Source organism: Saccoglossus kowalevskii, chromosome 7 (genome assembly GCF_978046115.1).
Source record: "Saccoglossus kowalevskii chromosome 7, keSacKowa6.1, whole genome shotgun sequence".
Taxonomy (NCBI): domain Eukaryota; kingdom Metazoa; phylum Hemichordata; class Enteropneusta; family Harrimaniidae; genus Saccoglossus; species Saccoglossus kowalevskii.
In genome coordinates this window covers 15,968,810-16,023,233 of record NC_140647.1, presented here as the reverse complement: position 1 = coordinate 16,023,233, position 54,424 = coordinate 15,968,810, and the positions used below count along the sequence as shown (strand labels likewise).

At 34.6% G+C, this 54,424-nt stretch overlaps 2 protein-coding genes across 4 annotated transcripts; one reads left to right on the top strand and one right to left on the bottom strand.

Moving 5' to 3' along the window:
* Positions 1–6,587: 6,587 nt before the first annotated feature.
* On the bottom strand, positions 6,588–26,539 carry LOC100376668 (sorting nexin-33-like). 2 transcript variants are annotated; one of them, XM_002734386.4, is made up of 14 exons: positions 26,484–26,539; positions 19,855–20,016; positions 18,566–18,745; positions 17,243–17,337; positions 16,896–16,986; positions 12,615–12,740; positions 11,576–11,690; positions 11,117–11,247; positions 10,711–10,814; positions 10,449–10,552; positions 9,670–9,747; positions 8,396–8,562; positions 7,257–7,371; positions 6,588–7,003 (listed from the first exon to the last, which is right to left on the bottom strand). In XM_002734386.4, the coding sequence occupies exons 1-14, from the start codon at positions 26,493–26,495 to the stop codon at positions 6,864–6,866; spliced, it is 1,620 nt and encodes a 539-aa protein (XP_002734432.1). In that variant the 5' UTR covers positions 26,496–26,539; the 3' UTR covers positions 6,588–6,863. The 2 variants fall into 2 exon arrangements, with proteins under 2 accessions (XP_002734432.1, XP_085357292.1); XM_085501166.1 differs by lacking the exon at positions 26,484–26,539 and adding an exon at positions 21,934–22,046.
* Positions 26,540–29,662: 3,123 nt separating this feature from the next.
* LOC100376817 (CMP-N-acetylneuraminate-beta-1,4-galactoside alpha-2,3-sialyltransferase) lies at positions 29,663–47,993 on the top strand. 2 transcript variants are annotated; one of them, XM_078008913.2, is made up of 12 exons: positions 29,663–29,889; positions 31,121–31,173; positions 42,359–42,540; positions 44,473–44,544; positions 45,042–45,122; positions 45,312–45,415; positions 45,565–45,622; positions 45,779–45,880; positions 45,983–46,157; positions 46,242–46,376; positions 46,515–46,610; positions 46,780–47,993. In XM_078008913.2, the coding sequence occupies exons 3-12, from the start codon at positions 42,395–42,397 to the stop codon at positions 47,050–47,052; spliced, it is 1,242 nt and encodes a 413-aa protein (XP_077865039.2). In that variant the 5' UTR covers positions 29,663–29,889; positions 31,121–31,173; positions 42,359–42,394; the 3' UTR covers positions 47,053–47,993. The 2 variants fall into 2 exon arrangements, with proteins under 2 accessions (XP_077865039.2, XP_085357799.1); XM_085501673.1 differs by lacking the exon at positions 46,515–46,610.
* The last annotated feature ends 6,431 nt before the right edge of the window (positions 47,994–54,424 follow it).

The window sequence follows — 54,424 nt, the reverse complement described above, 5'->3', positions numbered from 1 at the left end:
ACACAATGTGCGAACGACTGCGAATTGTTGCACCTTTATTTTATAGGGCGGTTTCCTTATCTTGATTTGTTTTTCAAATTTGTCATTGTGTATGCCTCTCAATAAATATTGAGGTGTCCTTGACGAGGCTTAATTTATATAAATACTCGTAGTCAAACTGATAAGAGTTGATTATTTTTAATAATGTTACCACCCGTGTCCCGCCATGATGGATGGATAAAGTAGGCGTTACCATAAATCACGGCTACGTGCACGCCATAAACCACTCCAGCGCTCAGAGTAACTTTTTGACACATTGAATCAGAGGGGATTACAATTATGTGAGATGAGATGGGTCCCATTAATAATAATTATAAAATTATTAAGCATTTTTTTGTTGTTGTATTTATATTGCCATTGTTATGGCGGCATCCTTCGACCATTACCTTACCCTACCCAGACACGGGGAAATCTGATATGGCAAGACGTACGACGATGTTACAGTTAGCAGGCGTACAAATAGTAATATAATGCATACAACAAATTTTCAGATATTTACTATATCTTCATTAATTTTAACAAATAATATTTACACCATCAGTTGCTGTTTAATCAATTTTTCAGAGATTTTCTAATTTTTTCTTTCTTTCTTTTGTTGAATTTTAGTGTTTTAGTGTGTCTTATTTTATTTGTCTTTTGTAATAATTTTTTACCTTATTAAACCCAAAGATGGTTAAGTTGCGTAATAAAGTTATTATTATTATTATTATTATTATTATTATTATTATTATTATTATTATTATTATTATTATTATTATTATTATTATTATTATTATTATTATTGGCTAAAGATAAGGGCGATAGGATACGTCGGCTTCGAGAGTTTTGAGTCACCAACACATTCCGACAATTTCTGCCCATTCCGGTAGAGACAGGGGACATGTACGAACTGTGGATTACAAAGCCAAGTACACTATTCTCAAGTTGCTGCCTGGGTAATTAATGGCTTATTCGATGCAATATCCCCTTATTATTACTTTTCTGCAATATCGCTACTGAAATTTGCAGAAATTGTCGTAAAAAACTTACCGATGAGTCGATTTTACAGCGGTTGTGTTTCACAACTTGTGTTTTTTAGAAAATGACCGATTTATTTGTATTTTCAGCCCTTGAGTAACTACATTTGTTTTATTATGGTTATGTAACAATGTAATGTAACAATGTAATAGACTCTTCAACTAAACAAAAGATACAAACTGATACACGCCACTACCCCCTCCCACCACCACCACACACACTTCATCAAAACAAAGATTGCCGCTACGAGCAGATTTGCATTCAAGTATTGTTCAATAAGTCCGTGTTTACCTGTTGGGGAGTTGGTAGTATGGTCTCTCAGCGGCCCTTTCTCTCTTTCATCATAGCTACCGTCAAACCGGACCCAGTCAAAATCATCGATGCCTCTTGGTTCGTTGCTCCATGTACACAGATCAAACTCAAAGTTACACTCTATCGTGCCATAAGTGTAGTATATCAATGTCGTCACCAGAATTATAATATTAAAATATACGTAGCACACGCATCTCGCCATGCTCTGAACAATTTGTTACTACAGGTCAACCAGATTAAATATCTTATCCACAGAACAAGGTTTAGGTTAGAGCGGGGCGAATGGAAACGTTGCCTCTGCGGCTGTCTGAGTGTAGATTTTAAGAGCTGTGAAGCGATCTCCAGTTCAGCCGTTTGAACTGGGCGTGTTTCGACAAATATGAATGTCGAATTTTGCGACATAATCAGACTGATTTATTGTGAAGGCAGTCGAGACTAATGTATACATTACTATAGTGATGATTAAACAATATAGTTCGGACTCAAATACTAGTAGGTCATCGAACATGCTCGAAGTGTGGTAAAAGTATACTACTAGTATTTTGGTCATTGGCCGTGACTTAGTAACTGTCAGATATTGCAAGGGCCAAAGTGGTAAGGATTGCTAGTAATTCGTTGTTCCCAATCGCCTTAATTGTAGTAATCTTGCGTCATAACTAATTATTGTGCGAATTCATTATTTTAAAGAATTATCATATAGAGTTAATAAAATTGCACTGGCCACCAGCGTCGAACAATTTCGTAAATCACTATTTCGTATTTCGTTGCCATCGGAACAAGCGAACATTGGTTTCGTACTAAAATATTCAAGTTGGAAACTTGAAGTTTTTTTTTTAATTATTGTGTGATGAGTATTAGTTTAATTATGGTGGGTAGTGTGAACAAGGGTGAAATTGTCCCATGCTTACGTCCCGAATTTCGACAAATCAGATTAATTGCTCATGTAGTTTAGATATACAATGTATAACCACGGATATTCTAGAACGCCCATTGGCCAATTCTAGACAGTCGTGGTACATAAAATGACACGTTATTTATACTTTGAAGAAGATAACTTTACTTGAGCCAGTAGCTGATCAGTCAGATTTCTTAGATTCGAGTGGCGGGGGCATATTCGTGAAGAATTTCGTTTTATTTTCTATTCAAGTAACAACATGACTACAAACACGAATCTAATGTGATACAAACTCATTTCATTGCAGCAAGGTGCTACAAACGAGAATCGCGGCAAATTTCGTTCACGCACGGCATGTCAGTTCGTAATCAAAATATCAGCCGCACATAAACACACTTTACCGTGTTTTACTAATGCATAAATGACAACCATGAATATCGGTCATTACGAGTTCCATAACATTAACTGGCCTGTAGTTAGTTGTGTATAATTCCAAGTTGTAATCAGTGTCGCTGTTCATATAAGATTACATTTCCAAACACGTCCACCAAAACAAAAATGCAATCCAACGCTATCGGCGACAGAAAAATACGTGCTGCTTAAACCCAAAATTCAGACTCCGAATACTAACTTCAAACTAGGTACAAATGAAACAATCTGAAGTCCATACCTATAGTTTTGGTATTGAAATGTTTTAACCCATGTTTATACTGTGACTGTGTGTTGGTTTACCAGGTGATTCTAAACTACCTTTTCATAATCAGTATACTGTCATGCATCATGGAAGGTAGACGGATGTCCTATAACCATATTGCAAAGTAATCTAACGCCGATATCACCCAGCCGCAAGACAAATTACCGTAGAGAGATTGTAGTCAAAGTTGAATGCTTGAAAGTAAATTTGTTGCGCCCTCTATTGCTGGTGAATTGACGCCATTGTCGCCATGGTTGGCGCTTGTGAATAATGAATATTACAAGTCGTCGGACGTTGTTCAACTTGATTAGGCATTGTACAAGAATTGTTTGGGCTTGAGTACAATTTCCCACTTCTTTGTCTGTCTTTTTTTTAATATAAAAGCCATATATATATGAGCGGATAATCCTCAAAGAATGGAATCATAAAATTGGACGTTGTCAGAATTGAAAACTTATGTTTTGGGTTCCGTTCGTCCGTGTTACAGCGCTCATAATGGGATTACTGATGCGCGTAACCCTGTTTTGCGATGTCATTCAAAATGGCTGACTGGCAGCCACTTTCATATCAAGTTTCCTACCCGTTTCTCAGGCACACATACATCCATCTGTTTAATTTGAAAGAAAAGGAAAAAAAATGGCTTGTCCGTTACCGGTTTATCATGCAGATGCACTTTCCCTGGTTTTGTTCAACCATAATTGTACCAGAGTTTACAATTAGTTACATTTGGTACAAAGCCAAGGCAGGAAGGTGAGAATAGTTCTTGTGATAGATTCAATGTCTATGTAGGTTTCCCTAATTTTTGAATGCATTGCATTCGCATCAAGTCCTACATGTGGGCTGGGTAATTCTCTTATTTAGTAATAACAAATTAGGAATGATGTAATCAGCGAATAGAACATTTTCCGTTCACTGCGAGAATCACGCGTTATGCATGAATGCGAAAGTAAAAACAGGACAAACAAAGGTCATAGCGTCGTAGTGGCGTCAAACATCGCGTGAGATTCGACAAACGCGAAAGTATTTTGGGGACATTTCCATGTCAATAATATGCTGTACACATTTGATGAAGGGCAATTTCGATTAAGTGAGGATATTCGAATGCAATATTCCTCTGTCGAAGATCGGCCGGTCGATGTGCGCTACGAAATAAAGAAATTCGAGTTCAAAATCAAATCGTTCGATTTTTGCGGCAGACGTTCGACGGGCGTCTTTCATGCATCTGGCGAGATCTCGCAGTTGTACGGAAAATCACCTATTCATTAAACCACAGACTGAGATTTCACTCAAATTTACACTTCAGAGTCACATGACAGTAAGATGTTATCATTTATTTAAATACAAAAAAATTAAGTCACATATATTACTGTTCAATTCTTTTTCTCATGCTGCATCACATAGTAGTGCAGATAAGGCTAATTTTCTAAAGGATCTGCAAGACTATAGAATAAAAAAAAATATTTAAAGTTGTATCTCGATAACACAGGGATAATTTTCCATGGGAAGCCTGAACCCTGCTGATAGTGATGTTTATAAACACCTAATAACAGTGTCTGTTTACTGTAATAATACCGATAGTCAGAAGTATAAATCCTTATCTTTGTTGCTTATTTGAAAATTGCAAAATCTAAACCTGTTGATAGGAGCAGTTTATGGTTAAAAATACAATGTGGATAACTGAGTTAGACTTATCGAAATTATAGAATCACAATTAGCGTAATTCGTCTCATTCGCAGTGTATTCAAATGAAGACAATTATTTAAACGTCATTCACATTGCTTCTTCAAAAATAGATTAATGTTTCAAATTCTATACTAAGACAAATACTAAGGGTTGAGACTTTAGCGGTACAGTCGCCACGCTGCACATACAAACTTTGTATTCTGCATGCATTGTTTACATCACTACGCATCCCATGTCGAACATGTGGCAGCGCAACAACTGTAGAGCTATAATTTGTAAATAACAGTAAAATTATTATATTATACTATTTGACACATTTTGGCTAATAATCAAAAATAAAAAAAAAAAAAACGAATATACTCGTAGCATAAAACAATAATTGTGATGTATATTTTGTATCATATATTAAGTTGCTGTAAAGAATATTTTTTCTGAGCATATATGTCTAATATTGGGGTAAGCTTTAAAATAATAATACAATGATAATAATAATGATCAGTGTTTGATTCTAATTAACAATTTGTTCTGTAGACTTCTTAAACATAGGTAGTTGGTCATTTTTGTTCATGATATTAATTTAAACAACCAGAGCATTCCTTCTCATAAAATTCAGATGCTAAAAATATTTTTGTTGGCAGTAATTAAAAAAAAAAAAGTAAAAAATAAAGCAATTAATACATCATAAGTCAATAACTGTGCTAATTACACACTAATATAATTATGCGGCTAAACTTCATGAGGTTTAACAACTCCACTAAATGCAAGATTTAAAACAAAGAATAAGTACTGTTTTTGCTGCAAAAAAAAAAAACATTTGCGGTTTAATAACTTGCAGATCCACAGAACCAGAATAGATGTATAAAGAAGAGGGGGTAATTTCCAGAGAAAGGATGCTGAATACATAACTATACAAAATGTCATCATCACTGTTCACAGACGCATGCTGGGAATTAAGACAAAGTACAGAATCGTTATAAAATTTCACAGTACAATTTTTAGACATTGACAGTCACATAGTCTTAACTGATGATAACTTGTGAAGATGAATTAGTGTGACTGAAAGTGAGGGAACAAAATAATCAAACCTAAATATCCCAAAATATTTTCTGTTAATAAAATAATAACATTTACAGTTACCATTTTGTAATTGTTTATTTAGTAATTATGCATTTAAAAGGACAAGTATGGTAAAAAAAAAATAACATATTTGGGGCAGATAATCATCTTGCTACTGCTCGGTGATTACCTCTCGGCAAATCTGCTAATTTTTTCCACAAAAATAAAATATATATTTATACTGGGAAATTTTTTTTTAAATTTATGACTTATTTATCGGTAGTATTTTTCTTTTAATAAGTCTGAAATTTTTTACCAAAAATGACAAAAATACTGTGTAACAAATCAATATTATAATGGCATATTATCCTCCTCATTCTTGGAGAGTGATAACTGAGTAAAAGCAGCAAATAAATATTACCAGTTTTTAGTTCTGCGTTCCATTTTTTCAAAGCTTTACACACATGTACAAGAGATAGAGTGTATAATGTTATGAAATTAAAGCCTGCATCCATTCAATGACACCATAGTGTTTTGCATAAGAAATTAGAAAACTCTTCACACCTGATATTGTGAAAAAGTTGTTATCTGGAATGCTAATGTAAAAGTCAAACTAAGACAACAACAAAATCAGTTTCAGGGTCATAACCTAATGCTTGACATCGTAAGAATATTGGCAGAAATATAATTATAGTATTTTACTTGCTTTGTACAAATTCAAATTTCATTCAGCTTATTTCTGCTTGACAGCATTTTATAAGCTGAATATTATGTGTAAACTTTTCCCTTTTTCTGACAATTTTATATTTATCCATGATTTGCATTTGACAGATTTCCATCATTCATGTTTCCACAAATACACTTTCTCACTCCACTTCACTGGTCACCATGTTTTTGTTTTGTTTTTGAGATTTTAAAATATTTTTTGAAGCCTGGCTTATTCGATACCACTGGCTTGTAATACCACATACAGTATCATGTTGTGAATTGCCCAAATAATTATGCACGACGTATTCTGCATGTTGCTTGAGATGACCCGCTATGACGCTATTCGGTAACTTGACACACATTGAACTTTGATGGAAACATGATTGGCTGATCTAGTTGCCTAGCAATGGTACGTGTTCATTCATCATTGGTTGTTTGAATTTAAAAGAAACAAATTTTTCAGAACTCGTCATACATTGCTAAAGTACGTTCTAGATTTTCGGTGATTTTCTTGTAGAATGTGATCTGCTCTCGTAAATATTTCTGCATTGTTGCCTTAAAGTCTCGCACTCTTTCTCCTTGGAAGTGATTTATCTCGGCTGAAAGAGAAATACAAATTAATTACTACATCTTACACAGAGATTTTGTTAGCCCCTGAAAGAACATTTCCCAGACACATATTCCAAATATTTCCATGACAAGGGAAGACTCCTTTCATAGTATGAATACAATACTGAAACATGGTAGTAGATAAGTATAGTGTTACCTATCACATTCTGTGTTATACAGAAATGCATTTTCAGCCAAAAGTATTATTTACAATTTTATGGAAGAACCAAATTTTCATCTTACCCATCAAAGCGTACGATACAATGTCTGCCCTCTGACTCACACTAGCAACATCACTACCATCCATTTTGTTTTCTTCTTGTAATTTTTGGCATTCCTTTACCTTTGATAGAGAACCCTGAAAAGCAACAACAAACTTTCACTCAATTATGTAAATTATGTAATCAGCATGCAATTCATAAAGTTTTTACGACTAGAAGTTATGTTCTCACACGTCTAACAAACGCCAGCGTTAACACTGTTTTTTTGTTGTGCAAATATTAGATAATCTGCTGAATTGTCTGCTCACATTCTCAACGAATCATATCACAGAAAGGTCAATAAACTAATGGAAAGGTCAGTCAACAAAATGCCCCCCCCCCCGGAAATGCATTTGCTTTGTTCCTGTTTTTCCAGGTATTTTTACACTCGAGAAGAAGACAACGACAAACGATTTATCGAGATTTCGAAGAGCAAGAAATCGCTACTTTGATAGGTCGAACAAGACCGAGAAATGATCGGTTCATATTCTCGCTATTAGCGTGTATGAAAAAGGCAGCAATAGACCCAGCAACTCGGGCGATTTGGACTCGACAACACAGAAATAACTGGTGGGAAGAAATAATGTTACGAACATGGGATAACAGAGATTGGTCATTGTATTGTGTTCACACGCCACATTGCATTGTGCAAGAGCTGGTGTGACAACGACGTTTAGGATATGGTCCACCACTTTTACGACGGTGTCAAAAACGCCGACGCCACAACAGCGTATTCTGTTCACACACACATTTTAACAACGTTCTCAAATAAAAGGCATTGTGACAACGGCTTATTTCGTCCAGTGAGAACACCAATTATGTTGACATGTTCAAAAGCAAACTGATGAATTATTTATAATCTATTTCCAGACAAAACAACTAACATTAAAGGCATTTGTGAGAGCAAAAATTAAATGTCACTCCGACTCTGTTCTTAAAGTAAATTGTTGTGTATATGTATGACATATCAGGTAATGTGTTCGTATTGAGTTTGACAGAAATCAGTCAATGCATGGACAAGGTAATGCATGATAAATGACACTAATATCAGACTGACTGACAAAACCAAATTATTAAACTGAACTACAAAACAAGACTAGCATATTAAAATGAAACTCCTACCTTGTGAACATGTAACATATCAGGAAAGGTTGACAACAATCCATCATATTCATGCAACGTTGTCATCATTGGAATTAGATCATATTGGGGTTGTGCTGCATACAGCGTACCTATATCTTCATGAGTCTTACCAGTGTGGTGAATCGCTGCTGTTAGGGCATTTGATTCTAGAAAAATATAAACATTAATGACATTGACATCGCTAGTTATTATTACAAAAGGGTTTCACAAGTAATGGATAAATATTAGATTTTACCCAATTTTACCAATTAAATACAGGTGTTTGTGACAAATTGATGGTGATCATTTGCTTAAATTTCAGGGAGATATATAGACCTCCTTGCAGAATAGCACACAGGCCTTTACATGTATGTACTACATTGCTCTCAGACAATACTTGTGAAATATAATCTCCAACTATAATCCCATACAACAACAGTTAAGACAATCAAGCAGCATGTTTGTGATGGTGGCCATCTTGAACAACATTTCACTGTGTGGAAATGGCCCATTCAATTTGTCTCTGAACTCTACATGTTTAGTGTTTGTATTGTTGGCATGTAGTGAGTGACAAATCAGTCGCCAGCAGTGAAGATAACAGAGTAGTGGGACTTTTATCAAGGTGTTTTTACACCTGGTTATTGTAGATGCAACACACCTATGCTGTACTTATTATTTGTTATTATCAGTAAAACCACATTAATAACATTTAATGTACATTGTTGTACATGATATCTTTAGAATAGAATCATATTTAGAATTTTTAGTGAGAACTAAAGTGCACTACCAGTCCAGAAAATGCACAGCACTACCAGAGCTTGTTGTGCAATTTTCCCAGGATGCCTTTAAGCATCACAGATTCACTCTCACATTCACAGACAGTAAAAGTCTTCTATATTATTACTGGGAAAAGCTTAGGTGTTATTTAAAGCGGGGGAGTCGTCACCTGCGCATGCGTCAGATAGCCATAGCGTGTCATTGTTTACAAACAAGCATCTACCAATGAGCCTTTGCATTTTTAGTGTGTGTTGTTATCGGCGCTTGGGACTCAATTCCCTCACGTGCACAGGTGACGACCCTCCCGCTTTAATTCATTGCAGCAAAATTAATATCCGAAGGATGATATCATATGAGTAAAAAAAATATTGAAAAAATGATTTCTACAATGTTTGATTTTTTTGTTCATTCATTCATTCATTCATCCATCCAACCAGTCTTTCATTCTTTCATTCATTCATTCACAGATACTAACAGAGAATAATACCAAGACTAACCTGGGAAGTTATCAAGTTCGAAGGAATTTGCTAATGCATTAAATGCATTACCAAGCTTATTAAACTCTTTTCTGAAAGCTAGGATAAAAAAAACAACAAATATCAGAATGAGCATTTAGGATTTGCAATCAAAATACTGTCTTGGCTTCAACATTTGTGCATACATTTACATAAATGAAAGTTTATATGTGCTTCTATTGCACATAAAAATGTTAAAAGAAATAGAAATAAATTAAATGTAGGTATCATGAAATCATGTTGATTTCAAAAATCAAGAAACAAAAAAACAAAAATACATTTAAACTTGAAAAATGTTTCCCTAAAAAAGTTTTGGAAAAATTTGTAATGTTGAAAGTGTTAATACAATTTTTAAAAAAATGATGTATAAAATCTGTTCACAACAGACTAGTTCTAGTTCTACTATTCACACAGATTTGTTCTGTATCATAGACTTTTGTTGTACTATATACTTATAATTGTAATTGGGAAAAGTCACAAAGAAAACATCCTGTCAACTCTCTGACATTTCAAATTGTGACTTTTTCTAATGCTTATACCTGTAGCATAGTGTTTTTGTTTTTAAATTATTCTATTGAATAACAGAATTAATATTCTTAGATTTGTATTTGTATGATGTAATCTGTCTCAAATTGGTACATGTACACTCAAAATATAACAAAGCAAATACTAAATTTGCCTGGCCATGTGTTTTTTTTTACTGCTTTAAAATTAATATCTACATTCCTTCTTAATAACTGATAAAATTAAAATTAACTTACGCCCCTGGTGTTTCTTCTCTCGATCGTGTGAAACTTGTAGTAGTTTACTCACACTATCATCCATACTTTTAGTAAATTTACTGAAGTGCTCATGTTGAGATTCACTGCATAAAAAAAGATTCACAAACACTGATTATTCAAGCTACATTGACAGCCATACGGGACCAACAACTAAGTCTTTAAACATGACAAGTTCATTCATAGACTCTATATTAAGTCATCCAATCAAGTAAATCTTGTTATGATAATAGAAAGCACTTACACAGTGGCTGCATCTAAAGGATGTGGTGGTGGCTGAATGGCCAAGAAGATGGTGGATCCAACAAGGTCATCTTTCTCAGCTCTCCGCTTTCCGGCTTTCCACATCTGTCAAATAAAGTTTAAGGATTATGCACGTCATTATTCCCGCAAATCCACGATTATATTTTTTGCAGATTGAACACACTTATATGAATTCATTAACTCCTTTACAGTAATACAAAGTAGAAATGTAATTTTAAGAGCATTCAAGAAAAACAAAATTCACAAAAGTCCCTGTGAACAATTATATTTTTCAATACTACATAATATTCAGATATTCACTTGTGAAAAGTTCTTGTATCATCAATGACCAATTCACAAATTTTGTAATCTTGGAATCATCTTCAGAAATATAGCAAAATTATTACCTTGTCATCTGTGCAAGTTAAGAAATGGGTAAATACAGCTGCTCTGGGTATAATAGGGTGCTTAGTCATCCGGTCTAACCAAGCCTGTAACTGATTCATTCTCCCTTGAATGAAATCATCTTCATAACGACCTAGAAGAGCCAAATTGACAGGAATGCATGCATGTATATTAAAATTATTATGCATTGGACCAACATGCCTGGCGTCAGAAATTATAAACAGTCGAATTAATAAATCTTTCTGTTCTAGCTGTCAGTACTAATAATTCATCTATGCGTTCAGCGACAAGGTACCCAGACAATCAATTATCCGAACAGTGAATCATTTTCTAACGAGTGAGTATATATTAGTACAGAGTATAAATAAAATTATAAATGCAAATTATTTAATTCTTAGACTTTTTTTTTTTTAAGTGTGTCTGACTAAATTCTTAAAATCACTGTTTACTCAGTTACTCACCTGTGATTTGCTTGTCTGGCAATGGAGGCACGGCAACAAAAGCAAATTTTTCTACTAATCTATTGTACAACCAATCAAAGTGTTTATACCTTCTACTAACTTGTATATTCGTATTCTACGTAAACAAAAAAAAAGTGTGTATATTTTTTTTATTATTTTCAGTTTTCTTGATAGAATTTTTCTAATTAAAAGTGAAATTAACATGTTAATCAAATTATTTATTACTAGCATTTTGAATACATTTGAAGGAAATTTTCTTGTGAGGAAATGAACATTGCCTATAATCTACACAGTGTTTTCTCACTATGCATACTCCACTATAAATGCCTAGGTATGATGCTAATAATATCTCATTATCTCATATTTAAATTTTGCAAACATCGAATACTATGGAAAATCTTGAGAAATAAAATACTTCATGTTCATTTTTAATCAACCAATCAAATTTCAGGTCATTAGCTGAGTGCAAGTAATGATTACTAGCATCGTGCATAGTAGTTACGGTAGTGGAGTGGTATATGTATATACATAGATTCTAGGCAAGAAATATTAAGGCACGTAATATCATTATACTGCCATATTCAACTTTTTGAAAGTTTCTTGCAAATGAATTTTAAATGTTTGTTTGCTAATTACTATTTTAAATTTAAATAAACTAAACGCAACATAAATTTAACATTGTTTATACATTTTTTGAGTTTCAAATTGTTATGAACATTTTGAACCAAATTTGAACAGCAATATTTTATAATGACAATGCACTAATGAGACACTGTACCTAAGCTCTGCACAGCACACAATTATATTCAAAACATTCAACACAAAATGTTGTTACTGAAAGAATAGATTTAATTATTACTACATATTACTGTACTGCATATTTATTTTTAATACTTATGATGCAGTGTATCCATGCTGTATTTTATGGCAACAGGATAAATCCTCATCGTGACTAAAAATATCTTCCATACCCTCACAAGCTTCAGGGCATTTTGTAATGGGAGATATCAAGAGATATTAACATGAGACGACTACTTACTGATGGCGTAACTTGATAACAAATATAACTTTTAACTCCTTTGTATTTACTTTCTTTTTTCGGATTAGCTATCGTACATGTGAATGGCTCTGGGTTGACTTCCCACATCGGACCTGATTCAGTTTCCTAGAAACGAAGAGAACAATGATGAAGATATTTCAAAAAAAGCATTATGGATTCAAAGATGTATATTGCATTGTCAATTAAGACATAGTTTCTTACAAAGTGAAGACTGATAAATGCAGTTATTGACTGAATCAAATCGGTTAATGCATGTGACATCTTAGTAACACAGGAAAAAATATTTTCAAAAACAATATGGCAGCCAAATATCTAACCATCACTGTTATAAAATCAACCCATTATGCTTACTTGTGTTAAGATTATAAAATCAATCACTCTATTGTATGTCTGGGAAATCTTAGAGACAGACAGATGGGCTGATTAATAAAAAAACTTAATCCCAGTTATAAATAAAAGAAATCTACATATACATGCATAGATTGAAAATGCTCAGACTGTTATTGATTCTGTTTCTGGAATAATACAAACAGGGCGCTAAACATAATTTTAATTCAGGTAAAACTAATGAGCATGTACCTAATGATTTCAGAAAAGTTCATGTATTAGTCACGAGTGGAAGGCAATATTGTCTAGCAAATATAATACATGTGAATGAATAAATAATGTAATTGGTGCACCAATTGTCAGAATGATAAAAAACATGTGGTGTGGATAGCGGTGGGTGGTTTCATTCATATGTATATACAGGTGACTCAAGTCCTGAATTTGGAAGTTTGTAAATATATCCTTAGAGGGACATTCTGTTTAGTACAATTATAGTTATCAACAGTTTGAATGCAAATTTATATTAATAATACCAAACATACAAATTCATTTACATCTAGAACATAGTTTGAATATACTTTAGATAGTGAAACAATCACTAGATTTATTTTACCAGTTTTGATGGTACAGAAATATTCACTGGGTTTAAAATTTACTGGTTTGTGAAGAAAAGAATATATACTATGGTTATATTTTGCATATTCACTAGGTTTTAATTTAGAAAGTTTAGCTATCAACGAAGTAAGCAGCTAATAATTAAGCCCTGTACAGTACTATTAGATTACGCAGACACATTCTTCATATACTGTGAAGCCTGCAGTAAAGGTAACCAACAGAAGCAACAATAAAGGTGAGTACAATAGTCAATTATTTAAAAAGTTTATAAAGACTTAATGTGTTCATTTAAAGCATTAAGCACACAAATAAACCCAACAGAATATTTTATTTTTGCTTGCGATTGATTTACGCTGTTTTCGTTGAAGGGTTTATTCAGTGAAAATAAAATCCAGCAAATATACTTTTTTTCCCTATATTTTACATTCCACACATCAACAATCAGTGAAAATAAACTCCATACAAAACACCCAACAAATCTTTTCAGTGAAAATTAATTCCAGCTAAATTTTTTTTTTTTTAACCAGTACTGGTATAGGTTTAATGAGAGACACCTGAGTTAATACAATGATGAATGCCATTAAGAAATACTAAATCTCTAATTAATGAGAAACTGTATGCAAAAAACATTAATTTATTTTAAATCTATTGATATACCTCCTCCATTTAGACATGGAAAACTGCCATTTATTAATTTTTTTCTGCCAAACTTTTTTTTTAAATTCCTCAATTTTTTTGTACTTTGCTTTTCCCCAGAAATGGACTTCTCAATGCAAGTGCAACCACTAATTTTCAAACTGAGTAAGACACAGCGAATACAAAAAAAATTAATAAATTTAAAGTTAATATTTTCTGTGAAATCTTTAGTAAAATTTGGAAATTACACACGACCACTTACAACATTGAATGACACTAAATATCAAAGTAGCTTTGTTGTTCCTCAATAAACTAAATGCTTTATTGACCCCGGCCAAGTAAATAAAATAATGTCATCTAATACACACTACTAGAAGTCACTGATATTTTACTATGTTTTTGCTAAGAGCAATATGCAGGCAATACTGGCTCATGTTACCATGGTTCCTAACACAAATTTGTTTTAGTTACATTATACAGTGCTAGCTGAATATAAGCATACTTTTTGATGGTGATACCCAAGTTCCCCAGTCATAGAAAAAAAACACTGTTTTATAATGGTAGTACATGTATTAAATGACAAGCAGCCTGTCAGCTGAGATAGCTCCGCTGTTAGCAATGCACATGGCAATTAAAGAACAGAAGATATCATTAGAAAATGAACAAATCTGAGAGAGGTCCACATGTAGTACCTATATGTATAATATATCAAAGTAATTGGACTTGCGGTTTTCAACAAGAAGTCGAAAATATCACTTTTTACCAAAAATTACAAAAATATTCATCAAAATTAGAGAATTGAAGATATCATTACAAAATGAACAAATCTGAGAGAGGTCCACATGTAGTACCTATATATGTAATATCAAAGCAATTGGACTTGCGGTTTTCAACAAGAAGTCGAAAATATCACTTTTTACCAAAAATTACAAAAATATTCATCAAAATTAGAGAATTGAAGATATCATTACAAAATGAACAAATCTGAGAGAGGTCCACATGTAGTACCTATATATGTAATATCAAAGCAATTGGACTTGCGGTTTTTAACAAGAAGTTGAAAATAACACTTTTTACCAAAAATGACAAAAATATTCACCAAAATTAGAGAATGAAATCAACAAATCTAAGAGAGGTCTACCCAAGGTACATATACACCAAGTATCAAAGCATTCAGGCTTGTAGTTTTCAAGAAGAAGTCGAAAAAGTAAAACATTGACACGGACGACCACGGACAATCACTCATATAATAGGCTCAGCTCGACAAAGTCGACAGTGGGGCTAAAAAAGGAAAAAGCTACACGACAAACAGTTAACTTTTAGAATTATACTTAGTCAGGCAAAAATTACATTTTCCATGACACTTTACTATGACATTATAAGTATAGCATATCAATATGGCATCTGAATGTAGCATATATTCCAGCACAAGGCAGTGAATAAGTACAAAATTATGTAAATCTAGAGAAAATGACTATTTTTATCTGTGCAATTCAGACTTATTTTAATCACTTCAAATCTCTTCCACAGGTGTGGTCTGGTTAATTTTCAAAGCAGAGTAATATTAGTAAGCCGAACTGAATGTGGTGAGCCAGACAGACCAGAATGTGGTGAGCCAGATAGACCAGAATGAGGTGAGCCAGACATCTATTTTTCGCATCATGGAAGACACATTTCCACAATAAAACACCCTATGAATATACTCAGGGATTACAAAAATGCAGGGTATTATTTCCTGTCTATGTTAAAGATTAACTAGAATGTAAATTTACTCTGACTCAAAATTAAATTAAAACTTGCTATGCATAAGAGGAATGTCTGTAAGTATAATGTACATAATAAACTCAAGAAACATTCTTTTCTGAGAGGTATCAATTTATTACTGATTCAATATAGTCTTAATTGGTTATTAATTAAACCAAACACATTATGTTAATTATAAATAGTACTATGAATAGTTTTTAATTGGAAAGCTGAAAAGGTAAATGTATACAAATTAAAAAGCCAAAGCAAAATCACTTTTTAAACCAATTAAATTGTTTCAGGTCTATAATTTTAGTGTTCATTATTAATTTTAAATAATAAATAACCCCTCTGGGAACATAGTCGCAATATTTTACAGCAGATTTTATTTAACTATGTCATCTCAATCACCTGACCAGCTTGCACCATACTAGGGTTTGTTCAAGTCATAAATACCAATTGCAAAAAGTGTTAAATTTTATTAATACATGTATATGCAATGTTTTCATAATTTTTCACTTTATACTAAACACACCAGTTGTCGCTATATAACTGCAGATCCTTGGCATTTTTTTTTCGTATCAGTCAAAAAAAATATGTTGGTTTTCAAAACTACTGATCCTACACGACAGGGGTTGATTTCCAACACTTCTTGCAATCTTTATACTATTATGAGATGAGATATGCAAATAAATAAATTTTAAGAGTGATATGCCAAGTATGAGATGTTAGTAGTGAAGTACTTACATGAATCCTGATATGCCAAGTATGAGATGTTAGTAGTGAAGTACTTACATGAATCCTGATATGCCAAGTATGAGATGTTCGTAGTGAAGTACTTACATGAATCCTGATATGCCAAGTATGAGATGTTCGTAGTGAAGTACTTACATGAATCCTGATATGCCAAGTATGAGATGTTCGTAGTGAAGTACTTACATGAATCCTGATTTGTTGTTCAACTGGTACATTGGCCTTAGCATTACCTAGAATGTAAGCTTCACCTCCTGTCTTCACAAAAGTTGAAAAACTGAAGAAAAAAAACAAGAGAAAAAAGCTGATAATGACATGATGTCACACAATGTACCATCCTCATACTTGTGATAAATTGGGAGGAAATATCACAATGGGCACGTAAAGATAAATGTTACAATGTTCAACATTGAATGTCATTATTTTATGCAATTTGAAACAGTGTGCAAAGTACAACCATGTGACGATGTCGTATTTACCACAGCAAAAAACAATTACTCACATGATTCAGCCAAAAGAATGAAATGACTCACCGACTAAATCCTTTTGGTTTGATAGTGGCTGTTTTGCTGTCTGTCCTTCTTGCAACACTATTGGTGCCAGTATCTGTTGGAGATCCAACTGCATGCTATAAATAAACATAAGTAAGGTGATTGCTTGCATGTACGAGCATGAGGTTGGGTTTATGTTGATCATCAATGAAAAACCATTGGCAGACTTCGATGATTTTGATCAAATTATGCAATAACACAGCCAATGGTAATACAATATGAGTATAGTATCTGTGTGCAAACTTTCAACTGAATCAGGCATTATATTGAGAAATCAACATGAATATAAACAAAATGACCACCAGTCGGCCATTTTCAGTTGAATCTTGAAACAAATATGATGTGCACTTGTAACCCAATATGCATTATCCTGATACAAAATTCGAATAAAGTCGTTTAGCAAACTTCTATACCAAAATGGCTACCAGTCAGCCATATTTTATCAAATAGTAATGAAAATTGGTGTACATATGTAAGTCATAATACATGGTCTTTGTGTTGATAATCTTGAATAAAAACAGATGAATGAATGGACAGACAGAACCCAAATAAACCTCCACCTGAATTACAATCAAGAATATTAGAATCTCTGATAGGTGATAAAAAAACGGTATCATTGGTCTGCGTCAATTTGAACAATTTGGTGTAACTTGATTTTGTAATTGACACACAGCTGAAGCTGATTACCAATTCGGTAACATCGGTTGTACTGGTAATATTCTTTCAAATTTTATGTTTAACAATCTGTGTAACAGCGGATGATAGTGTGATTTTGATGCATACAAACACATCATTCTCCAGTCATCAGGTGACTTTGACAATGGCAGCATTCCTTAAGATTTGTGGAGATCAAACCAACCAAAAATTGTCACAAACATCTACTATAGATTGTAGTTACATAACATTAAACATGTATTGCTAAAGTTTTTCAGTTTTAATACTGGCAAGCTCAAGTGTTTTGCACAAAGAATTATTATTCAGTTCAGTTCAGTCTTAGAAAAAAAGAAATCTTTGCATTTAACCTAAAGTAACATACTAGGCACAAGCAATGATATACTGGTTCCACATTTAAGACTCTGCTTTTTCACTCTTTCAGAATGTATAGAAATATGAATTTGATAAATAAATCCTCTAATGATAACTGGGGGATGACATCAGCAGTAACTTTTGAGTATCAAAAGATTAGATCCTCATGACTAGGATTGATACATTACTCTGCCTGAATTCACTCAAGGTTGCTGACCCAAGAGAAAATATTTCTAGGTTATATATAATTATGATTTTTAAAATGTCTGCAATACTTACTTGTCCCCTGCCATCAGAGTATGTACTACTATCGTCATCATCCCAGTCATCTTCATCCCAATCATTATCGGGTGTACCACCATCGTACGTCTGTGAGTTCTGCCCATCATACTGATCTGCTAGTGGTACTGGAAATGCTGGTGGAGGCGCTGATGGCGGTGGGTGTCCACTCGTTATTAACTATAACACAATAAGAAGTCGGTTACAGTCAAATTAACATTTGATCCATTCATTAATAGTCACCTTGACTGTTGAATTTATAGGCCCCATACTTTACATAGCAATATAATATGCATGTGATTACAACATCTACCTCTCTTACAACTTTTCTGAGAATTATTCGGACTGTCAGTTAGCTTGTAACTTTGCAAAACTCTTGGCTTTTGATTTGCTCACCATTTGTCTGATAGCAAGCTGTGTGGGATTCACTATTTTTATAAAGAATGTTAACATAGAACTAAATTGGCTAATCTATAGTTCCTATTCAATAACTTTCCGTCATTTCTTGAGTATCGATATCTACGATGTATGTGATTCAAGAAATATTAAAACACTTCAAAAAAACCTGTTCATGTATTCAAATGAACGTAGTATAACAAAATGTGTCAATGAAACGGCTCCGTCAATTCTAAATTGAACAAAAAACAAAGTGTTTTGCAAAAGTTGCATGCCATCTTGCTAACAGACATTTCAAAATGATTCTGAGAATGGATGTGAAACCACGATAATCAGATTATACAAATATGCGAGTCATTGAAATGTGCAACATTCCACGGCATCCCATCACTATCAGTGACAGTAGCCAAGGAACAAATAAAGATCAACATTTACATATAATTAATTATCAACGTGCACAAATCATTGAAATTGAGAATGTAATGAGTTATACTATTAGAAACAGATAACATACCCTGTTCCACTTAGACTACATAAACATAAAAATGAAACTAATAGGTAACCTCATTGTTATATATTCATTCTTTCCGTTCCCTATTTCATTCATCTACAAATTAAATCCTACAAACATGTTCTCCAACTACTAGTAAGTTGAAAAAATTCTATTCATAAGCTACCGTAATCTTGTTATTGTCCAAACAACTATACATTAGCATATTTTCTTAATTTCCAACTAACCATCACAAATCACAAAGGTGACAATATAACTTATAAATATTGACAGAAAAAGCATCTATATTTTTTTGCAGGCATTCAGTGAGCAAGGGAATTGAAAGTGTGGAATGTCAATAAAAAAGAATACTTTGTTAAAAACATGTCATATTGAAATATACCTCAACATATGCAGCAGGAAAGAGACCGCTTTCACCTCGGTCTGTGTATCCTTCCCACCATCCTTCCCCTACATCTTGATTTGTCACCGTGAGAATGTCATTTTCTTTCACCGATAGCTCACCATGAATGGTGTCACCTTCAAAGTCATACAAGGCTTTTGCCTAAAATGATACCAAAAGAAAACTTATTTCAATTCAATAAGTACAGTAAAAACATAGTACAGTGAAAAATTTGTAGGATTTCTTAGGGAATATATATACATTTGTGTATTATTCGTTCTAGTGGTAGTGCATACTTTTGCATGTAAGTAAATGACAGAGGCATGTTGAAAGTGAATACAAGTCATATTTTAAAGATCCAGTATATAATAAATGCATTAATTTTGGTTTACTTGGTCTTATAATCTAGCAAAAATGATAAATTTCATATTTGTTATCAGCATGTACATGCCTTGTACGATATATAACCTCTGGTTATGCAACAGAACACTGCTGCTGATTTCCAGCAATTACATAATTGGAGGACGTACATGTGTAGCTGCGTAAATGCATTGTGGGTAACATTTTGGCTATCATAGTAGATTAAGACATTTGTTCTGGTAATGCAGACCATAGCTAGTGGACCAGATGATCAAGATGTTAACAGTTCCCACCATAAAACTACATCTAATTTGCTACTACAACCAAAATCATTATTTTCATGAGTGTCCCATATCTCTTTTTCATTCAAAATTTTGACAAACTTTAAAAATTTCCATGGAAACAATGATCTTTCCATATCGCATGAAATCCTAATTTGGCATCCAATTTAGAAATGTCCTTTTCAGAAGAGAGTGTTAGCTATGACATTTCTTTACACTATAATTCAAATCACTTTTGAAACAGTCAAAAAACCTGTAAAATAATAAAGACCCCTCCATGACAAGAGTTAGTTACCAGAGGCATAGGTACATATAAAACACTGTATTCATTACTACTATGGTACAAGATAAAATGGAAGATAGATTTTTTTCTAAAATGTCATACTATTTCAGAAAAATAATTTATTCAAGATTTTGATACCAAAATATTAATAAAACAAACAATCAAAGTCTTAGAATAGAATTGATCAAATTTCAAAAGTAACACTACCAGAATATATAAACACAAATTTATGATACAACAGCTGAATTGAATAGGAGGTTATAATTTGATTCAAGCTCAGACTAGTAATACAACAGACTCGCAACGCGGCGTTTTCTTTTGAAGTAATGCGTGCCACGTTTGTTTAAGTTATCAGTTCTTATCGTACCGAGTAAACGTTGCTGAGCAACAACATTTTCATTATATTTCACAAAATAACGCGAAATCTATTCATATTACAATCAACTATCGCGATGCATCGCGAGACATAAAGACAGGAAGTGGCATTGACGACAGTAGTTGATAGTGAACTTCGAAAATGGCATTTACGGAAAAATTTGGCGAATCTGAGGACGATAATTACGAGTGGGAAGCTATTTTAGGAGAACATTTAGACGAAGATAATGACAATTTTTCTGTAGAACTTTGCAACCCCTGGTCGATCTCGTGTTTTTCATTTCCTGAAATTAAGAATAAGAAGAAATATACTGGGCTATTTTTATACAAAACTATGACGGAAGTCAAACAAAATCAGTGAAACTCGAAATAGCAACAATACTGACACACAATAGAAAATTGAAACAGTCACTGAACAATGCGTAAATCGCGTACTATGAAGTCGAACGCGACAAAAATAACACACCTCCAGTTTTTACCGTTACCGGATCACGCTGATTCACTGAGAGAATTAGTATGTACATGACACTAGCTATCTGATGTTTCGGCATCCCGGAACACGAAAACAAAACGGGTAACACACAAAGAAGTATGATCGTTCAAAACGCAGCGATATGCTCTCTCCGAAAAAATATTGGAAACCTTCCGCAAAATCCGCAACGGCGAGAAATATCGTTTCAATGTTGCTCATTATATATTCAAAAACTATTTGAGGTAAACACTAACACATTCAGTTACTTGTAACTCCCCTGATTCTTGGTCGATTCTTAAAATTCTTACCCAGCTGCAAAGGTCAAAATGTCCAGAACGCATCTCCCGTTTTTTTAAAAAATATCCGGATCCGTTTCACGAAGAAATACGCAATTTCCGAAGAAGCGCGAAGTGTGCAGAATATCCAGTGTTCGGTAAACTTCGACGGTGTCTATGCCAATGCTACAGAGCGTGGCACACATAGCATATACAATTAAGCCGATTAACACCTTTAACAATAGGCGTTGCGAGTCTGTTGTATTACTAGTCTGAGATTCAAGTATGTACTTTGCTTTACACTTCAGGGTGTGTCCAACAAAGGTGTGGAATGGGGTGATTCACGAATATACAATAAACAGTGCTTCGGTATATATCGCTGTTTACTCAATAAATTGATAATCCGTCTGACCATGTTTACTACACGGAACAGTTAGTTCCGAATTCGGTAACACACACCCGGAAGTGCAATAAAATACGTTTGACGTCACATCAATGGGGGTTCACCTGAATTGCGTCACCAATGAATAGCACTACGCGTCAACACGAACAACACTCTCACGTTTCCACGCAAGGCTGTAGACAGATCGAAACGTGAAACTGTCGGTGATGTCAAAAGTGCGTAATATTGTCAGTATCGCTGAATAATAACAGTAGTAAAATTGTGTATTACTTAATTCAGGAAGTTGGAGCAAAGTAAACCTTTGAACTCCAAGAATAACTAATTAAATGACTAATTGTATGAAATGTCATCTAAAGATGTTAAGTTGTTAAAACTGATCGAGGTCAAACGTAAGTCAATAATACCGTATTTTGTTGACAGTGTTACTTAAAGTGATAAGATTCGTCGGTGAGTCAGGCCTAGTCGACAGCGTCACGGGTCATTCCAGTTTTTATCCACACCCCCCCTACGGATGGATATTAAGGTTAAGACACCCTATGGATTCAAATCCACCATTCAGGTGTCGGATTTTTGTTAACTAACACACCCCCTGGAAACTACTGATTTGACGTGTACGGATGGGTATGTGAAAAAATTATACCCCTCGGATACACACAAAAACAGAACCCCTCGGAAAAAAAGCAGTGTGACTTGCAAGTGGCCTACTTGGGTCTTCTAATTATAAAAAAGAAATTGGTGAATTGGGATGGTATGTTGCGAAGAGCAGTGCAGTTAGAAGGAGTCAATGATTTTTTTGGAGAGGGGGGGTCTGCACAACTAGAGTGATGTCATAATATGATGACGTCACCTAGAGGGATGTGTGTGTCCCACATTGTTTTGTGCACCTGATTTGCAAATCGGTCCGAAAATTAGTTGAATGACTTTTGTCATTGGTGTTGATTTTTTTTTTATTGTGATATGTCTCTAGTAATTGCAATCATGTAGAAGTACGTTCAACTGAATGGTCAGGTAATTTGCAGACTGATTCACAAATCATATGTATGAGGCAATATGGCGCTCAGTGTAAATGCAAAAATATACATCTAGAGTGCATATATACATGTAGAGTGTTATATAATAACATTTTTTTATTGCTCACAATTTGCTTTATACATAAAAGCAAGCAAGGTCTAATGACTATTGGTAAAACTTTAATACACAGGTTTACTGCTTTGGATTTAATGTCACAAAAACATTAATTTAAAGTTGTATATATTATGTTTTATATTTAGTTGAAAGCCCTTTGTAAATAGGTTAGTTTGACCCCTTAACTAAATCCAAAAACAAAATCCAGGACAACATCTATGGGTTTTGCCTGAAAAATGGCCAAGTTATTTAAGTTAGGAAAACAACTTAAATCCCATGATGCAACAGTGAGTAACTTACCAACATTGGCCTGTGGAGTCTGGCTGCACATTAAAAGCGTAAACTAATGAAAAGAAATGTTATAACACAGCGAAACTTAGCGAAAAAGTATTGTGATAACAGTAGAACCTGCCAGCAGTACAAAAGTTCATAGTTTATTTACAATGTTGAATTGAGACTCCCTAAGTTGTTGAAAACTCAAACCAACTGGTTTCAGGCCTTATAATGTATGCTGTAAACATATTTCTGAAAAGAGGAAATGATCAATTTTCAACAAAAATTAAAACATAATACAACTTTAAAACCTAAATGTTCATATGATATGTCAAAAGTTTGATAATTATAATTGTGAACAGTCCTCAATACTTTTGCCCTGAAATATTGAACCATTTTGGTGTGACAAAAGACACAAGTTAACCAATTAATACATAATGTATGTATTTATGTATTGTCAACTTCAGCTAAGGGTAGGCATGGGTAGACACACTATGGACGCATGCGTAGATGACAACTCTCCCGCTTTAAATGTCAGTGCATGAACTCTGGAGGTCATTGCCCATCGTCGCATGTAATTCAAACATGTGGATATCAGTTGAAATGTACATGAATAATGTAATCGAAGTGCGCTGCCCAGAGTTTATTATATTATAGTAAAATTTAAACATTGCGCATGATATGGTATGTTATTGTATGGTTTAAATTGCATATTCATTTCATTTCGAATAAAATAATTCACAATAGGAACATCGATGAAGTATTTAAAATATTTTCCCGACATTCAGTAGACACCTGACTACTATCTTTTTCAATGATTTAAATGCGCACATGTGTAAGTTTGCGTAATTATTACGAATGCAACATTATCAAGTCGGTAATATTGAGATACTCACAGACCCAATACCCCGGGTCAGTACCCTAACAATAGTAAAAATAACTTGAGTTTGCGTAATTATTATGAAAGCAATTACAATGTTGAACTATTAATCAGAGCCGGTACAATATTGTAAACAAAATTGCGTAGTTAGAAAAGCCAGTACAGAGTTGTGTACAAGTTGCGTAATTACAGTACCGTCGGATATCATAACAATTTTACTAGAACGACACACGAGGCAAGAACGAAAGGGGTTGCTAAGGTAACGTGCCAAACTTCGGTCAACATACACTTGATGTCAGCATCGCAGCGCAGCAAGTTTCGCAAAGAAGTACTTGAATTCAATTGCGCCCAAAATGATGTCGCTGATCACTCAGTTGTCGCGGCGTATGTTGTACCAAATTTTGACTTCGGCTTTTTTTTCTAAGTGCATGTTCTTGTTCACGTAAAATGCGACCTCTCACCAATGTATTAAAACACTTTGAATTTATACTTTGCGTGATTATATTTGGTCTACGCGGAACATTAAACTTTCTAAACATTAATATCTGAGACCATGCATGATGTATATTCACAAAATCATATTTTATATTATGTACGTCTTTCATTCCAAGGCTCAGGCAAATAAAACAAATGTTCTTCTGCCAACTATTATAGACTAGTTTCCAAGCTTTTGACTAAGCAAAATTTATTTAATTTTCCATTTGAAATTTTTGTGATCCTTGTAATTTCCCAGTCCTTTGTGTTCATTCATGGTCTTGACAATAAATGTGAATTGCCGTGCGAGCCTACCATACACGACCGTGTATGTACTAGTAAGGGTGCCTCTACAGGGTAGTTGCGCGTGGAAAAGGTGAGACGCAGTTTTGTATATATGCCACTTGCGCGTACGCCCAAATCAGACTTGTGCATGGCATTCTAATGATAACCTGCGCGCAAACCAGACTTACGCGTGTGAATAAAATAGAGTTAGAATAAAGGGAATGAACGCGAAGCTTTCTAATTATGCCAGCCAGTAAAATACAGAGATTTAAAATATTATAAATAAAATGTATACAAGTGTTGTAATGTCCGATGTAATAGCCACATGTCGAGTTGAGTTTATTTTAATTTATAATGTGAACTATTCATGGATGCCAATGAAATTTGAGAACAACTGCAATGTACAAGTAAGTCAGACTCTTTTAAATGAATGTATCAAGTATACACATGAATTAGTATTTGCCCCAACACATTAGTTTATTCTTTATTCTAAGTTGCGACTGATATGTTTGTGTGGGCTTGATCGACACAGTAGTAGAATAATAAATAAATTTTGTTGGATTAAAACAGTTTGCAAGCAGGGGTACAGCCACGTATGACTGCATGCATTTTAAAAGGGCGTAAACCCTCCCCCAGGTCTCTTGGCTGACAGTTTTTTTTTTTTACAAACCTACCCCTTGGAAGCTTAAAAATTACGACCGCATGGATTCACATCATCTGTGGGGAGTGTGGATAATATGAAAAAAAAAATTAATCAAAAATATGACCCCCCTCGGAATTAAATCATCTGTAGGGGTGTGGATATAGAAAAAAAAATAGTCAAAAAATGACACCTCTCGGAATTGAACCATCCATACTTTTTGTAGAAATATGACCCCTCGGATTTAAACCATCCGTAGGGGGGGTGTGGACAAAAACTGGAATGACCCCACTCCCATCACAACATATCGTCATCACAGCCCACAAACATTATGTCATTTATTCACAAAACACACTCCCAAGACACGATAGACAATCGAAAAAGTGGGTATAATCGTTTAATGACAACAGTTGTGTGTATACTAGTTGCTCTGGGAAGATTTCTATAATACATAGCCAACATATTAAACGTTCTAGAAATGGGTAGTACCAGAATGCACCTACCTTCAACGCCATATTGGAGTCGCCTGACCTGAGCCAATGGGGTCATGTGATGAATGGACGTGACCTGAGCAGAAGACTACCTAAGTTGTCCAAAATTCACATCAACTCTGTACGGTCGGCTCCCGGGTGAGACGCAATTTTCCAAATAGTTTTTTTTTTTTTGCATTTGTTCCCCGTATTTGCTGTTACGAACGACAGACGTACAGTCCTAACTTTTATACTAGTAATCACCCCGGCAAAACAAAACATATTATTTTGGACTATATTATATGAGCTGGGTCAAGTGTTTTGGGTAGGATTGTCCCGAAATCAGATATATAAATACAGAAGGCACAGGTCACATGTCCCAACGGTTATATTATTTTTTTTAAACTTCTCAACAGAACATACGTAGGCCAAAATGAACATAACAAAATCCAAGATATGATTAAGATGTTATTATTTTGTTGAAAGATCTTGAAAAGTTGAAATAAGAATATAATTTATTTTTCAATAATACAATAAACGACTCCATTAGTTTGTTAAAAGTGGTACAAAGAACACCAAAATTAACTGGCTGAATCAAAATATAATTTGAGAAAACTATGCCGAACACTCTTTCATTGTGTTTGGCCGTGTTTGTATTGCCATAGCTATGCGTTATGGTGCGTTTTGACATCGTTGCGTGCAACTATCGTGTAGCAGAGATAACTTTCGTGCAATTCGTGTTTTGTTTTTGTTTTTATTTATTTATTTTTAATCGCCGGTAGGCTGATTCGTCTAAAAGTAATTTGTCAATTATCTTGAACAGGGCGCTCGTTTATCGCACAGAAATCAATGCCAACATGAAGATGCTCATCTGTTGCGTCATAAAGCTACTTTTAACCGTTTGGATGAACAAATCAGCTACCTGCTCAGGATATGAAACATATTATAATTCACTGCAGTTAGTAGCTGTACATTGTATATGAGCCAATCATTGGAAATGTTACAGTTTGTTTGAAAACAAATATTTGTTTTGCTGTATATTCGTTTAAACAAAACAAAAAAACATTGGAGTTTCCATACAACTAATTATATTTATATTTGCCACTTGGACTTTGATTTCTTACATTATGTTCGCTTCTTGATTGTGAATTAAAAACAATATTAAAGCGGCTACTATTTTTGAGTATTTTAAAATAAAATTGTGATAACATACATGAGTATGATTTATCGTTATATAAAATTAATGTTTAATGAAATACTGAAAAATTCATACTAGTGTAAATGTTCAAAGTATTAAAATTGAAAATAAATAGTTTTACAGTATACGTACGTGTCACATTTTAGTACTATTACTGGAATTGTTTATGCGGTTTTAAATTTGTGTCGTCTTTAATTGCCTCCTTGTATATGACATTATATTACACATATTTACTTTTATCTTAAATACAGTTTAATACTAATAATAATATAGATAAGTGAATACGCAAACTGTAAAATACAAAATAAATTCTAGCATGAAGCCCACGTGAGTTTCTGCGCCCTCGCCGATGGACACATATGCGAGTATGATATATTGAAGATAATATTTGGTAATCGTATATAGTCCTAAATAACTATTAAAAATAGCTAGACGTTTCGAGCAATGGCTCTTTATCGATAGCATAGAAGCAAGTGTGATAACGTACAGGTAGAACATAGGAACGTAAGAACGCGCATGAACTATAAGTTAGAATCACAAAAAAATTCCACAATAGAACAAATAACGCGCCTTAGGTAGTGAGCTCAACAAATGAGTTGAACTGTTTGTTAATACCATGGGGTTCTTTAGTTCCAAGGCGGAATATAGTTTCCTCCTCGACACGCCTGAGCTGATTTTCGTTGCCATTGACAACACATACACCAGAAATAGACATATCTGTAATATTATGTCCACTAGAATTAGATTGCGCATTTACTATGCATTTCTCCTTACAGATAACCCAATACCAATCAGCCTTGACATATATCATAAATATCAAGTCATTCGCTTCATCATAAGTCGACCGTCCGGGAACACATGAAAAAATCCTTTATCGCTTTATTGAAAGAAAAAAATACTGGAAAACTACGCCTGTAGCGATAACGGATGTATCGAGGGTGGATGGATGTCGGCGTACAATCAGATAAATTGACATAAAAATACAAGTAGCATGCGTTCAATTATTATGCAGCAATGCCCATACCTGACAATATTCATGTCCGAATAGCAGCCGGCACTCAGAAATCCCTACTCCATGGATTAAGTTCTATCTTATTTCAATACCTCCTGAAATATTCTAAGCCAATGACTTCTTGTTGCCAGGAATGTGTGTTACTTACCACAACTACAGTTCCAATCAGGTCTAGAGATAGTTATATACCACAACACCACAGACAGAAATATGAAATAAAATATAAAAAAATAAATGCATCTCCTGGCTGTCCACCTGAGTTTTGAAAATTTAAATTCTATTACCGGTTTTGCAAAATTCTTGTATCAAGTGCCCCGTCGGTCTGAACCGTAACTCTCTGGATCGGTCGACCACAGACATCGACGTATTTTCATAGTCACAACTTTCTAGTTACGCAAGAGAAAATATATGTATTTGGAGAAGGGCGGATTCACGGGAAACACGAGAGCTAAGCGAGATCTGCGAAATCAGAGCCGGGACTATGGCTAAATAGGTATTACACCAACTTAAACATATTAATACTGTATTATTTTACTATTATTTGTGACCATCGCCACTCTCTCCAGAGAGTGAGTAAGTGTTAATAAATAAATAAATAAATAAATAAATAAATAAATAAATAAATAAATAAATAAATAAATAAATAAATAAATAAATAAATAAATAAATAAATAAATGAATAAATAAATAAATAAATAAATAAATAAATAAATAAATAAATTAATTAATTAATTAATTAATTAATTAATTAATTAATTAATTAATTAATTAATTAATTAATTAATTAATTAATTAATTTATTCATACAGTAACAGTAGCACAAAAGTGAAAAAACTGTTGCGAAATCCTATGTCATAAGCTCAATACTACATTTATGCCGTTGCAAATTGCAAAGTTATGAAATAGTCGGCATATTCAAAACGCTATCGGTATTACATGACTTCGACACTGACTTAGCGCCCTCAATAACATAATTGAACATTATATCGAACATACAGCGCCCTCAATTGATGATTATTCAGGAACGTTTGTTCCAGAAAATTTACATAATCATTTCTAGGATTTCACGTTGTTATTCACCAAAATTATCAACCATCTTCACTGAAAGTACGAATTCGACCGTTACATCACGGCGAACCAACAAGTCATCGACCAATCGGAAGAGCCAAACGTTAACCCGAGGTGAAACAAAGCAGAAGCGCAAAGTAGCCGTAAACGTATCGCAATTGGTAATTAGCCTTTATCATATACTAGTATCTCCACATTAACGGCTGACTCATGTAAACAAATAGTGTTAAAACACATAACAGCTAAATTTTTAAAGTAATGCCTGGATAATTTAATTCATTCGACATCACCAAATTAACATGTACGAATTAAGATAGAGAAAAACAATTATTTTAGAGTTGACATCGAGAAAAGTCAGCAGAAATAAGCATTCACTGTACACAATCACAAAGAAACATATTTATTTCATGAAACTCTGGCAACTAAGCTGCCCCTACAATGGGGCCTGGCGGAACATTATAATTAGAAGTGCATGCCTGCATGCATGCAAGCACGCCCGGAAAATCTGGTTCTCCCGTTGAAAACTAATCATTGGGAACAAAAATACATCTTACATAGGAGGCCGCCATGTTCTGATACACACTTTATCTACCAAAATGTACCAATCCGCACAGACCCATGACAGCCCTTATTATATATCCATCCATTATACAGCAGACCGATGACCTTCAATACACTTATCATAACTAACTAATTAATTAACTGGTTTTTGTACGTGTGGCCGATCTCATGATAATGGCATATACTAGTACTTATATACGTACAGCACGCCCATAAAATAAACAGGCTGATTAATTGCACGTATACCATATATATCTAAAGTGTTCACACTCACGGTACATCATTACATGCACAGCCAAAACACGCACCTCTTATACCACAAACAATCGCCAAATTTATAAAATATATATAACACATGCCATTCAGGTAAATAATTGCAAGATTAAGATGTTTGTCAATTGTATGTGTACGTGTATGTGTCGATGTTTTATACACAGAATTATAACACTATTTCCGCACATAGTACGATGAGCCTTTGTCACCTGTTTTCAAGTATGTTGCATGATGTGTGGTCTCTTTTATAATATCAACAATAGCAATATTAACACATAAAATTGGGCAGTATCTATAGTAATTCAGATAACTATATTCCTGTACTGCGAACGACGAAACACTTATTCTATATAGAGAAATTAAATAATATAGATTATTTTCAGCAACGTACAACCGCCAGCAAGCCCGCCACTTTCACACGTGGTATTATAAGCATACTACATGTATTATAAAATATACTCCATCGCGTTTATTACAATTTAAGTTCACACGTCAGAGGCCCTCTCGTCTATTACCAGATGACGCGTGTCACGTGTGCGGTTCTGTTTTCCCCTATAGGACTGTACACAGAACACATACACAAACATCCGGTTGGACTATTGATGAATCCGGTGAGTTTTTGATCTTTCTATTCAAGGTTACCACCATGGAATTGCGTATTGAATTGTCCTCAAGCCCTCAATCCTAACAAAAAATGATATTGCTGAAGGTGCTCGTTAGTAATAGTATCAAGATTTTTAGAAAGACCACTGGTTATCCTGTTTGTTGAGACAATATACGGAGCATTTTAGCGTTACAAATTACTCTAGTTTAACGTGTGGCACATGCCGCGGATTACAACAGACCAACGAATATTTATGTCTAAATACTCCACAATGAGCCTAAGTTCACTAGTAAATCTAGTTTCATTTTGCGCAATTTTTTTTTTTCTAATATTAAACACAAAGTTGAAAACAAGTATTACAATCAAACTGTCAACATGCATGGACGCATGGTACAACTCCATATTTATATCGCCAGCGATGTTAATTTATTGAAGCAGCAGGTGTGCGCGGTACTGGAATACATACGCAACACCAACGGGAATACAGCAAAGACGCACCATAATGTCCGATTTACTGATATAAAGCTGTTATTATTAAATTCTGTCCATTTCCATTTGAAGGTTTAATTGTTGTATGGTATGAACGTCAGAAATGTTTGTTTTTAACGGATTAACATCAACACCAGCAAATTTCTAATATTCCGTGTACACGTCAGTATACACATAGACGAGTCGTAAAATAATATTTGACTGGAATACCGTGACGTCTAAATGATTACCTACCACAATATGTGAAGATCACAATCTCACGTCACGAAATTTCATTGTTGTGTTTTAATGTTGTCCACGTTTCTTAAACGGTATGTCATTACATTAATATGTGAATGTCGTCTGTGTACATAAAACGACATGACATTTTATTAATATGTGAATGTCGTGCACGTACCTCAAACGGTACGGCATTGTATTAATGTGTGAATATCGTGTACCTACTTCAAACTTTACGGCATGTTATTAAAGTGTGTGTGGGGGGGGGGGGTCGTCACCTGCGTACGCGCGGCAATTGAGTCCTGTGCGCTAAAAGGGCAAAGGTGAATGGGAAGACGCTTGTTTGTAAACAACAACACACTAGCTATGGCCGTCTGCCGCCCACCTGCTTCAATATGTGAATGTCGTGCGCCTACTTCAAACTATATGGCATTGCATTAATAAGTAAATGTCGTGGACGTGCATAAAACGGCACCTAGTTAAATGAGCCTGCTGTCACGTGTTTATAATTATGTTGTTTAATGTATAGTTCTTTATATAATATGAAATTTAAAGAATATTTTATATTTTGAAATACATTAGGTAAAGTGTGTTCACTAGAAACGTGTTCATTATTACAATACTGTTTAAAATACATACATTTTGTTTCCACTTGGAACACATATTAAAAAGTGTTCATCATCACAACAATTCCAAAAGGGCTTTCACTAGAAGTACATTTTGCAATGTGTCAGGAAACATGTAACATCCGGAGACATGTTTTAGGTGTTTACTATCATAACACCTTGAAAGGGGATTTCACGGGAAACATAATTTAAATACGGAAAGGTGCTTGTAGCAGAAACGCATTTAAAAAGCGTTTCCACTGACTTCAACGTGATTACAAAACTCATTATCAATACACTTGCCTGTGGCACACAAGCACCTGTACCAAAATACATATTGGAACGTTTTTATGACCGAAATATCAAAATTGATAAATTTATCGCTAAATGCATGTCTGCTGACATTTTTAACATGCGTGGGCATTTTTTCTATTTTTGTAATAACTACACTGTAAACAATTCACGGGAAATTTGTTTCACCAACACCATCCTTCACCGAATGCGGAGTACCAAACTCCATTGGGCCCTCAGGATACTTACTTCGCCACGTGACTCGATTTCCAGTTGCACTTTATATGTTGGTAAAGCCATATTAGAGTAAATACAATTAATTCATCCACAATTGCTAGTGATATGTTACTAACTAATAATTGTTGAGCTTAATAATGTCGGAACATCTTAACACTATGAATAAAATAATGTTAAGACCATCTCATTATGCGTTGAATTACGTACCTTTTGGTGTCGAGCATAAAGTTTGATGCTCTATCAATAAACACTCTAATGGCACATTTATGTTCCTGTAAAACATTTTGTTTTGAAAATAGAGTAGTTGCGTGTGTTTACAATGTGCTTAATTTTCATCGAAAAGTATTTTTAATTATTCCGACATACACTTTTTACAAATATATTAAAACACTAGTAATTTGAAACTACAGCAGTGGCGGATCCGGGGGGGGGGGGGGCATATCATCTGGATTACGCATAGCTTCTCTGCGATTTATGCTCCGTAATGTTAAGCGAAGCTCCCCCCCCCATACATTTTGCTGGATCCGCCACTGAACTACAGGTGTGTTTTCGTGTAACTACTGCCATAATAGGTGATTTTCCGAACAATTGCGAGATCTCGCGAGATGCATGAAAGACGCGCGTCGAACGTCTGCTGCAAAAATCGAACGATTTGATTTTGAACTAGAATTTCTTTATTTCGCAGCTTACATTGACCGGCCGATCTTCGACAGAGGAATATTGCTTCCGAATACCCTCACTTAATCGAAATTGCCTATCAACAAATGTGGACAGCACATTATTAAGCATGGAAATGTCCCCGAAATACTTGCACGTTTGTCGAATCTCACGCGATGTTTGACGCGACTACGACGCTATGACCTTTGTTTGTCCTGTTTTTACGTTCGATTTCACGCATAACGCGTGATTCTCGCAGTGTACGGAAAATGGTCTATTGTGAATGTAGTGAGGAGTCGGGTGTGTGTTGTTCGCTGTGGTCAGGATATCGGGAGTGGTATTCTTCGAGTCGGGGAAACTCACTTAGCAGCGGAGGTACAGTGATCGTTGATGTACACCCATTCAATCACAGGGAGCCCAGGAACTATAATCAACTGTAATACGCAGTCTGTATGAGCGGGGGGGGGGGGGGTATCGGCTGGTATCTAGTGTAAGAAATAGACAAGGGATGAAAGCTCCAGCCAGCTCACATTTTTTAAACTCGAAAAAACGGACGAAAAGAATGAAAAATAAAATCTAAAAAAAATACCAGGTTGAAGAATATTAGTTGCTTCTTCAAATTTCGCCAAAGCCCTACCTACATTTTACCCATATCTGCAGAATAAATCAAGAAAACTACACAAATTTACTCCATTTTGGAATTCCTAACGGTTTGCCCGAACGCACGGCACAGTTGGGGGCGTGGCCTGTTCAGCATTTGTCAAATTGAAATAAGTATAGATTTTAGCATTTGTGTGTTAACAGGAACCCACAAATGATTTGGAATGTATTTAAGCTTTGTGACATTGTATTTGCTTTCCAAAAAAAGGAAATGTCCTCATTTCGAAGGGAGCTATCTATTCTGTTTATGGACAAATAGCTTGCAAAATAATTGTATACATGACACATAAAGATAATACATAATAAGCACAAACACACACACAAAATATTATAATTAGTGATAATACATACAAGCCGGTAGGCTGGTTGGCGACCCGCTCCGCTCAAAAACAAGCACCATGTTTTTGGCTGTTTCCATGGTGTGACATAAACGTGAAGCTAACGTCGGTTTATAACTAATACGAAGTTCGCAAACACCATTCAGTTTTTGGAAGTCACTTAGTTTATTACTAGGACCACAATCACTCTCCTAGTCGAGTGACTGTGCTAGGACGTATTCTGCTGTTACATTTATTATTTCCAACAGTTTTGCGATAGCATTTTCTACAATGAAGCGTTTCCTGTAAATGCTGGAAAGCGAAATAATGAAATAACGAGATGATAAATATTTACCTAAAGTACAGTGTGTTGACCTTCATAAAAATATACTTCATAATGCAAAACATTAGTCACGGTGAATTATTTAAATATACGACTCCTAATCGAAAAATATGACCACAGTCCAGAATTTCAGATATTAAGAAACCTAAGAGCATATCAAAAGCATTTACTCTAAAATATAAAAAAGAACTGCAGTCAAAAGTCAAGAATGCCAGCAAATAAAGGACTCTGTCCCACAATCCTTTGTGCGCGTTATTACGGACACGCGCAAAAAACTGTACCACGCTTGTCAAATCTGGGTCAAATATACAGTACGCTACTATCTTGCCACAGTGGAGTGTTCGGTGACCATTGAATTAGCCCGTGATTCATATTTTATGTGTATTAATTTATTCATCAATTTTCGTGACTGACAGTACTGCCCAAATTTTAGCCAAAAAAACGCAACTGGTGAAACGGAAGAGCATTGCCAGGCGATGGACGCGGGGCTCTTTGGCAACGACCGCATAGAGGTCAAAATACGCGTTCTATTTTTAGGCATAAATATGGCTCTTCCATTTCGCCCCCTCCGGAATGTTCTACTTTCACAGCCTAATCGCAGGTTTTTCGAAAAACGTCGAAAAAACACAAGAATTAGTAGAAATGTTCCTGTTTTGGGCGGATTATTGATGGAGAATAATGTCTTTATTACAAAAATGCTGAAAAACCGTGAGTTGTTGCCTTAGTTATTTTTTTATTGGCGAAAAACTGCGAACTCGGCAAATTTGGTTGCACAACTTCCCTTTATCATATACACCCAGCACCAATAAAACTGGTAGGAGGTAATACATTTGGGGCGAAAGTATTCAAAAATCAGTTTTTGGATGTTGCAATGGCAATGGTGGGCCAGGATTGTTTTCCAATTAGTGACGGCACGACCTACCTGTGAAGTATGAACAAAACCGGCCGTGCCGAAACAATCACAGAGGAGTTAAAAGCCGTTGCTGGTGAAAAGTTACCCCAACTTTAGGGTCAAATTTCTTGGTAATGAAAACAGATATCAAAAATTCAAATGGTAAATTTGTGCCCACACTCAAGCTGAGTAGAATGAGCTATGTCTGAAGTGTTTTATCCCAAATTTGTAGGAGGAGATACATTTGGCGTGAAGCTATCCAAAAATCAGTTTTTTGCTGTTGCTATGGCAACAGTGGGCCAAAAAAATTTTTCAGATTTTTCCTTATAACTAGGGTTAAGGTGTGACCTACCTGCCAAGTTTGAACGAAATCGGCCAAGCCAAAAAAATCACAGAATAAATAATAGTGAACACTGGAAATGTACACACACAGACACACACACACACACACACAAAACGACAAAAGTGATTATAAGGGCAATCCTAGCGGAGCGGATCGCCAACAAAAGTGATTATAAGGGCAATCCTAGCGGAGCGGATCGCCAATAAAAATGAGCACAAAATTAATAAATGGATCGAAATATACAAATTCAAATCAAGATAAGCTATAAGTAGAACTAATGGTAATATTTAAAAAATGAGCACAGAAATTAATAAACAGATCAAAATAAGAATCGGAAATATTGGCTTTAGTAATCACCAAGAGTAATAATTTGATACAGATATCTTATAAGGTACACTACATTAATTGGAATTGTCCCCCAAATCTCAAAGAATAACATGGAAATCGTCAACGATGTTAATTTATATGGCGATTTAAATGGAGAGGCATATACCGTACAACCAAATTTGAACTGGAATAAAGTGTCGGGTTTAGGGTAGAGTTAGAATGAGGACTTAAGGAAGTCTTATCCCAAACTAAGAACTGGAGGTTTGTCGAGTCGACTATGTACTAGTTAAAATATAGTCACTTGATAGCTATAGCATGTAAACAACGAGCGCGCATCGTGATTAGTTTACGTATCACGTGAAAATGACTAAATGACGTGAAAATGACTAAATGTGTATCAAGTCAATCATATTTTAAATTAATTTTAGGCATCCGTGGTACAATTTATCGAGCTCGTTGATGTAAAGTTTACCTCGGATCATACATACATACAAGCATACAGGATTACATTTGCTTGGTTCCAATGTTAATAAGTGCATGGTAACCTGCAACGTAATAAAGAAGTATTCGGAAAATGCAAGGAAGTACTGTGCTTATTCACACCACAGTCAACTGCAACTGTCATGCTTCAAAAAACTAAACTGTGCAGATAGTAAGCTTATTTGTCATAAAAGCGGTCTTTAAATGGCGGTGGTCGTCACGCCACGTCCTGTTTCGATATGGGACTCATAGCGACGTACACAATACGCGTGTAAAATACATTGTTTGTTTACATGGAATTCGAACACGCGCTGCGCGACGACCACCGCGCTTTAAGCACTGCCGGCATTCAATTATATAACAGTAACACGTTAAAATTTGCGACACCAAACACATTGTTCGATGTATTTATTACAGAAAGTTTTGAGATGTTGTTAGTCTAAACATACTCTGTAATTTATATTTGATGCCAATGGCATTTTGGTCACCTCTTTTTTTTCAACAAAATGTTAATGGGAATGTATATCCATTTAGATTATATAATTATACAAAATGTAGAATAATTTCATATTCAAATTTTGAAAGGGGAATGAGGAACTTTAATAGGTTCACATTGAGTTGAGTGAATGGTTTCACGCCACTTAGTAACATCAAACAATTGTTTTCCCCTGTGAAATCGGTTGCATTTATTCACACGATTGTGTTAGTCATTGTGTTAGACAATAGACAAATATGTGTCGAGTGTTATGTATCCAGAAAATGCGGTTTAATGGAATCGTACAAAACACTATAACAGTTAAACATAAACAAAAAGATTGTATTTAATTTGTTGACATTTCGTTTTATGTGCTGACACGAGCCTTTAAATGGATTATTATTGCAATGTTTTTTTTTTAACTTATGAATTTATTATTAACAAATCCGTTTTAAAATAGTTAGTGCGCATCGCGAAGAGGAGGGGGTACGTAATATAAGCTTGATATGAATGGAAAGGTGGCAGCAGAGAATTGTACTAGATTAAATTACTACACTCTATGGAAATGTATATGCTTACAAACTCACTGTTCACCGCATAGACAGGCCAAATTGTCTGGTGATTTATATTATTCTTGTCTTATAGTCCACGTGTGAGACATGTCGTTATTATGAACACTTTATAAAATGTATTTTATGCAAAAAACAAGAAAACACTAAGTGATGTTATTATATATACTTTGCTAATTATGTTAATTAGAAACCCTTTGAGCGTTTTTAAAGTGTGGACAAAAAAATTATTTTGAATGTTTTGCACGGAAAACATTTTATGTGTTTAATTATCAAACACCCGAAGTGACTTTAAGATGAAGGGGGGGGGGGTAAATGCGACATTTTACCACCTACACGTTATACATTTATAATTGTTGTTTTACAATTATTTTAAAATAACATATTTGAATAAAACCAATTTGTTGTTCACTTTACAATTTTCCATTTTTTAACTCAAAAGATATAAGTTTCATTTAACAATCATGAAGTGTGTATTATCTATCAAAATAAACATATTAATAGATTCATAGAATTTGCATATAAGAAGTGCCCATTGTAGAGTTCAATCATTAGAATATCTTGTTACACGAGCATTATATTAGTCTGCGTCCTGATCCTCATCATACGTATTCCTTACCCACGAACGTATAACTTTCACACCCATCACAGATGGTAAAATAATAAGTTTGTATTATGCGTTTTGATCTAAACGAATTATAAAACTGAATTTGTTAAAACAATATGCTGCGTTCATCCCTAATATTATAATGCTTTGTAAAGTTTTTTTCTGGTTGAAATGTGAATGTAATTAATTCAGTTTGCAATTGCCATGGCAACGTATCCACAGGTTTTCATACAACTGTTACATCGATTGCAGAACCACGTTTCTCATTAATTTGTCTGGGTTGCGTAGCTCTAGTTCCGCGGACCACCCAAAGTAATACTTTATTATTTCTCTAGGTTTATCTGGATGCATGAAAATGTTTGAACAACATGTGTGCATTATACCATAGTATAACATTCAAAATATAAAAAAAAAAAATTCCAGTCACAACAATTTCTAATTTGAATTAGTACCAGCATTATTTCATATCAACGGGATTTATGTTAAAATAAATTAAGACCAGTCTACACGTCACTACCAGTGAATATTACCTTACAATTTTTATTATATTCAGCCTGATTATGATTTAGAATGCTGAAACATTTAAATCAATATTTTATTGACATGTTATAATACCAGACACTCTTGGAAAAACTGTAAAACTATATATATTTATTTGTTATATATTCGAACTGTGCCGCTATTTTAGCGAAATGTTAATCTCTCAATGGTTTTATAGCCAGGTTACAAAACAATTCACCCATGTGTTCCTTGTACCAGTGGCGGCGGTACAGGGGGAGGGAAAGAAACAAAAGTTGGGTGGGCGTCGCCTCTCCAAAATGAAGCTTTGTGTCAGCAAAATTTGCCCCTCAAAATGAATAAAATAGCGCTTAAGAGGGGCTAGATTTACAAATTTTTAAGGGGGAGCATGCCCTCGACCCCCCTAGTAAGGTCGCAAAGTTTCGTGCCGCCGCCTCTCCTGTACTTAAGGTCATTTCCGCGGTTGAGTAGATTTGTGTGTGTTGAAACTATTGAGATGATATATCGAACATCTGACACCACTAATATCTTCCTAATTGTATATGATCGAAAGCAAATGATTAATTTCTCTAAGGCCACACTGATTTAATTTTATGGATGACATCCTCTGAAGACCCCAAAACTAATGCGAGAGGGCGAAAAAAAAAAATCGGCCCCCCAAAAAAATGCTGCTAAAACCACAGGACTACGGAGCTATTATTACGAATTTAACCACAGTGTATCAAAAAAACAACAAGTCTTTATTTGTAGGAGGCACATGCTGATGTACACATTTCGTACTGTATTACTGTCACAGGTATCATCACCTTTGATTTTGAAAAGACAATAGGGTAAGGCAGATGTTAGCTTTGCCAAAGGCATATACATCAACTCAATAATAAAGAAAAACTTACTGTGTTGTATTGAAAAAAACAATTAAAAATGAACAATAAGTTTGTCAACAGCAACCTGGAAATTAACTTCTTTGACATTCAAACTACAGCTTTTAGATAGACTAAGTGTAGACACAAATGCTCAAGAACTACTTCAACTCGGTAACAAATTATAAGAGGCTCGATATTGGAAAAAAACACCAACAGAGAGTCAACAAAAATTTGGATGCAGAAAATTATGTACATGAATCTTGATGAAAATGCGTCATATGTTCAAAATATTACTGAATGTGTGTGCAAGCAAATTATCCGAATCAGAAAATGAAAAAAAAAATAAGAAGGTACCTACCATTCGCAAAGGACGCCGGGAACCAGCGAAGTTTTGAGGTAATCCAAAACGAGTTTTACAACAAGTCGGCGCTTTGCGACAATATGAGTCGGCAAGTTCCGGACAGAAAACCGATCTGTTTTCTTTTGAGAACAGGCGAAAACTAATGCGCGCGCGGATGTCATCCATAAAATTAAATCGGTGTAGCCTAACTGTAAACCATAATTTAGTCGTAAACTCATCTCCTCTGAATTTTCTATTACTCCAACTAGTCAGTCCTTTTTAGAAACCTGTTGGGGGTAGAAACTGAATGGGTTTTTTTCTATTCAATGTCCTATTGTTAAAAATTTTCAGCACGCTTTGTGAATTTCATGGAAATTAAACCATAACATCCTGTACACAAATGCTATGCTATATCACTTTCAAACATCTATAGTTATTTCTGACATGTGTACATTTTGCCATAACTTTTTGTCAACTTTTGCAGTGCCCCCAGCCACTTTCAGCAAAACAGATTCTCTTAGGTGAGGAAAGTTTCTCGAACCTTTTGAAGCATTTAAATTTTTAAAAAGTGTATCTATACAAGCAAAATTAAAAAAGAATTACCATCCTTTGTTGCCATTAAAGCTGAAAGTAGTTATATAAGAAAGATGGAAAATATGATTTCTATAAGAAAAAAATACCACGTTACTGCTTCTAGAAAAATGGGCCAATTTTGCACCATAACGTAGCTTCCAACTCTACTTCTATGTTTTGGTAGTGAACCCATTAGTAAGTACGGCCTTATTTGTTTTTGTTTTTTTGTTTTTGCAAGCTTTTGGGGGATTAATGTACTGAAAGTGTTTCAAGAAAAATAATCAAATTTCTTTATCTTTTGTACAGCAAAGCCTATAATGTATATGATTGTCTATACTTGAATACAAATAAGGCAGTTTATTTGTTTACTACACACTTATTGTTTTTTTCTAGTTTTTTCTATTTTCTTGTCTCTGTATTTGTAATAATAAAACTACGTTAAATATAATAAAAAAATATCACCCTAATGCAGTGATTAGTTCATGCATGCAATTATAATTGCGCGATTTGCAGCATGCACTGAAAAGCTTTCCACAACGGCTGTTGCCATTAAACGACAATCGCGAGTGTGAAACGGTAAATAGTCTTTTGTCTGGGTTATAGTATCGAGTTGAATATCAATAATTCTAAAATAATCCTACTATCGTAAAACATTTTAACTCCTTGCACAAACATATGTCCGTGATTGTTAGGTGTATTTAAATTTTCTTAAAAGTAAAATGAGGTATTACTATCAATAAATGCTATCATTAACATGCATCAGAACACTAATATAGTGTGTGCATTCAACCACGCATCGCTTTTTGTTCTAGTTTTGCTTCATGTGTGCGCTAAACATAACTAATTTGGAGGTTCGTAATGTGCAAAGACCGCAACAATAGTCTGTACCACGCAGCAGCCTTAATGTGAAATGTTTCATATTAGATTTTGTGAGTTATTTTTCAACACGTAGATCACAAAGTGTGATTTGGTGACTCATCATTTTTTTAATTATCAACGAAGTATCATTTTAACAATTGCTGTTCACATGGCAACCGCATCCAGACCACTGCATCCTTACGTGAATCTTGATTTTCCTGTCACAACATGAAACAATTTTGTGAATGCACCGCTACAAATTACTTGTATGCAATAAGTAAGAAACATAAGTAATCGCATCACTGCGAATTTGAAAAAAAAATCGGAATCACCAGAAATTAAACGGATAAACTTGTGCCCTTACTTTTGAGACGGACTGAACTTGTTGAGTTGCTAAACAATCATTGGCAAGGTCAATTAAATAGGTCAAATAAAATCTCTTAAAATAAAAACGAGCTATGTTCATTACATCATGTGTAAAATTACATTATTACTACTCTCGTTACTTATTCCTCTTTCTCATTCCAGATATAACTTGTAAACCGTACTTCACATTAATTTACTATGGCTCTAAATCACAAGAAAATGTTCATATTGATTATGTTGATTATAATTCCCCTTATGGCGTTCACCATGTACTTCACCGATGGTAAAAATATACAATGGTTAAAAGCAAATAATGAATCCAAGTTTCTAAATTCCCGAAACATGTAAGTAAACTATTAATCAATAATCATTGTTATTTTTGGGTGGTATATCATTGAGCGTATATATTCAAATGAGATATAAATATGACATACATTTTCCAAATAAGGAAAACGTTCGTGACATGATCGAATACGTCTGTGTGGACGACTACCTAACACCTATTTGCGTACGTCGGGTCATCCAGAACTAATACGTTAAGATTTGAACGCAGTCACAAGCTAAGTTTTGCGAACGCGTATTAAAATGCAATATCGGAAAAACTATAGTGCTGTGAACAATGTGCCGGTAACAATGGCGTCATCTTATAGTACAATGCTGGGCAATGTTCACATCTGATAAATCTTCTACATCGGTTGACACAGTAACCATTCAGGCAGAACCACACCGTTTTTACGAATTCACTGCCTAAAATACCGTAGTGGGGTAGCAAGTTACAATATGGTAGCATGATGTAGAACAGTATAGGTCACACACATAGCATAACGATATATAATATGCTGCAATTCTTTTGTATATTTGTAAGTTATACGTACAACTTTAAATCTGCCTATATTCCCATTATAAGTGTATCAACAGCTGTGTTTTTCATATTTGCCAGCCTGTTTTGAGACCAGTAAGAACGAATTTCCAGTAAGAATGAATTTTTAAATAAAATAGCTAATTTTTGTTACTCAAATTTGGGTTGTGAACCTTTTACTTATATTTTTTAAATAGGTATTGTTGTCATTTTTGTTCTGATATTTATGTTTGATGTGATGTTCGAACTAACACGCCACTGATATTGGTATTGGCTATTGGTCAAACAAAATAACTAAACAAATACATTATTTATTACGCGTTTCAAGATGCACCCTTATACTCATGATTACATAGCTTTTTTAATAATGAATCAACACAAAAGTTGTAGTTATCAGTATACTGTCACCAACGTTAATCCCTCGTATTGCCGCAATTAGAGAAACTATCGCATCATACAAAAGACAATCCATTGAAAATTCTGAATCGCGAGTTATAAAAAAAATCGATATTACGCCTGTAATGCGACAGATACGATACGTATACATTTTTCAGATGTTGATTTGTTGTTTTCTCACATTTCATCAGCAAATCTTTGGCATATAATTTCCAAACAATCATACTTTAAATCCTAAAATAACGTTTTTTTTTATAGTTTATTTCGAGTGTTGGTTACACACTGTTAATATTTCAGGACTCAAAAACAAGTGCAAAACATTAAAATCACAATTTAAAACAAATCTATTTAGTTGATTAAATATTTAAAAAATTTTGATTTACAAAATTCTGTTGACATGTATACACAACGACAGAGCAATTCATCGTAACAACTACAGTGTGAGTGTTTCCGTGAAGTTCAGTAGTAGTGACGGGTAACATTAATATATCAGTTATTATCACAGTTTAACATATCGTCATTTTTAAAATGCACAGATTGCTTTTCTAAATGGTACAAATAATGGTACCAGTAATGGTACGGCCTCCTTTTCAAAATAATGATTGGTATTTATTTGCTCCAAAGTTTTTCTAATCATGGTCATATGTATGATTAAAACCAGATATTGTTTCGTTGTTCGCATATTTTGATTATGTTTAGTACTTTTGTTATTATGAAATGAATTACCGACATTAGCAATTGTGTATGTTAGTAATATGACCACGGAGAAATCAAACGTGGAGTTAAGACGAATGAAGACATGACCACGACGATGGGTCACATGACAAATAAGGATATAAAGGTTTTATCGTTCAATTTAACAATTCAGGTTCAGTTTTATTATGATTGTTACAATAATAAGTAACATGAAAAATACACTAATTTTTGCAGCTTTGTGTGCTTACTCCACACACTACGACGCTAGTATGCAGTCAGAGTTTCAGCATGATTTGGTGTTATAATTGTATTCAATTTATTCCAGAAACTTAACGCAAGTACTAGAAGAGAAGGTTACGGGTCCCACAATGAAAACCCGATCGATTGAAACTACAGCGTGAGTATATCTTAACACATACTGTATTTAGCTAAAAGGAGAGACAGTATATCAATTACTATTACGACTAAAGTATCGTCATTTTCTAAATGTCTAAATTCTTCTCCAGATGTATAAATAATCAGAAGCAGGTTTCACCCAATCTGGGCGTGTATGATGATTGATTGACTGATTGATTGATTGATTGATTGATTGATTGATTGATTGATTGATTATTTATTTTCTTAATCTGCTATGTATACGCGGCCATTCTCTTCGATAGATAATTACAAATAGTGTTTTTGTTTTTCTACATATTAAATATTTTGTTATACTTAAGTGGTCATATAATTGATTATTGGATAAAAAAAATAGATAATAGATTATTTAACAAATAGTATATATCATTCTAATAAATAAAATAGACAAAGCAATGACATTAAGCTAAATCATTCTGTTACATTTTTTTTAAATAAATCACCGAAGAGATTCATGGTTTTTTTTAACATCTAATCCAGAAATATGACAAGAGTCAGTCCCACATTAATACCATGTACGAAGGGATATACTCACAGAGCTATTAAACGGCTTGTACCAACGTAAGTATACAATATCACACTTTTTTCTGCCTTTTATTGACTGTAACATCACTGATCAGTCGTCGATTTGTTAATCATGGTGTATAATTCCACGCCGTTGTTCAGAAACTCTTCAAATTAATTTAGTTGTTAGTGACATATACATACCGGCTACCTAATATTTACAACAATGCTTTCATTACTTTTCAGATTCGATCCCGATTTACCTTTATTCTTAAATCGTGATTTTAGAAAATGGAAAGATTTCGATAGATTAAAGGAAACGACAGAGCCTTACGGTTTTAAATATCACGGTATGATTGTTTTCGTGGTATATATTGTCATATTATTTCATAAGTAAAAACATGCGTCAATCGAACCTGGCACAGGTACACGATATCCATATACATGAAATTGTTTTGATATGCGAGTTGATCCATGGGTTTTACGGTTTTTATTATAGTATCATTCGTAGAAAAATTGATGCAGGCATTACCGGGTAATACACCGAATATTATGGGGTAAGCTAATTCTTTTGAGGTTTATGTTTACGTAGCATACACTCATACAACCAAGGGGGCTACTGATGTATTAGCGTTTGTGGAATTCCCAGCTTACCACTAAAGCACAAGCAGTATAATAAAAATAATTTATTTTTTCTTCTTAACGAATGATAGGAATGATATGAAATGCAGACGTTGTGTCATAATAGCTAGCTCAGGTGGCAGCATCGGCAAACATTTGGGTTCTCTCATTGATCGCTATGACGTTGTTATACGGTGAGTGGATTTATATAAAATCTCCGTTGGTGTTTTTTATACATTCGACCATAGCGTGATGAATGAATGTTTTAATTTAATTTTTTTTCTTATGATTACCAGAATGAACGACGCACCGGTGAGAAATTATGAAAGGGACGTTGGTTCAATTACAGCATTTAGAATGTTATACCCAGAGAGCGCAACAGCGAAGAGAATTGATATCAGCGATGCCTATATTGTGTTCTTACCATACAAATTAAGCGACTATCAGTGGCTGTACGACGTGATAAAAGGGGTTCGTATAACTACCATGATAGCTTTTATATCACGGTATAATCAGCAGTATTTAATGATGTTATAATATTTTTTTATTTCACAGAAAAATCCATTAAAAAGAATTGGTGCGCATTTTTGGAAGTCGGTTCCTAAAATGTTTGATAAGAATGTTAACAAAATACGAATTCTCAATCCATATATTCACGAAGAAGCTAAAGTATACCATTTGAAGAATAATGTAAGTACGAGTATGAAAACTCACCAAAAGTCGTACTCCACTCTTTTTTGATTGATATTACTGCTTATCGAGGCATTATGTTGGAATAATGTTTTTTTTCTAATATGTATATAATGAAATTGCACTCAATGAATGAAGATGTGTATATACGATTCTAATTATCACCACCGGTCAAGGTTGAACAAACAATTCAGGCATCATCATCATTATCATCATTCAAGGTGTCAGTTAATGGTAGGGTGTTTTCTCATATATCACTGATTTATATATAAACTCATATACCAAACTAGCTTATGTAGGACACTACGTGTAAATAGCTATTTGATAACGTTAGGGTAAAATTAGTGTTCCATACTTTCCGTAACTCAACTCACTTCTCTGTTTGTCTGTTTTCATTCCTCAGAATAGACCATCGTGTGGGATTGTGGGAATCGTTATGGCGCTGCACTACTGCGATCACGTGGACATAACGGGATTCAGTGCATATGATGACGATCCCAATATTCCCATCCATTACTACGATCCGGAATTGAAAAAACCTAGAAATACTGTTCATGATTGGACGTCTGAGCAGAGATACCTTAATAAACTGCTGAAATGTGGTGTCATTGAGAGAGATTTGACAAAAACTGATAGGACAAAAATCACTTACGATCCTGAATTATGTCAGAGTTGATAGACAAATATACTGGGGCGATAAATATGTTCTAAACGTGTATATTATGCGAGGTCTCAGAAACCCCAACGGTAACTTTGTGTAATTATTACGTGGTCCGACTGCGAGCTGTGGTGTGTTTGCCAGATGCAGACTAAATGTATAACTACACGACTAAAGATAACTGACTAATCGCTTTGGATATAGATAAACCAAGTGTCCTGTCAAGCGAACATCACAATTTGGCTTAGAGCACGTTAGAGTGGCGATCTACCCTGAAATACGCACGAATTTAGATTTAGAATATGTTAGTTGTATTTATTTATATATTTACAGAATTCACAGAAACGCATTTTTATGCATTTAAGTTGGTTACGCTTCCGAATCGTCACACCACTGTGGGAGACTGTTTTTGTTTATTTTTCCCTTCGGGTGGACAGCGTCAGTCTGTAAGTTTATGTTTATGTTCATACTTACTTTAAACTCATTTTATGTTAGATCTTAATTATTGCATTAATTAATCCCTGACACCTGGTCAGCGCAATGTATTGTTTTGGCGGCACCTTTCATGTGTGCCAAATATTGCGTGAGTTCTTTCAATTTCCCGACCTATGTATTTCCCCTACCACAACTACCGCCTACGTGTATTATAAAAAACTGAACTAATTGTTATACCAGTGCGCATTTAGCGGGGCCAGGCATTAATACAGATTAATGGCATAGAGAGCATGTGTGAAACACAAAGCAATATAGCTGAAACTATGAGACGAAGTCGTAAGCTGACCATATGGATCTGTTAGCGGATTGCGATCAATTGACCGAATAGACTGGATACCGTTATTGTACATGGAGTTGGTCTGTATTGCGTACTGGGCCTCTGTCAGTCTATTCATGTTAGGTTTTTCATTTCATGTGTAAAGCTCAAATAAATAATTGGTATTTTCAAATAATTGTACAATAAATTGTGGCACACGTGTTTTTTACACTGGATTAATACGCCATAATATTGATAGGTCGATTAATTTCCACTGCCTGAATTTACTGAAACTGAGACCTTGTGTTAAGCAGAGTTATATGTTTCTATAGAAAAGGTTTAAACTGCGTTTTTACATCATGTTAACGCTATTATGTTAGACAGTTAAATTAGATGCGTAAAATATTCTTTTTAATGGTCTATGCCTTTTATTCGACTATCACGTGACCACTGCAGCCTTTGGATATCACTCGCTAATTTACCTAAATTATACATTTATTATGCGAAAGCATGCATATAGTTGGCACAGCTTTCGGTTATGGATATTTGTTTGTGTTTTCAGTCATGTTACCAATCCCATTGCTTCACACGCAGGTGTTTGTGATTTTCTCTCACAACATCATGTACACTAATTCATATTGTCTGGGCTGTTTTATCAAAGAAATAATTTCCAGACCTTTCTAACTGTTATTTCAAAATCAGGCACATTGCAATGACATTTCAGTAGTTATAAAGTTAACTGCTGAAAACTAAGTTTGGTGTAGCTTTTAAAATTGAATCAATCGTCTCCACATTCGAACCATCAGCTGTAAACTACGGAAGTCGGTTTATATTGTATTGAGACACTCAACTTTAAACGTATTACATACACAATATCCGGTACAATAAAAACAAGCTTTGGTTTGAATGATGATTGGTGCTAAACTACATCGTATTGGTAGACCCAAAGGCCCTTTCCCTTACTACTAACACCAGACCTGAATGTCTAACTACAATACATTCTAATCCCTCCCCCGTGACATGAGATCGAAGTGTAACATGCGACATCATGAGAGAAATAATCGGCGGGGAGTCACAATTTGAATAAAATACTAGGGTAATAATGACCTGTCGATTGAACCAATGCTGCCAGTGCAATTATTTTCACTTCAGACCGCTCAGATTTAGTTGATGGTGGCGACGGCTGTTCGTGTGTACATGGGGAATACATTGATTGCTCCTTCGCTAGATCGAGAAGCTGATTATTTGTGAGACTACATACCAGACGATAAAAACACAAAGTTTATTATGGAATTCCTGTAATTATAGGCGTATTTCCTGAAACCTGTGTTATAAGTAGTTACATTATTTGTACGAGAACATGTGTCAATACAGGGAAAACGTGTAATGGTACTATAACGTACAGATTTATTCGTTTGAACGCGCTGTATTCGATCACCTTAAATGTAAACGTGCAGGTAAACATGTGAAACTTCATACCCGAATCTATCAGTATTCTGTCTACCATATCGGCTATACAACTGTGAACAAATTTACAATCACCACGGCATACAATATAATGTTAAAGTGCCTGTGCAATGCCCACCCTCACGTTTCCCATTTAAGATCTGTGTCCCACTGAAATGGGCAGTTATTGTTTTTTTTTTTGCTGAAAATGATTACTCGTATCCAAGTAAATTTGGGATATTTCTCGTGTTGTAGCCACGCCCATCTATCCTGAAACGGTCGACTGTTTCCGGATTTCCGACTCTTGCCGAAAGTGCGCCACCAAATGACAAAAATGTGAGAGGAAGTCATACCCCTGAAGCGTAATAACAGTGCTCATTCAGTATAATTTTAAACGATATACATTTTTCGGTCGGCATTTTTTCTTTCTTTTTTGTCTATTTTTTTTTTTTTAGAGAGAGTTTTTAGATGTTGTGTTGTGTTGCAGTGAAACGTATAGTCATAGTGTATGTATTCACACGTTTCTAATCGATCCGAAGGTGCGACATCAGTGGACGAAAGCCACTTAACCTCAGATTATTTTTTGTGTGTGGAAAACCTAACAAAAAAATAACAACTAGGTTTAAAGAGAAACGCCGACAACGTAAACGTGGCGCAACACTTTTGAAAGAAATAGATTTCGGACCAGCCCATGATCACCGTGGCGGATTTCAGAAGAGAAGTCCGGCAAGTGTTTCAAATGAGTTGACTTTTTTTGCGATCGTGATTATCGTTTTAGAGACCATGTATTCGCTGTTGAGTAAAAGGTAGCAATAATTTTGACAGTGACACAAAAACGAAGCGTCGGACAAACAGGAAATTACACAGCCCTTACACACTGCTAATTGTTTTCATTTTTGAAGGCTAAAAGTTTCTGAATTGTTTGGTGATTGGTGTTGAATGTCGAATTCACACCTCTGTTCTTTTTTTACCTCCATGCTTGCAGCTTGATCTGCGTAATAATTTATGAAATAAGAATCCGGGCTTGGTCAATGTGTTTCCACCAAAGTTTTAATATGATGTTATAATTATGACAATCACGCCATGGATCACGCTAACTCGAATCCACTCTGAATTTATCTGTATGTGTGTCGATCTCGATTATTTTTGTTATCCAATTAAACGCCGCTCTCGTCGTGACTCGACGCTTTCACCTATTTCAACAAAATGTCAATTTATTTCCACGCAACTATCATTTATTTACAAACTGTGATTTGTCGTTTTTTTTTAACTATTTTATAGTGATCACTATAGTCTTATGTTTAGAATGTAAAAATATGTTCTCTTTTATTTTAATTTTGAAAGTTTTACTCAGACGATCGATGAAATAAAACAGTGTAGTGACGTGCCTAGTAACCTGCTAAATAACGAGATAATTCCGACGTCAAATTCTATTTTGTTCAGCGACAGTGTACAAACGTGCGCCGGTGTCGGTGACGATCACGGTGACCAGCTACACCAGAACGAACATATTTCGCATCTAACTCAACCCCATGCAACAAAAATTGATACTATGTGTTCATTATGGTCCATTCTTCCTCGACGATCATGTACATAAGTGACAATTTAGTCAAAGACGAGAAAACTGCACAAGAAATTTGCCTTATTTACACGTATCGGCAATGCAAGCTGCCATGCGACTTCCCCTTCTGACGTCACAAGGGGAATTTCTGTATGCAAATGAGAAGCTAATGAGGAGCCTCGTTTTAAAATACACAAAAATAAAGTTGCCGAAGACTGAGTTTAAAACACATTTTTTCACTTAAAAAAATAATTCATGCTTAGAAACATAAAAATTAATAATATTTATGTATCAATGGATAATTTTAGGCGTGAAAATAGCAGCCATTTCACAGGCACTTTAAATCATTATCTCAAACAATTTACATCGTGCAGCAATGTAATAACTAATAAATACTAAATACGTAGTACGCATGCACAAATTTAATACGCATTTTTGTTATTTCAATCCACCCGTGATGGATTGAATATACATTGTAGTCAGTTTATAATATTGCCAGGAATATCGCAATATAAATATATAATATGATTTACTTTGTTTACACATTTTATTTTAATCTGATAGATTTTTTATTATAGCTAAATATATGAAACTATGTTGACAGTTTCGGTAAGGGGAATGGTAAAGAGTAAATCGTGACACTGTAAGGACAATAATTCTAAATGCGTTTGTTCATGTCAGAGTTTATGTGATTTATATTTTTGTTTTCCGAAAGTGCAACTGACACAAATGACAACATAAAATCGTGATTTCATAGTTAGTATTTCTACGTTTTACATCGTCGACCATTTAGATACTTACAAAACCTCTAACAGATTGTCATCCATATAACAAAGAACATATCACAGCAATAACACATGTTCTGAAATAATTTGTTCTCATGAAGAATAAACTAAAGAAAAGGTTTAGTTTTGAAAGCACGTTTTAATGTGTAGTTGTCTACATATGACACAGGGGTTTTATATACCTTACACTATGGGTTAGGCACACTATGCTATTAAAAAACGTGTGCCAACGTAAGTAAACTCTAAAAAAATCTTTTATACCAGGATCCTGTTCAAATTCCTGTTTACATATATAGCTTTCTAAATACATATCGAGGGACTTGGAAGTGGTAATCGAATTTGCCTTAGTACGGTTATATATGCCACACCACAAGCACATACTTACGGGAAATATGAATACGTGGTCAAGTTGTGGAACCATCAGCCGGATTACCGAAGACAAATACAAATCCACAGTGGTTTATATGATTTTCGCCATTGGTCTTCACGCATTAAGAATCATGGTGCGCCATGATTAAACCAATTAAACAACAATATTAATTAAACTACAATTACAAAAAATTGGAACTGAATTGAAATTTTTTATTGATATTATGCCTACCCACACAGCATGATCATATATCAATACCAATATATCGATACATTATTTATATTGTGTATTTTGGGGTAAAGAACCCAATTACAAGGTCGGTGACGGTACTTTATTTTGGCCGTTGTATTTCTGTATTTCGTTTGGCGATTCTACCACACCATAGTACCTCGCTTGTTTTACCTTGTAAACACCTCATAACACCTTGAACGGAAAGAAACGTAATCATTTTCAGCCAATCAGGCGTGCCGTAACAGCGAGTATTTCCTTGATTTACGCAGAACTCTGTGCGAATCCCCCTTGATTCTGGATGCTGGCCATTTTCGCGGGATTTGTGCAGTTTTTAATAAAACCAAGTTAGCGATTATGAACAATGGTTATTAACGTAACACCTGATCCCCTCTAAAATTTTTGTTTCGCATTTTAAGGTAAGAAATCTAAATTTGAAACAGACAGGGTGTCGATTTACTAGGTGCCATGTTTCACAACTTGTTTATTTATACACGTATAGCGGATGATTTTTTTTTAAATTAGTATTTATTGATTTTCAGCCCCCAAGTGACTGTGGTGTACATGTGAGTAACGGAACTGTTCACGGTTCGAAATCGTATGACAGTTTGCACAAAGTTAACTTTTGTTAGTCAATCACGAGTATTAAACCTGATCTTCAAGTTCTTTACGGTAGCGGCGACTCCCTCAGTGGCGTACTGGCGTCGATCACGTCAAAGCAGCGGCGAAACCCTTACAACTGTAGCGACGCATCGTCCGCCTCATATGAAAATTGGTGCTTACAAGTCTTAGTGAGGGATTTGGATTATAACACGATCTAAATCCAATGTTAAGCCTATAAACGTTCCATTGTTTTTAGTGCCAAACCCCTTTGTTAAGTACAACAACAAATATTTCGTTGGTGTTTGTGAGCTCTTGTGTGATTGGTCAATGCACGGACAGCTCTTCCACTTCCGTGTTTTACTCCCTATCAATTTGGGCCCTGTTTAACCATAGACAGTATAGTACATATAGTAACACCAATGTCAAACGCCGTATGCCCAACGTAAGCAGGGCTGGAATATTACGATGAGCAAGTAAACAATAACGTCATATTTACTTCCATGCGATGTCACTACTTTCGTATCAAACTACAAGTATCTTTCCGCAATGCGCATCTTCCGAACACACAATAGTTATCAGATGTTCTCGTGAACGTGGTTCACTAGTAAAAAATATGACTTTTAATATATATGTTCCTGTTTAATTGAATAAAATTAAAAGTTAGTTTCAGACGGCAGTAATGTTTCCGTACATGTTATATTCATCAAAACGAGTGGTCTGGGGTACTCTGACCCATGCCGAGGACTTCCTGTTTGTAATGCTATATGATAAATCAGATTAACTATCACGTGAAACCAAAGACAATTGTCTTTGGTGAAACCAAATGAAAATCATTCTAAAATAACGTACTTATACCCAATTGATTCTGGGGAAAAATGACATTTGCAATAATAACCGACGAGCAGGTCCGGGTAGTAACGTTCGGTTGACGAAATAGACGATACAACAGTACTGATTGGACCTACATGAATGCTACTCTATTTCACATAACCAAATGTTGTTGTTTTTTGCTGTTGTACATTATCTTCGGTAATAACTCCGAAAGTGAAGTCTTATATCTTCAGCAGAACGCAGCCGTTAAAACTTGCAAAACGAGTCTGTTTCAATCCATCATCGCTTAAACAGCATACAATTTATTTATTGTTTGACTCATTTAAAAAATACGAACGGTGTCAATATTTAAAACTGCATTTTGTCTGTCTCTAGCGTGCCTCAGAATGATATAGATCTTGGCCGATCGTATTTTTACAAAGGACCTGAATGTACAGCACTAATTTCACCCAACCTCCTGCTCGCTTCTGCTTTTCGATTATCATTTTTAATCGCTTTTGCAACCGCCTGTTGAATAATTTTCGCTTATTTTTTTGAGCGCGCGAACCCAGAAATATCGCCCGTCTACATGCTCGCATTTTAAATACATGGCCGTGGCATCAATATGTTCCTGGTGTATCTGCTCTCTGCCCTAAGGAGTTAGCATTGCCTGTATCACGTAATTGTCTCGATAATCATGTTGTTGAAACGATATAGCAGCCCTGGATTCAAACGGAACACATTCCCGCTGTACGTTCGCGAACGAAACAAAGTATGATGGTTTGGAAGTGTCGTTCGAAATTAAATAATGGTTAATACTCATTAAATCCTCAAAC

Excerpts from the sequence above, each read along its gene's own strand:
- LOC100376668 (XM_085501166.1), bottom strand. The coding sequence starts at position 21,966 with ATGCGTTCTGGACATTTTGACCTTTGCAGCTGG. Across the intron at positions 17,338-18,565 it reads ACTCTGATGGCAGGGGACAA|CATGCAGTTGGATCTCCAAC; the intron begins GTAAGTATTGCA and ends GTTTATTTATAG. Across the intron at positions 9,748-10,448 it reads AGAGAAGAAACACCAGGGGC|CTTTCAGAAAAGAGTTTAAT; the intron begins GTAAGTTAATTT and ends TTTTTATCCTAG.
- LOC100376817 (XM_078008913.2), top strand. The coding sequence starts at position 42,395 with ATGGCTCTAAATCACAAGAAAATGTTCATATTGATTATGTTGATTATA. Across the intron at positions 46,158-46,241 it reads TGTACGACGTGATAAAAGGG|AAAAATCCATTAAAAAGAAT; the intron begins GTTCGTATAACT and ends TTTATTTCACAG. Across the intron at positions 46,377-46,514 it reads TATACCATTTGAAGAATAAT|ATGTGTATATACGATTCTAA; the intron begins GTAAGTACGAGT and ends CAATGAATGAAG.